The sequence below is a fragment of the Triticum urartu genome, chromosome 3A (genome assembly GCF_056163025.1).
Source record: "Triticum urartu cultivar PI428250 chromosome 3A, HENAU_Tu73, whole genome shotgun sequence".
NCBI classification, from domain to species: domain Eukaryota; kingdom Viridiplantae; phylum Streptophyta; class Magnoliopsida; order Poales; family Poaceae; genus Triticum; species Triticum urartu.
The window spans coordinates 724,439,661-724,501,007 of NC_141875.1; the positions used below are offsets into that span (position 1 = coordinate 724,439,661).

The 61,347-nt window shown below is 45.2% G+C and overlaps 1 pseudogene; it reads right to left on the minus strand.

Annotated features, from left to right (window-relative positions):
• Nucleotides 1–41,588: 41,588 nt before the first annotated feature.
• Nucleotides 41,589–55,940, minus strand: LOC125547315 (uncharacterized; annotated as a pseudogene).
• Between the last annotated feature and the right edge of the window lie 5,407 nt (nucleotides 55,941–61,347).

The window sequence follows — 61,347 nt, forward strand, 5'->3', positions numbered from 1 at the left end:
AATCTCAATGCATGTTTATGACTGTTGTTGCTCTCTACTTGGTCGCTCCTCAATCTTTTGCTAGCCTTCACTTGTACTAAGTGGGAATACTGCTTGTGCATCCACTTCCATAAACCCAAAGTTGTTCCATATGAGTCCATTATACCTACCTCTGTGCGGTATTTACATGTCGTTCCAAGTAAATTTGCATGCGCCAAACTCTAAACCTTCAAATAATAATCTATTTTCTATGCCCGAATCGCTCATGTAGCGACTGGGGCTGTTAGTATCTTCCATGCTAGGGGGGTTATTCTCACCATGAGTGGATTCCGCTTGTCATTCAGGAGAAAATGGCTGGTAATTGGGATGCCCAGTTCCATGCACAAATCAAATCAAAATATAACTTCAAACAAAATTATCACATGACTATCGTTAGTTGGACCATACCCGTTGTTTCGGACCAGCCGTGGAATGTGCTTGTTGGTGGAGGGGGAGTAAAATCTTTACCATTCTGTTTGGGAACCGCCTATAATGTATCTAGCATGGAAGATACCGAGATCTCTTGATTGTTATGATGACAATGAAAGCATACCGCTCAAAATATATTTTATCTCTGTTTTAAAGCTCGAGCTCTGGCACCTCTGCAAATCCCTACTTCCCTCTTCGAAGGGCCTATCTATTTACTTTTATTGCGGAGTCATCATCCTCTCATAAAAAGCACCAATTAGAGAGCACCACTTTCATTTGTATGTATTGTTATTAATTGATATTGAGTATGACTGTGACTGGATCTCTTTTACCATGAATTACAATGTCTAGTCAGTCCTTGATCCTCAGGGGTGCTCTGCATTTATGTTTTGCGGTCTCAGAAAGGGCTAGCGAGATACCATTTTGTTATATCATATCATGATTGTTTTGAAAAAGTGTTGTCATCCGAGATTTATTATTGTTACTCGCTAGTTGATTATGCCATTGATATGATTAAATGTGAGACCTAAGTGTTATTGTGAATATGGTTAGTTCATAATCTTTGCTGAAAACCTGAATGCTCGCTATCATATTTGCAATAACATGATCACACAGAGTTTGTAAAAGTTTTCTTTATAACTTTTAGTTTGTCAAGTAAATTGCTCGAGGACAAGCAATGGATTAATCTAGGGGGAGTTGATACGTCTCCATCATATCTACTTTTCCAAGTTCTTTTGCCCTTTTTGGACTATAATTTGCATGATTTGAATGGAACTAACCCGGACTGACGCTGTTTTCGGCAGAATTGCCTTGGTGTTATTTTGGTGCAGAAATAAAAGTTCTCGGAATGACATGAAAAATCCACGGAGAATATTTTTGGAATATAAAAAAAAATATTGGCAAAAGAATCATCCGGAGGGGACCCACCTGCTGTCCACAAGGGTGGAGGGCGCGCCCACCCCCCTAGTGCATGCATGCATGCTCCCTGCCTTGTGGGTCCCCTAGACCTCCACCGACCTCAACTCCAATTACATATATTCACGTTCGTGGAGAGAAAAATCAGAGAGGAGGATTCATCACGTTTTACGATACAGAGCAGCCGCCACCTCCTGTTCTTCCTCGGAGGGGCAGATCTGTAGTCCATTTTGGGCTCTGAAGAGGGGAAATCGACGACATCGTCATCATTAACTATCCCGCATTGATACGTCTCCAATGTATCTATAATTTTTGATTGCTCCATGCTATATTATCTACTGTTTTGGACATTATTGGGCTTTATTATCCACTTCTATATTATTTTTGGGACAAACCTATTAACCGGAGGCCCAACCCAGAATTGCTCCATTTTACGGTTTCGAAGAAAAGGAATATCAAACGGAGTCCAAACGGAATGAAACCTTCGGAAACGTGATTTTCTCAATGAAGAAGACCCAGGAGACTTGGACCCTACGTCAAGACACAAAAGAGCAGGCCACGAGGTAGGGGGGCACGCCTACCCCCCCAGGCGCGCCCTCCACCCTCGTGGCCCCCCTGTTGCTCCACTGACATACTCCTTTCTCCTATATATACCTACATACCCCCAAACGATCAGATACGGAGCCAAATCCCTAATTCCACCGCCGTAACTTTCTGTATCCACGAGATACCATCTTGGGGCCTGTTCCGGAGCTCCGCCGGAGGGGGCATCGATCACGGAGGGCTTCTACATCAACACCATAGCCCCTCCGATGAAGTGTGAGTAGTTCACCTCAGACCTACGGGTCCATAGTTAGTACCTAGATGGCTTCTTCTCTCTTTTTGGATCTCAATACAATGTTCTTCCCCTCTCTTGTGGAGAACTATTCGATGTAATCTTGTTTTTGCGGTGTGTTTGTTGAGACCGATGAATTGTGGGTTTATGATCAAGTCTATCTATGAACAATATTTGAATCTTCTCTGAATTCTTTTATGTATGATTGGTTATCTTTGCAAGTCTCTTCAAATTATCAGTTTGGTTTGGCCTACTAGATTGATCTTTCTTGCAATGGGAGAAGTGCTTAGCTTTGGGTTCAATATTGCGGTGTCCTTTCCCAGTGACAGTAGGGGCAGCAAGGCACGTATTGCATGGTTGCCATCAAGGATAACAAGATGTGGTTTTCATCATATTGCATGAGTTTATCCCTCTACATCATGTCATCTTGCTTAAGGCGTTACTCTGTTTTCATTAACTTAATACTCTAGATGCATGCTGGATAGCGGTCGAAGAGTGTAGTAATAGTAGTAGATGCAGGCAGGAGTCGGTCTACTTGTCTCGGACGTGATGCCTATATACATGATCATACCTAGATATTCTCATAACTATGCTAAATTCTGTCAATTGCTCAACAGCAATTTGTTCGCCCACCGTAGAATACTTATGCTCTCGAGAGAAGCCACTTGTGAAACCTATGGCCCCCGGGTATATCTTCATCATATTAATCTCCCAATACTTAGTTATTTCCTTTCCTTTTCCTTTGCTTTTATTTTACTTTGCATCTTTATCACAAAAATACCAAAAATATTATCTTATCATATCTATAAGATCTCACTCTCGTAAGTGGCCGTGTAGGGATTGACAACCCCTTATCGCGTTGGTTGCGAGGATTTATTTGTTTTGTGTAGGTACGAGGGACTGGCGCGTAGCCTCCTACTGGATTGATACCTTGGTTCTAGAAAACTGAGGGAAATACTTACGCTACTTTGCTGCATCATCCCTTCCTCTTCGCGGAAAACCAACACAGTGCTTAGGAGGTAGCAAGAAGGATTTCTGGCGCCGTTTCCGGGGAGGTCTACGCAAAAGTCAATATACCAAGTACCCATCACATACCCTTATCTCACGCATTACATTATTTGCCATTTGCCTCTCGTTTTCCTCTCCCCCACTTCACCCTTGCCGTTTTATTCGCCCTCTCTCTCTATCCTCCCTCTCTTTCTCTATTTGCCTCCTTTTGCCCGCTTGCTTTTTGTTTGCTTGTGTGTTAGTTTGCTTGCTTGTCACGATGGCTCAAGATAATACTAAATTGTGTGACTTTACCAATACCAACAACAATAATTTTATTAGCACTCCGATTGCTCCTCTTACCGATGCTGAATGTTGTGAAATTAATACTGCTTTGCTGAATCTTGTTATGAAAGATCCTTTTTCCGGCCTTCCTAGTGAAGATGCCGCTACCCATCTAAATAGCTTCGTCGATTTGTGTGATATTCAAAAGAACAAAGATGTGGATAATGATATTGTTAAATTGAAGCTATTCCCTTTTTCTCTTAGAGATCGTGCTAAAGCTTGGTTTTCGTCTTTTCCTAAAAATAGTATTGATTCATGGAACAAGTGCAAAGATGCTTTTATCTCTAAGTATTTTCCTCCCACTAAGATCATCTCTCTTAGAAACGATATTATGAATTTTAAGCAACTTGATCATGAACATGTTGCACAAGCTTGGGAGAGAATGAAACTAATGATACATAATTGCCCTACTCATGGTTTAAATTTGTGGATGATTATACAAATTTTTTATGCCGGATTGAATTTTGCTTCTAGAAATCTTTTAGATTCGGCCGCGGGAGGCACTTTTATGGAAATCACTTTAGGAGAAGCTACTAAACTCCTAGATAAATTATGGTTAATTATTCTCAATGGCATACTGAAAGATCTACTAATAAAAAGGTGCATGCGATAGAAGAAATTAATGTTTTGAGTGGAAAGATGGATGAACTTATGAAATTATTTGCTAGTAAGAGTGTTTCTTCTGATCCTAATGATATGCCCTTGTCTACTTTGATTATGAATAATAATGAGTCTATGGATGTGAATTTTTTGGTAGGAACAATTCTGGTAACAACGCGTATAGAGGAAATTTTAATCCTAGGCCTTATCCTAGTAATCCCTCTAATAATTATGGTAATTCCTACAACAATTCTTATGGAAATTATAATAAGATGCCCTCTTATTTTGAATCTAATATTAAATAATTTATTACTTCGCAAAAGAATTTCAATGCTTTGATTGAAGAAAAATTACTTAAGATTGATGAGTTGGCTAGGAACGTTGATAGAATTTCTCTTGATGTTGATTCTTTGAAACTTAGATCTATTCCACCTAAGTATGATATCAATGAGTCTCTCAAAGCCATGAGAATTTCGATTGATGAGTGCAAAGAAAGAACCGCTAGGATGCGTGCTAAGAAAGATGCCTTTATAAGAGCGTGTTCTTCTAGTTCCTATGAAAATAAAGATGAAGATCTAAAAGTTATTATTGTGTCTCCTATTAAATCTTTGTTTTGCAATATGAATCTTGATAATGATGGGACTTAATATGATCCACCTTTACCTAGAAGGCGTTCCAAGAATTCGGAATTTTTTGATCTTGATGCTAAAATTGATAAAAGTGGGATTGAAGAAATTAAAACCCTAGATGTTGCTAAACCCACTATTATGGATTTAGGAAACTATGAAAATTTCTTTTTGATTGATTGTATTTCCTTGTTGCAATCCGTGCTAAATTCTCTTCACGCTTATAGTCAAAATAAAGCATTTACTAAACATATCATTGATGCCTTGATGCAATCTTATGAGGAAAAACTTGAATTGGAAGTTTCTATCCCTAGAAAACTCTATGATGAGTGGGAACCAACTATTAAAATTAAAATTAAATATCATGAATGCTATGCTTTATGTGATTTGGGTGCTAGTGTTTCCACGATTCCAAAGACTTTGTGTGATTTGTTAGGTTTCCGTGATTTTGATGATTGCTCTCTAAACTTGCACCTTGCGAATTCCACTATTAAGAAACCTATGGGAAGAATTAATGATGTTATTATTGTTGCAAATAGGAATTATGTGCCCGTAGATTTTATTGTTCTTGACAAAGATTGCAACCCTTCATGTCCTATTATTCTTGGTAGACCTTTCCTTAGAACGATTGGTGCAATTATTGATATGAAGGAAGGAAATATTAGATTCCAATTTCCATTAAGGAAAGGAATGGAACACTTTCCTAGAAAGAAAATTAAATTATCTTATTAATCTATTATTAGAGCCACTTATGGATTGCCTACCAAAGATGGCAATACCTAGATCTATCCTTGTTTGTTATGCCTAGCTAGGGGCGCTAAACGATAACGCTTGTTGGGAGGCAACCCAATTTTATTTTTATCCATTGCTTTTTTCTCCTGTTTAGTAATAAACAATTTATCTAGCCTCTGTTTTGGTTGTGTTTTTTGTGTTTAATTAGTGTTTGTGCCAAGCAGAACCGTTGGGAAGACTTGGGGAAAGTCTTGTTACACTTGCGGTAAAAAACAAAAACATTAGAGCTCACGAGAACTGCTGCCATTTTTATTTGGAAAGTGATATTTAGTTAATTCTTTTTTTAAGATTATTAATAGATAACTTCCTCACGTCCAGCAATTTATTTTAGAATTTTTGGGGTTCCAGATCTTGCTCTAGCTACAAATTACTACAGACTGTTCTGTTTTTGACAGATTCTGTTTTTCGTGTGTTGTTTGGTTATTTTGATGAATCTATGGCTAGTTAAATAGTTTATAAACCATAGAGAAGTTGTAATACATTAGATTTAACACCAATATAAATAAAGAATGAGTTCATTATAGTACCTTGAAGTGGTCTTTTGTTTTCTTTCGCTAACAGAGCTCACGAGATTTTCTACTTTGAGTTTTGTGTTGTGAAGTTTTCAAGTTTTGGGTAAAGATTTGATGGATTATGGAACAAGGAGTGGCAAGAGCCTAAGCTTGGGGATGCCCATGGCACCCCCAAGATAATCTAAGGACACCTAAAAGCCAAAGCTTGGGGATGCCCCGGAAGGCATCCCCTCTTTCGTCTACTTCTATCGGTAACTTTACTTGGAGCTATATTTTTATTCGCCACATGATATGTGTTTTGCTTGGAGCGTCTTGTATGATTTGAGTCTTTACTTTTTAGTTTAACACAATCATACTTGCTGTACACACCTTTTCAGAGATCCATACATGATATGGAATTTGTTAGAATACTCTATGTGCTTCACTTATATCATTTGAGTTATATAGTTTTGCTCTAGTACTTCACTTATATCTTTTAGAGCACGATGGTGGATTTGTTTTATAGAAACTATTGGTCTCTCATGCTTCACTTAGATTATTTTGAGATTCTTAAATAGCATGGTAATTTGCTTAAATAATCCTAATATGCTTGGAATTCAAGAATAGTAAAAGAACTTCCTTATGAGTGTGTTGAATGCTATGAGAAGTTTGATGCTTGATAATTGTTTTTAGATATGAAGATGGTCATATTAGAGTTATGCTAGTTGAGTAGTTGTTAATTTGAGAAATACTTGTGTTAAAGTTTGTGATTCCCGTAGCATGCACGTATGGTGAACCGCTATGTGATGAAGTCGGAGCATGATTTATTTTTTGATTGTCTTCCTTATGAGTGGTGGTCGGGGAAGAGTGATGGTATTTTCCTACCAATCTATCCCCCTAGGAGCATGCGCGTAATACTTTGCTTTGATAACTTGTAGATTTTTTTAATAAGTATATGAGTTCTTTACGACTAATGTTGAGTCCACGGATTATATGCACTTTCCTTCCTTCCACCATTGCTAGCCTCTCTAATACCGCGCACTTTTCGCCGGTATCATACACCCACATATACCTTCCTCAAAAGAGCCACCATACCTACCTATTATGGTATTTCCATAGCCATTCCGAGATATATTGCCATGCAACTTTCCACCATTCCGTTTATTATGACACACTCCATCATTGTCATATCGCTTAGCATGATCATGTAGTTGACATCGTATTTGTGGCAAAGCCACCATTCATAATTCTTTCATACGTGTCACTCTTGATTCATTACACATCCCGGTACACCACCGGAGGCATTCATATAGAGTCATATTTTGTTCTTGGTATCGAGTTGTAATTGTTGAGTTGTAAGAAAAATAAAAGTGTGATGATCATCATTATTAGAGCATTGTCCCAGTGAGGAAAGGATGATGGAGACTATGATTCCCCCACAAGTCGGGATGAGACTCCGGACGAAAAAAGGGAGAGAAAGAAAAGAGGCCATAAAAAGGAGAAAAGGTTCAAATAAAAAAATGAGAGAAAAAGAGAGTAGGGACAATGTTACTATCCTTTTACCACACTTGTGCTTCAAAGTAGCACCATGATATTCATGATAGAGAGTCTCCTATGTTATCACTTTCGTATACTAGTGGGAATTTTTCATTATAGAACTTGGCTTGTATATTCTAATGATGGGCTTCCTCAAAATGCCCTAGGTCTTCATGAGCAAGCAAGTTGGATGCACACCCACTTAGTTTCTTTTGTTGAGGTTTCATATACTTATAGCTCTAGTGCATCCGTTGCATGGCAATCCCTACTCACTCACATTGATATCTATTGATGTGCATCACCATAGCCCGTTGGTACGCCTAGTTGATGTGAGAGACTATCTTCTCCCTTTTTGTCTTCTCCACAACCACCATTATATTCCACTTATAGTGCTATATCCATGGCTCACGCTCATGTATTGCGTGAAGATTGAAAAAGTTTGAGAACACCAAAAGTATGAAACAATTGCTTGGCTTGTCATCGGGGTTGTGCATGATTTAAATATTTTGTGTGGTGAAGATGGAGCATAGCCAGACTATATGATTTTGTAGGGATAACTTTCTTTGGCCATGCTATTTTGAGAAGACATGATTGCTTTGTTAGTATGCTTGAAGTATTATTATTTTTATGTCAATATTAAACTTTTATCTTGAATCTTTCGGATCTGAATATTCATACCAAAATTAAGAAGAATTACATTAAAATTATGCCAAGTAGCACTCCGCATCAAAAATTCTGTTTTTATCATTTACCTACTCGAGGACGAGCAGGAATTAAGCTTGGGGATCCTTGATACGTCTCCAACGTATCTATAATTTTTGATTGCTCCATGCTATATTATCTACTGTTTTGGACATTATTGGGCTTTATTATCCACTTTTATATTATTTTTGGGACTAACCTATCAACTGGAGGCCCAACCCAGAATTGCCGTTTTTTTGCCTGTTTTAGGGTTTCGAAGAAAAGGAATATCAAACGGAGTCCAAACGGAATGAAACCTTCGGGAACATGATTTTCTCAACGAACAAGACCCAGTAGACTTGGACCCTACGTCAAGACACAAAAGAGGAGGCCACGAGGTAGGGGGCGCGCCAACCCCCCCAGGCGTGCCCTCCACCCTCGAGGGCCCCCTGTTGCTCCACTGACGTACTCCTTCATCCTATATATATATACCTACGTACCCCCAAAAGATCAGATACGGAGCCAAATCCCTAATTCCATCAACACCATAGCCCCTCCGATGAAGTGTGAGTAGTTCACCTCAGACCTATGGGTCCATAGTTAGTAGCTAGATGGCTTCTTCTCTCTTTTTGGATCTCAATACAATGTTCTCCCCCTCTCTTGTGGAGAACTATTCGATGTAATCTTCTTTTTGCGGTGTGTTTGTTGAGACCGATGAATTGTGGGTTTATGATCAAGTCTATCTAGGAACAATATTTGAATCTTCTCTGAATTCTTTTATGGGCAAACTTTGTTTTTTCCACTCTAGTTTTTGCCAACTTTGCTTATGCCACTCTAGAATTTGACATCTCACTTTTGCCACTCTTAGCTTTTGACAATACATCACAAATGCCATTCCGTGGCAAAAATGATAATTTTTTATTTCACTTTTGCCACTCTTAGCTTTTGACATGTATCACAATTGCCACTCTAAAATTATCGTTTTTGCCATAGAATGGCAAAAGTGATATATTGTCAAAAGCTAAGAGTGGCAAAAGTGAAATGTCAAATTCTAGAGTGGCATAAGCAAAGTTGGCAAAAACTAGAGTGGGAAAAACAAAGTTTTCCCTTATTTTATGTATGATTGGTTATCTTTGCGAGTCTCTTCGAATTATCAGTTTGGTTTGGCATACTAGATTGATCTTTCTTGCAATGGGAGAAGTGCTTAGCTTTGGGTTCAATCTTGCGGTGTCCTTTCCCAGTGACAGTAGGGGCAGCAAGGCACGTATTGTATTGTTGCCATCGAGGATAACAAGATGGGGTTTTCATCATATTGCATGAGTTTATCCCTCTACATCATGTCATCTTGCTTAAGGCATTACTCTGTTTTCATTAACTTAATACTCTAGATGCATGCTGGATAGCGGTCGATGAGTGGAGTAATAGTAGTGGATGCAGGCAGGAGTCGGTCTACTTGTCTCGGACGTGATGCCTATATACATGATCATACCTAGATATTCTCATAACTATGCTCAGTTCTGTCAATTGCTCAACAGTAATATGTTCACCCACCGTAGAATACTTATGCTCTCGAGAGAAGCCACTAGTGAAACCTATGGACCTCGGGTCTATCTTCATCATATTAATCTCCCAATACTTATTTATTTCCTTTGCTTTTACTTTGCTTTTATTTTAGTATGCATCTTTTTTAAAAAATACCAAAAATATCATCTTGTCATATCTATCAGATCTCACTCTCGTAAGTGGCGGTGTAGGGATTGACAACCCCTTATCGCGTTGGTTGCGAGGATTTATTTGTTTTGTGTAGGTACGAGGGACTAGCGCGTAGCCTCCTACTGGATTGATACCTTGGTTCTCAAAAACTGAGGGAAATACTTACGCTACTTTGCTGCATCATCCCTTCCTCTTCGGGGAAAACCAACGCAGAGCTCAAGAGGTAGCACGCATCACCAATTTCATGATGGTCGCCGCCGTGCATGAGTAATTCCATCATAGGCTTGTTGGACGGTGATGGGTTGGATGAGATTTATCATGTAATCGACTTAGTTTTGTCAGGGTTTGATGCCTAGTATCCACTATGTTCTGATATTGATGTTGCTATGCCTTTCCTCGCTAATGAAACAAATGAAAAACCTTCTCATCATGTCATCAAATGTGACCTAGTTTTTAGAAGAAAAAAAATAACAAAATAGTAATAAGGAACTTTTCATTTTCTTTGCATGAAAATTCATTTTTCATTTTTCGAGTGCTCAAAATGAGTTTTTTTGTGAAGAACATACCAAATATTTGTTGCAAAATTGTATCAAATCATTTTTCTAAAATACTAGACCATATTTAATGTACAAATAACCAAATGGTTGGGTGTCAAAACTTTTAATCCACCTCTCGTGAAAAAGACAAATTCCCGCCGATTCAGGTGGAAGCGGGTCAAATTTGAACTATAGTTGCCTCATAGTTTGCTATTTATTTTTTCCAAAAATCATTTCTAGGTACATAAGTACCTATTTAATCAGAGAAACACCAAAAAAATTCCAAGATTCAACCACTAGCTAGGAACGGTCAAGCCCGCCGTTTTGACCGCATTTTGAAACGGGCATAAAAAATTCAAAAAAAAATCAAAAAATTGGAAAACCTTCGCATTGTGTCATTATATGTGACCAAGTTTCCAGGAAAAATAATAAACTTGTAATACGGAAATTATTTTAGAAAAGTGTTCTCATAAATGAGCCATCATGTGTGAAGATTCATGGATTTCAACCCAAACGCTCAATCTCATGGTCACATTCATGGCATAGTTTGTTAAAATGATCTCATATTGTGCACAAGGGTGCATCTTGGAATTCCAAACAATGTTGCCAAAGGGAGTTTTCATTTTCTCTGCACGGAAAATTCATTTTCCATTTTTCGAGTGCCCGAAATGAGGTTTTTTTGTGAAGGACCTACCATATATTTGTTGCAAAATTGTACCAAATCATTTTTATAAAATATTAGGACATATTTAATGCACAATTGTCAAAATGGTTGGGTGCCAAATGTTTTGATCCACCTCTGGTGAAAAAGACAAATTCCCGCCGATTCAGTTGGAAGCGGGTCAAATTTGAACTGCAGCTGCCTCATAGTTTGCTATTTATTTTTTCCAAAAATCATTTATAGGTACATAAGTATCTATTTAATCATAAAAACATCAAAATTTTTCCAAGATTCAACCACTAGCTAGGAACGGTCAAGCCCGCCGTTTTGACCGCATTTTGAAACGGGCATAAAAAATTCAAAAAAATCAAAAAATTGGAAAACCTTCGCATTGTGTCATTATATGTGACCAAGTTTCCAGGAAAAATAATAAACTTGTAATACGGAAATTATTTTAGAAAAGTGTTCTCATAAATGAGCTATCATGTGTGAAGATTCATGGATTTCAACCCAAACGCTCAATCTCATGGTCACATTCATGGCATAGTTTGTTCAAATGATCTCATATTGTGCACAAGGGTACATCTTGGAATTCCAAACAATGTTGCCAAAGGGATTTTTCATTTTCTTTGCATGGAAAATTCATTTTCCATTTTTCGAGTGCCCGAAATGAGGTTTTTTTGTGAAGGACCTACCATATATTTGTTGCAAAATTGTACCAAATCATTTTTATAAAATATTAGGACATATTTAATGCACAATTGAAAAAATGGTTGGGTGCCAAAAGTTTTGATCCACCTCTGGTGAAAAAGACAAATTCCCGCCGATTCAGTTGGAAGCGGGTCAAATTTGAACTGCAGCTGCCTCATAGTTTGCTATTTATTTTTTCCAAAAATCATTTCTAGGTACATAAGTATCTATTTAATCATAGAAACATCAAAAGTTTTCCAAGATTCAACCACTAGCTAGGAACGGCCAAGCCCGCCGTTTTGACCGCATTTTGAAACGGGCATAAAAATTTCAAAAAAATTAAAAAATTGGAAAACCTTCGCATTGTGTCATTATATGTGACCAAGTTTCTAGGAAAAATAATAAACTTGTAATATGGTAATTATTTTTAAAAAGTGTTCTCAGAAATGAGCTATCAAGTGTGAAGATTCATGGCTTTCAAGCCAAATGATCAATCTGATGGCCACATTCATGGCATAGTTTGTTCAAATGATCTCATATTATGCACAAGGGTGCATATTGGAATGGCAAACAATGTTTCCTAAGGAAGTTTTCATTTTCTTTGGACGAAAAAACCATTTTCCATTTTCTAAGTGCCTGAAATGAGTTTTTTTTTGTGAAGGACCTACCATATATTTGTTGCAAAATTGGACCTAATCAATTTTATAAAATACTAGGCCATATTTAATGCACAATTGACAAAATGGTTGGGTGTCAAAATTTTTGATCCACCTCTGGTGAAAAAGACAAATTCCCGTCGATTCAGTTGGAAGCGGGTCAAATTTGAACTACAGCTGCCTCATAGTTTGCTCTTTATTTTTTCCAAAAATCATTTCTAGATAAATAAGTATCTATTTAATCATAAATACATGGTTTGATGGCGAGACATCGAGGTTTGGACAGTGGACGAGGGCCCCAACTCTAGAGCGCGTAAGCTCGCATGCCCGCCGCGTGGTCACCACGTGACTGTGGCGTTGCCATGTGTTCTGGGCGGCCTAGGCATGTCTAGTGGGTTGGGCACTCCCCAGGTAGGTGCTAGGAAGAAAATCACAACATAAGATTCTCACGAGGAGACCGATCGATGCTCGAACATGAATAAGCAGCCAAGTGTTTGATTTGCGGTACGGGAAATGCACATGGCTAATGGGCGTGAGTTTTGGCTGAGGATGACCAGTTACTAAGAAGACCGTCTTCACAAATTTTCACCTCAAAAGGAGGAGCCTAGGTGGTACTTGCTTTACAAAGTACCACACTGGACATAAATACGAATGTTGAAGTTGGGCTCAAAATAATGAATGGATTGAGTTGGAATTTGGTGGAGGATGGTTATTTGGGCATAGGAACGCACTGTAGAAAATGGATACCATTTGGACATGCCAAAGTGGTACTTCCTTCACAAACTGTTGTTCTGAACAGAATAGGAAAATGAATATTTTTGAATTATTTTTGAACTAGGAAAGGAAGGTTTTTACATATTTGACGAAGATATGACCCAAAGAATTTATGAGATTTTTTTGGGAATTTTGGGAATGACAGAAATATAGGTTGCTTCACAACCTAGGGCAAAAACTGCCACATGGACATGACACATAGGCAAAACTGATGAGATGGTGCCTAGTCATCGCAAGCCACCACAATTTACAAGGCTATGACCATCTATATTGGTCGTTAACAACTAGAAATAAGGCAGCGGACTAGCGTTGTTTGCTTTATGACCATTTCGTGTAAGGAAATTATGACCTTTCTGACCAAAATGGTCGCAATGGTTTAGGGTTTGGAGCCCCCCAGACAGCTTTTGACCAATTGGTCTAAAATGGTCATAAATTTATGACCAATTCTTCGAGGGTCACTGACAGAAGGTCATAAGTTGACATATTTCTTGTAGTGATGCTTGATGCTTGTCACTAGGGCCCGAGTGCCATGATTTAAGATCTGAACCTATTATGCTTTCATGAATATATTTGTGTTTTTGATCCTATCTTGCAAGTTGTAGACACCTATTACGCGTTATGATCCGCATACCAAAAGGTGACAATAATTGGGATTCTTATCGGTGATTACCGTAGTTTGAGGAGTTCATGTATTCACTAAGCGCTAATGCTTTGGTCTGGTTTTCTATTAGAAGGAGGCCTTAATATCCCTTAGTTTCCATTGACCCCGCTGCCACGGGAGGGTAGGAGAAAAGATGTCATGCAAGTTCTTTTCCAAAAGCACGTATGACTATATACGGAATACATGCCTACATTATATTGATGAATTGGAGCTAGTTCCGTGTCACCCTAGTTTATAAATGTTGCATGATGATGCTATCCAACATAATTATCCATCATTGATCCTTTGCCTACGAGGTTTTCACATATTGATGTTTGCTGCGTTGCTTTGTCGTTTCCATTGTTACAATTGCTACAAAACTGCTACTGTTACTTTTGCCATCTGTCGGTGTACTAGAGTAGGGGTACCCTAGTATCCCGAACTTGTGCACGGGCAGTCGCAGCATCCCGCGGCAAGGCTTGTCGGGTGACCGCCAAGGTCCTCCGTGGTTCCCCTGGAGCCATTCAAAGAGACAAGACCCCGGCAAGAGGAGCTTGCCGGGAAGGCCAACCAAGGCACCTCAAGACCCCGGCGAGAGGAGCTTGCCGGGAAGGCCACCCAAGGCATCTTAAGGAACTTGCCGCGGCGCGCCACACGTCCCGACAAGGCCCGGTGAGCGACAAGCTCCCGGACGCGGCAAGACAACGACCGCGGCAAGGCGCTTGCCGCGGCAAGCCACCACTCTGTGCCCGCGCTCCAGCACATCCACCAACGTGTCGCTCTTGGACCCTTCCAGGCGTGTGTGGCGGGCGGCTGTGCAGCCAGCGATGAGCGGTGGCAAGCGGCGCTGACAAGATTGCCATCGTGGCGAGCGGTGGCGTCCTTGACGGTCCCTTTTACACTGTTTAGGCGACGCAGACGGGCATTTAAGGCCCTTGTCCCCTGCCGTCAGGGTTTGGTATGATACACTGTAGCAGGTAGCTGTACCTACCGCATCACCTTTTTCATTTTTACCCTTTGTCTCCGTTGCCACCTGTCGGTGACCCCTTGAGCATATAAAAGGAGGCCCATGTGCAACGTAGAGGGGTGTTCGGAAAAACAGAACACTCACGCTCGGTCTCGTTAGCTGCTAGTGTGTACTGTAGCACTCCGCGCTCCCGAGCAAGAACTCAATACAAACCACAAAGCAGGAGTAGGGTTTTACGCATCCGTGCGGCCCGAACCTGGGTAAACTGCTCGTGTGCTTCGCCTCGATCCGCTCTTTGCACGACCTCTGCCCCCGCCGAACCGAAAGGGACTCGGCCCGCCAGTCCCATAGGTGTTCGTGGATCAGTCCCCCGACATCTTTGGCACGCCAGGTAGGGGGCGTCGAGGGGGTGTGAACCAGATCCGGCGTACACATGAGCTAGACCTCCATCATCTTCGTCGACATGCCGCCGAAGAAGAAGGCTTCGGAGGCGGCTGCTCCGTCCGCCCCGCTACCACCGGAGCAAACGGCTGATGGGGCGGACGCCGGCGGAAGAATGGGCATCGACGAGGGAGCTCACGGTGCTGCCAGGTCCAAGGACAAGGCTGCGCTGCCCATCGGCGGCGTAGCCGGCTCCCACAACGACCGGGCGCACTCCAAGACCTCGGCGCCCGTACATGCACCGCGCCCACCTCAGGAGGCGCGGGACCGGCAGCGTCACGGTACTCACGGTACCATGCGCTTGCTGGACCAAGATCGAGCTGGTGGGTCTCGGAGTGCTCCAGACCAGCATGCACACCAACATGCTGGCACAGCGAGGCGCGGTCGCCTGGACGGGATACTGCTCCTTCTAACATAGTTAGAAGTCCGAGCATATCCCGCTCCTCGCACTGTTCGCCACCACCACCCGCCACTGCCGCAGAAGCTTTGGCGCGACCTCAACTGCTCCTAGACTACCCTCCAACAATAGACAAGATCGACGACTGGAGGGCCACCATTCAGAATCTCATCGGCTTCGCCAACGGCGACACTCAGCGGCAGCCGAGCACGTCACAGCCGCGGCAAGTCAGCCAGGCATGAGCCGGTGGCGACAAGACCGGTGGGGGTGCAACTACTGTGCGCTCTCCGCCCCGAAGGCCAAGATCGCCGACTCACCGGATCCACCTCGACAGCGACTCCACCGCGTCATCAGATCCACGAGCTCGTCGAGATCAGCGCCAAGTTCTTCACAAACGACAGCAAGAAGACGCTCGTACTCGCATCGAGCGCCGAAGAGAAGTGCGACGTCAATCAGACCAGCGCGCTGGGCCCTCTGTCGACATGCACGCGCCAGGGGAACCAGGCGACTTGCCGTACGCGGTAGGTTGCCCTGCGTTCACTCGTGAGCTGCGTCAAGTCCAGTGGCCCAGCATGAAGAATTTCAAGCCAGACGTACCAGAGAAGTACGAAGGCAAGTCGCATCCGTCGGAGTTCCTCAGCATCTACACCATCGCGGTGCATGCTGCCGGGGGACGGGACGACAAGATCCTTGCCAACTACTTCCCGCTGGTGCTCAAGCCCAACGTCAGGTCCTGGCTCATGCACTTGCCGGACAACTCCATATCCTCCTGGGCAAACCTATGCCATCAGTTTGTCGGCGCCTTTACAGGCGGCCACAAACCTCATGGCCAAGAGAGTGACCTTCATCTGCTCGCCTAGAAGGAAGGAGAGCCCCTGCGCAAGTACATTCAGAGATTCAGCCGTGTACAGCACAACATCCCAGATGTCCACTCTGCCGCGGTCATCAGCGCGTTCCATCAGAACGTGCGTAACCTCAGGATGCGGGAGGAAATGGCGATGTGCAAGATCAGAGACGTCAGTGAGCTGTATGCCCTGGCCGACAAGTGTGCACGTGCTGAAGAAGGGAGGAAACTCCCCAGAGAGAATATAGGAGCAGGAGGATCTGATAGTGAGGATGCTGCCTCGGCAAAGAAAAACCGGCGGCGGAACAGGAAGAAGAAAGGCAGAGATGTGCTAGTCGTTGAGCAGTCCGGCAATGAAGGTGGCGCCAAGAGAGCCAAAGTTGGTAGCTCCGGCAAGGAGATTGCCGCATGCACCAATTGCCAGGCTGTGGCGGTCGCCGACAAGCAGGACGACACCGACAAGCAGTACTGCAAGATTCACCGCACCAAGGGCCATGACCTCCAGAGCTGCAAGAAGGTCGAGCAGCTTGTCCAGCAGCAAAAGGCTGAATATGAGCGACGCGACAAGGAGAGGGCCCAAGGAGGCGCTGGAGAATCTGGCAAGAAGCGCGCCGGCCGGGGAGGACGCCGCGGCAAGGCCAAGCAGCGGCAAGGAGACAGACCTCCCCGCGGCCGCGACAAGGATGAAGACGATGACGACGACGAAGACATGGATGATGTTGAGACCAGTGAGCAGGAGTTCCAGAAAGCCACAGAGGTCTTGTGCGTTGACGGCAGTGCTTCCCTGCATACTTCGCACCGCCAACTCAAGTAGTGGGTGCGGGAAGTCAATGCGGCAGAACTACCTGTCGAGTCACGCAAGCTTCTGAAATGGTCCAGCACGCCTATCATCTTTGATATTGAGGACCACCCTGACCGCACAACTGCGGTCGGGTGCTTGCCGATGTTGGTTTCACCAACTATCCGCAACCTCAAGGTCACTAAGATGCTAGTTGACGGCGGGGCCGTCTTGAACCTGATCTCCTCCGCTGTACTCCAGAAACTCCAGATCCCTGACAGCGAGCTCGAAGAGACCGGCACATTCCAAGGAATTAACCCCGGAAGGAGCAAGCCGAAGGGGAAGGTCACGTTGCCAGTAACATTTGGCAGCGAGCTGAAGTTCAGGATTGAGAGGGTCACTTTTGACGTTGCCGATATTCCATTGCCTTATAATGGGATACTTGGCCGTCCAGCACTCGCCAAGTTCATGGCAGCCTCTCACTACGCATACAACATGCTGAAGATGCCAGGCCCGATAAACGTCATCTCTGTCCCCGGCGACAAGAAGGATGCTCTTATCTGCGCCGACAAGATCTACCGGGAAGCGGCAGCCGCAACAGACCGCAAGTCACTTGCCGTTGAAGCTCCCGGGGGGAAGAAGAAGACCAAGTCCGGCAAGAGTTCTGATGCCCACTCCAGCAGGCGCACCTCTTCGGAGTGCTGCGCTGCCTTCGAGGACGCACCATCGAGCTCCACCGGCAAGTGTAAGAAGACGATGGCGGCTCCGCCAGAGACGAAGAAGGTGTCCGCCAAGGAGGACGGCACTGGTGGTACCTTCACCATCAGTGCCACTCTCGACCCTAAATAGGAAAGCGCGCTCATTGCTTTCCTGCGGGCGAATGTCGACGTGTTTGCATGGCAACCGTCTGACATCCGTGGTGTTCCCAGGAAAGTAATTGAGCACCACCTTGCCGTTTGTCCTCATGCGTGGCCCGTCAAGCAGAAGGTCAGGAAGCAAGCAGTGGAGCGCCAAGAATTCATTGCAGAAGAGATCAAGAAGTTGGAAGCAGCAGGCCTTGTCAGAGGAGTGCTCCATCCTACGTGGTTGGCCAATCCTGTAGTCGTGCGCAAGGCGAACGGAAAATGGAGACTTTGTATCGATTTTACCGATGTTAACAAAGCTTGTCGCAAAGACCCATTTCCTTTGCCGCGCATTGACCAGATTGTTGACTCCACAGCCGGATGTGATTTGCTTCCATTTCTTGACGCATACTCAGGATACCATCAGATCTTCATGGCAGAAGAGGATGAGGAGAAGACCGCATTCATTACTCCATGTGGCATGTACTGGTTCATACGGATGCCTTTCGGATTAAAAAATGCTGGCTCAACATTTGCAAGAGTAGTCCATGTCGCTCTTGAGCCACAAATACACAGGAATGTGGAAGCCTACATGGATGATATAGTGGTCAAGAGCAAGGACAAGGCGACTCTGATCCAAGATTTAGACGAAACCTTTGCAAATCTGCGCAAGATCAGCCTCAAGCTCAACCCCGAGAGGTGTGTGTTTGGAGTACCCTCCGGCAAGCTTCTCGGGTTCTTCGTGTCTCAGCGGGGAATTGAAGCCAATCCCGACAAGATCAAGGCCATTGAGCAGATTGAAGCACCAAAGCGCGTCAAGGATGTACAAAGACTTGCCGGTTGCGTGGCTGCTCTCAGCAGGTTTATCTCTAGGTCTGCTGAGCGCGCCCTGCCATTTTTCAAATTATTGAAAAAGGCAGGTCCAGTAAAATGGACTCCGGAAGCGGAGGCTGCGCTGCAAGACTTGAAGAGATACCTGTCCTCTCCTCCAATACTTGTCGCACCTAAACCACAAGAGAAGTTGCTGCTGTATATAGTAGCAACCAATCAAGTGGTTAGTGCTGCGTTAGTAGCGGAGAGGGAGGCAGATGACGAGCCGAAAACCACGGCAGGCACATCCAGCGACAAGCAGGGGGCTTCCCCGACAAGCTCTGGTCCCGACAAGGATGGATCTGCGCAGACGCGTGAGGAGATACAGAAGAAAATGGTGCAGCGCCCAGTTTACTTTGTCAGTTCCCTTCTGCAGGGGGCTAGATCAAGGTACTCTGGCGTGCAGAAATTGCTTTTCAGCCTTCTCATGGCCTCGAGAAAGCTGCGCCATTACTTCCAAGCACATGAGATCACAGTTGTCGCTCGCTTTCCGCTGAAGAGGATACTACAGAATCCAGAAGCGTCAGGCAGGATTGTTGTGTGGGCACTGGAACTGTCAAGCTTTGGCCTCAAGTTTGAGAGCACTTCAACTATCCAAAGAAGAGCATTGGCAGAATTCATAGCAGAATGGATGCCAACACCAGATGAAGAAATTCCAGAAACGAGCATCCCAGTAAAGGAAGCAAGCAAAGAGTGGCTGATGTACTTTGATGGTGCCTTTTCGCTGCAAGGCGCTGGCGCTGGCGTGCTGCTTGTCGCACCTACCGGAGAGCACCTCAAATACGTAGTCCAGATGCACTTTCCCAAGGAGCAAGCAACAAACAATACTGCAGAGTATGAAGGCTTGCTTGCCGGCCTCAAGATCGCGGCAGACCTTGGGATCAAGAAGCTCATTGTCAGGGGTGACTCACAGCTTGTCGTCCGCCAAGTGAACAAGAGCTATCAAAGTCCTTTGATGGAAGCCTACGTCGACGAAGTGAGAAAGCTAGAAGAGTACTTTGACGGCCTACAGGTGGAGCATGTTCCAAGAGCTCAGAACGCTATTGCTGATGGCCTGTCAAAGTGCGCCGCACTTAAGTTACCTGTGGAACCAGGGATCTTTGTGCTCAAGCTAACTCAACCATCCGTAACGCCATCAACTGGACAGAGCAAGAAGAGGAAGTTGATTTCCAGTGAGTATTTTCCGGCAGAGCTTCCCGAAGCCGCCGCCAAGAAGGTCCCCAAGATCAACGCTAAAAGCGCTGAGGAGCAATATGCTCCGGCAAGCCCTAGGGTTTGTTCCGTTGAAGCAGAAGCTCCCGACAAGTTTTGCTCCGGCAAGCTTGCCGGGGAACGTCAAGCTCCGGCAGAGCCGCAGGTTCTCGCCGTAGAAGCGAATGTTCCTGCAGCAGCAGATTTGCCTTTAGTCCTTGTTGTCGAGCCACAAGCTCCAGCATGGGCACAGCAGATTGTCCGTTTCCTTCAGACAGGAGAACTTCCCAAGGAGAAAGAAGAAGCGGAAAGAGTAGCCCGGCAGTCAAGTATGTACTAGTTTGTCGACAAGACACTGTACAGAAGAAGACTCAACGGTGTGAAATTGAAGTGTATTCACCGGGAAGACGGACAAAAGCTGTTGGCAGAGATACATGGAGGCATATGTGGTCACCACATTGGCGCAAGAGCACTTGTCGGCAAAGCGTTCCGGTAAGGTTTCTTTTGGCCGACAGCCCTCCAGGATGCAACTGCACAAGTAACCAAGTGTGAAGCGTGCCAGTTCCATTCCAAGCAGATACACCAACCAGCTCAAGCTCTCCAGACGATCCCTTTATCCTGGCCATTTTCGGTCTGGGGGCTCGACATCCTCGGCCCCTTTCCCCGAGCAGTCGGGGGCTTTGAGTACTTGTACGTTGCAATCGACAAGTTCACAAAGTGGCCGGAAGTAGAACCAGTGAGGAAGGTGACAGCACACTCAGCAGTCAAGTTCTTCAGGTCGATTGTTTGCCGCTTCGGGATCCCTAACAGGATAATCACCGACAACGGTACGCAATTCACGAGCCGCACCTTCATGCAGTACGTCCAAGATCTTGGCGCCAAGGTCTGCTTCGCTTCTGTTGCTCATCCGAGAAGCAACAGTCAAGCGGAGAGGGAAAATGCTAAAGTGCTGCGTGGGCTGAAGACCAGAACTTTCGACAGGCTGCACAAGTGCGGAAGAAACTGGATCGAGGAGCTGCCGGTGGTTCTTTGGTCGATCAGAACGACGCCAAATCGAGCCACTGGACAGACACCTTTCACTCTAGTCTATGGGGTAGAGGCAGTTCTCCCCACGGAACTCGTATACGGGTCACCTCGAGTGCTCGCTTATGATGAGCTTGAGCAAGAGCAGCTGCGACAAGATGACGCGCTGCTCCTTGAGGAAGACCGTCTTCAGGCTGCTGTGCGAGCTGCTCGCTACCAGCAAGCTTTGCGCCGCTACCATAGCCGCAAAGTTAATGCCAGAAGTTTCGAGGAAGGCGACCTTGTTCTTCGGCGTGTTCAGTCCGCCAAGAATTCCAACAAGTTGACGCCGAAGTGGGAAGGCCCTTACCGGGTGAAACGAGTCACTAGGCCTGGCGCTGTCCGCCTTGAGACCGAAGATGCAATTCCGGTGAGCAACTCCTGGAACATTGAGCATCTTCGTAAGTTTTACCCGTAAGGCGCGGTTCCGGCAACCACCTTTTGTACAAGTCTTGCCGCTGTTGCATGTAATCCTTTGTACAAAGCCGGGCGCAGACCCCGTGCATAAGTAAAGCTCATGTGCTCCGCACATCTTGTCAATTTCATGCTTTCTATTTTTTGCATGTGTTATCTGACACTTTGTGCAGCACCTACTCCCCGGTAAGCAATAACGAGCCGTAAGGCTCCATATCTTTATTTTCTCTTCTTTCTTTTTTCAAGGAAAGGAAGATTCCCTCGCCCACAAGTTTGCCGGGGGGGGGGGGGGGAAGGAGAAGATAATAGTATGGACCAGGCGTCGTTCAAGAAAGTTTCGCCTTGCCGGGAAGCAAACAACAGAAAAAGTAAGTTGCCAAAGTTTGAGCAATCAGATTTTTTAAAATTTTAAGTTATCTCCCTTGAACGACCACACTTTGTATGGAAAACCTGTGCCCGGAGGAACCAACTCGTAGCTAGTTGCGCCCTTACTTTGTTTCGAGTCCGCTCAACAACTTAACTGAGCTGCGACTAGTTGCGACAAGGTTTCTTGTCGGTAACAGTACCGCCAGCAGGCTGCTGACGTTCCGCACTCAGCGCTCGCGGCTAAGGTGCCTGCACCGGCTAGTTCCCTAAAAGCGTAGGGCTAAAACATACAAAGGGAGGAATCAAGTAAAGGGAATAACATTGCAATCATTACCCAGAATAGAGCTATATTACAAGATAGCTTGTCGCGGCCCTAACGGATTGTTTTCATAGCATGATAAACATCGACAAGGAAAGAAGAAACAGGCGGCCTAGTCTACGCGATCGCCTTCGATCCTCTTGATCCCGCTCACCTTGTCCACAATGGGTGCGACAAGGGTCTTGAGCGCCTCCAGATCAGCATCCGTCGGCAGGGTCTTGAGGACGTTGGTGAGGTTGAGGCCCGGATTGCGGAAGGCCACCTTCGCCAACACTTTCTGAAGAGCTCCCGCGCAGATCTTGCGCGACTCGTCGGCCAGCTGCTTTGGGATCTTCTCCCGGAGCCGCTGAAGGGCCGTCGCCACGCCTTTGAAGAACAAGACGAGCTTGGCGCTAGGTTGGAGGTTCTCGTCCGAGGGATACCCGAGATCCTCCATCCCCAGCTACGCCAACTCCCTGTCAATGTCTGTGGCGGCATTTATAAGACTCTCCGTCCAGTGCTCCAAAGTCTCCCTGAAAGCATTCTGGGTGGTGGCTACACTCTCCAGCAGCGCCTTGTGGGCCTTGATCTCTTCTTTCAAGGCCGCCTCCTGCTCCTTGGCGTCGTCCAGCGTCTTGGTCAAAGTAGTCAGCTTCAACTCAAGATCCGCGTTGGAGTCCTTGGCGGCGCTGAGCTCTTTGCCCTTCTCGGCGAGATCGACCTCCAACTGCGCCACCTTCGCCTCCAGCTCCTTCTTGGCGGCTTCGGCGGCTGCGGCAGCATCCTCCGCTTGCTTGAGGGCTCCGCCGAGTTTTTCCTCGCGCACGGCAAGCTCCTCCTCGTGGGTGTCAAGATTGACCTTCCGCTGCGCCAGCTCGCCTTCCTGCGCAGACAGCTTCTCAGCGGCAAGCCACTGTTGCTCTCTGACTTCAGCCTTCTCGAGGAGGAAGGCCTTCTGCGCTTCGGCGAGCTGCTCCCGCTCCTCCGCCAGGGACCGGAGGGCTTCTTGGTGAAAACCCCCGTGCTCCTCCGCGCGCTTCTCGATGTCTGCTCCCGCCTTTGCGACAAGCGCCTCGCGGGATTCCAGCTTGGCTTGCCGCGCGCGGTAGAGCGACACCAGCTTCCGCAGCAGCCGCTCCTCCTCAGACTCGTTGCTGCTGCTGCTCAGCGCGTCAACCACCGTCAGCCCAGCAGAGGCGAGCACCTCCCCGTCGAAGATCTCTCCCTCGACCGGCGCCCTGGAGCTTGACGCCCAGGGGAGGTTGATGAAGACGCCTTCGCCGGTCCTCAAGTAGACGCCTGGCTAGGGCTCTTTGGAGCCTGGTGCTGCGGCAACGGCGGACGGGTCGGCGGTCGACGTAGCGCCCGGCGCTCCTGCGGCCTCAGGGCCGTCAGTGCGATCGCCAGACCCCTCGCCAGTTGCTGTGGCGGCAGCCTTGGCGGCCTCTGCACCGGCGGGATCGCCAGCACCGGCTGCTTCGTCGGCGGCAACCTCGGTCTCCATCTGCTCCGCAGCAGATAGGTCTGACGGCCGGAAAAGGGATAAGAGTTAAGCAAATATTCAACAAGAAGAAGATCAAAAGAAGAAGAACCCAAGGGAAGTTTCGAAGCAAGAGGATTACCTGTACCGGGTTCTCCAGTCGTGGTCTCCGCCGTCGGGGGGCCGCTGGTGCTCTCCCTTGCCAGAGAACTCTCCCTTGCCGGAGGACTCTCCCTTGGCTCCTGGTGGGGCTGCTCTGCTCCTACACAGACCAGCAGTCAGATATCAGCAAAGACAGAGTATCCATGCGCGCCTCACAGCGGAAAGCAAACCAGATACTTACGCTGGGGGCTGCTCTGGAGAAAAGTTGCCGGGTCCAGCAAGGTTGTCTCGGGTGCACCCCCCGCTGTCGCCGTGGGTTCATCCTCGATGATAATCACCGGGGCCTTGGCTCTCTTCGCTGCTCTCTGGGCCAGAGTCCTGAAAAGGAACAAGTTCAGAGTAAAGCAAGTGAGACACAAGACAAAACAACAAGGATTGAAGAAATACAAGTACAACAAGAGGATCTTACTCTTCTTCTTCCTCGTCGGAGCTGAACGTGGAGAAGTCGAAGTCCGGCTCACGTCCGGCACGAGGAGGCGGAGGAGAGGTTTCCCTTGGCCGCTTGGCGGGAACAGTGGCGGTGGTCTGAGCCGACCCCGCTCCAGCTGTCATCGCGGCATGAGAAGCGGCAGGAGCAGAGGCGGTGGTCCGGGAGGGCCCCGCTCCAGTTGTCATCGCAGCGTGAGATGCTCCCGCGGCAACAGTGCTTGCCGCGGTGGAGCGTGTCGCGCAGCGCGGCGGCTGTTGACTCGCTTGCCGCTCCACTATGTCCCCGGCCTTGCGGAGACGCCTTCTTGGTGGAGATGGAGGCTCTGCTTGCGGCGAGCTGTCCGAAGATGAAGTGGAAGACGAGTTGATCTCCAGCGAGCCGCTCGTATCCTTGGCGGGCTCGCTCGACCCGGCGCCATGCCCGGCAAGTTCTTTCTCACCGACGCGCTCCTCTCGCTCGGCACGGCTTCCCGCCTCTGCTCATCTGCCTCCTCCACGGTAAATCCAAATTTGCCCGCGGCTGCGGCTGCCGCCGCCTCTTCCAGCCTGGTGGCGATGCGTGTCATCTCCTCATCGGTGGTGTCGCGGGTGAGGCCGTCCTTCTCGTCAGGGCGGATCGCCACTTCTACCAAGCCATCAAAGAATTGCTGCACGACGTCGTCCGCAGGCTCTTGCCAAGTTGGGTCAATCCCGTGTGAGTCGCACTGCGGCATCATTGCCCGGATGCGGACGAGCGAGGAATTGTTGCACAGCGGAACGACACCCCCCGGCAACCTGAAGACTTCGGGATGTTGGGGGTCGTACTTGAACAGCTCCTGGAGCATCGCGTTGAGCTCCAGGACAGTGAAGTTGAAGTTGAGGCCCGGGCGCAGCCTCATGATATCTGCCGCATTCTTGAACTCCCAGGCGGGTCTTCCTCGTTCCTGCAGGGGGGCGATGCGGCGGCGAAGAAAAACTGCGCCAACAGAGCCTACAGTGAGCCCGGCAAGCCTGAGGCGCAGGATCCAGGTGACAGCAATCTTCAGCCTGTCGTCTTCCGGGGCCACGTCACTCCAATCGCTGCCGCACGCTACTGGGGTTTGGCGCCGGGTGGTAAACGGCTGCGGGTTCTCCTCGTCAATCCAGCACCAGTCTGCCCTCCATTCCTCCCACTTGCCGCGGAACTCTCCCTCTAGATAAGTTTCCTTCTTGCCGGCCCTTGAGATCCAGGCGATTCCGCCAGACAAAGGCTCTCCTCTCTCTACCCAGGGGATAAAGAAATGGCGAAAGAGGGCTACGTTGGGGTGGACTCCGACAAAGTTTTCGCAGAGATGCGCAAAAACTGCCATGGTCAGAACGGCATTGGGGGTGAAGTCAAGGAGGTGGAACCCGTAGGTGTTCATGATATCGCAGAAGAATTCGGAGAAGGGCGGGCAGAGCCCGCAGTAGAAGAACAAGGCAAAAAAAGGGTATCCGTTCGGAGCCTGTTTCCAAGCGGCGGCAGGGAGTACCTTCGTGCGCGGGTGCGCCCGCGTCTCCGTTGACCAGAAGAGGTAGTAGTTCTCCCTCAGCTCCTTCGCGGCGAGCTTGGGGGGGAAGACTGCCCACTCCTTCCGCAGCGCCGGAAGCCGCTGCGCCTCGGTCGACTTCACAACCTTCCCCTTGTCGGCTTTTGGAGCCATGGCGGAAGTGGTGGAGGAGGTCGACGGCGTTGGTAGTGCTGGTGGCGATGGGGGGCGGGGCGCTGCTCTCTTTCGGCTTTGGGAAGACAAGGGAGCGGCGGAGATTTCTGAGATTGGAGTAGCAACCGGCGAATGTGCGAACTGCCCCTGTTTCCCCTGCTTATAAGGAGGGAGGGGGCGGACGTTCTGCATTTCCTAATAAAGTAACCACCCACGATCTCTCCCACGGCGCCGCATTCAACGCGTGCCGTTCGGGGAGGGCGCGGTGGATACGGAGAAAGATACGGCGTAACCTAGGCCGCGCGTGCCCGTGCCCTGTTTTGGGCCTGGCCCAACAGCACTCGGCACCGTGTATGACCCAGGCCCGGGGGCTCCTGTCGGTGTACTAGAGTAGGGGTACCCTAGTATCCCGAACTTGTGCACGGGCAGTCGCAGCATCCCGCGGCAAGGCTTGCCGGGTGACCGCCAAGGTCCTCCGTGGTTCCCCTGGAGCCATTCAAAGAGACAAGACCCCGGCAAGAGGAGCTTGCCGGGAAGGCCAACCAAGGCACCTCAAGACCCCGGCGAGAGGAGCTTGCCGGGAAGGCCACCCAAGGCATCTCAAGGAACTTGCCGCGGCGCGCCACACGTCCCGACAAGGCCCGGTGAGCGACAAGCTCCCGGACGCGGCAAGACAATGACCGCGGCAAGGCGCTTGCCGCGGCAAGCCACCACTCTGTGCCCGCGCTCCAGCACATCCACCAACGTGTCGCTCTGGGACCCTTCCAGGCGTGCGTGGCGGGCGGCTGTGCAGCCAGCGGTGAGCGGTGGCAAGCGGCGCTGACAAGATTGCCATCATGGCAAGCGGTGGCGTCCTTGACGGTCCCTTTTACACTGTTTAGGTGACGCAGACGGGCATTTAAGGCCCTTGTCCCCTGCCGTCAGGGTTAGGTATGATACACTGTAGCAGGTACCTGTACCTACCGCATCACCTTTTTCATTTTTACCCTTTGTCTCCGTTGCCACCTGTCGGTGACCCCTTGAGCATATAAAAGGAGGCCCATGCGCAACGTAGAGGGGGGTTCGGAAAAACAGAACACTCACGCTCGGTCTCGTTAGCTGCTGGTGTGTACTGTAGCACTCCGCGCTCCCGAGCAAGAACTCAATACAAACCACAAAGCAGGAGTAGGGTTTTATGCATCCGTGCGGCCCGAACCTGGGTAAACTGCTCGTGTGCTTCGCCTCGATCTGCTCTTTGCACGACCTCCGCCCCCGCCGAACCGAAAGGGACTCGGCCCGCCGGTCCCATAGGTGTTCGTGGATCAGTCCCCCGACACCATCGTTACTGTAACTTCCATACTACTTTTCTACTAAATACTTTACTACAGATATTAAGTCTTTCAGGTGTGGTTGTATTGAACACTCAGCTTCTAATACTTGAGAATATTCTTTGTCTCCCCTTGTGTCGAATCAATAAATTTTGGTTGAATACTCTACCCTTGTAAACTGTTGTGATACTCTATACTTGTGGGTTATCAAAGGCCGACTGGGGGGGGGGGGGTAGGGGGTGTGCATGGACTCATGAGGGGACGATGTGCTTCAATTGTGGGTGTGTCGTGCACTTCCGCTCGAAGTGTCTGGTGCACTAGCGGTGCCCCACCACTCTTGCCTATCTAGGGTGCAGGGTGAAGGGGGTGGCTTCTACTCCCTCCGTAAACAAATATAAGAGCATTTAGATCACTATTTTAGTAGTCTAAATGCTCTTATATTAGTTTACACAGGGAGTACTATGTGGATGCGACCCGGGAGGATGAGCCTGTCAGGCCACACCTAGCGACGGTCACCTTGTCCCAGAATAGCAGCCACCGTCGGAGGTTGAGGTTATTGCTGAGATCATTCGGGCAGGGCTATCCACATACATTGGCGACTAGAGAGATAGCACTTTCTCCTAGAAGGTCACTGAGACTGCTCCGATGGTCTTCTCGCTGCCATTCCCCTCGGCAAAGATGCTTAACATCTGCACCCGCGACCAAGTCAAGTGCCCCATCAACAAGTTAATAATATCCATCTAGAAGGCTGATGCTGAACCAGACACAGTTGTTGCCCTTTCCCAGGTGTGGGTGCGTATCTATGGGCTCCCGATCAGGGCCAAGCGCGACCACATTCTCAAGGCCATCTCAGAGCCTATGGGCAAGCTTCTGACAGTCGACCTAGACTCCTTAGAGGGTGCTTGCTCGACAAATTTTGACCTTTTGTGCGAGGCCCCGGCAAATGTGGATGGCTTGTCTATGATCTTCTACTTCGGGAGGAAAAGGGGCAAGTGTATCAACTACGAGGTCGACCTGGACGGCCCGGAGGGGTGCACAGAGGTGGCCACACTAGCACCCCCTACCCCCGGCAGTGAGGCAGGATAGTGAGGACATCCAGTCTGTGGACAGCTATTCGGACTCAGCAGACGGGCTACGGCCACTTAAGCTGCCCGAGATCCGTCGCGCGCTGGGCTCGGCAGGTGCGGCGGCTGCTGACTTGCCTGGCGGCTCCTCCTTACCCTAGCCACGACCTCCACTTCTTCGCCAGTCTCTGCGCTGGAGAAGGACAACTGGAGTGGTAGGTTGGATGTTTGCCTGCCATCCTCGGCACACTCTCCTGGGATGGTGTTCTACTCTCGCGTGCCTCGGACCCCGCCTTCAGCCTTCGTGTCTCCAATGCCGGCACCTGCTATGCCGCCTCCGCCAGGCATGGGGTTGGTCATGATACCTGGTTGTTGGCCTCTCCAGCGGCGTCCTCTAGGTAGAGCACCCAACTCTGTCGGTCCTAGACTCTTCCACACGGTCAGTTCCCGATGGTTCCCGAGATGGCGAAAATGCGCGTGGCCGCAAGGGATATCATTCTGATACGCCTCCAACGTATCTATAATTTTTTATGTATTCAAGCCATGTTTATAATATTTTTACATGATTTTTGTATGATTCGGTTAGAACTAACCCGTACTGACGCTGTTTTCAGCAGAACTACCATGGTGTTGTTTTTGTGCAGAAATAAAAGTTCTCGGAATACGCTGAAAATCAACGGAGATTTTTTCTGGAAAATATAAAAAAATACTGGAACGAAGAGTTACCGGAGGGGAGTCTCATGGGCCCCACGAGAGTGGAGGGCGCGCTCACCCCCCTAGGGCGCACCCCCGTGCCTCATGGACTTCCCGTGGGGCCCCATGACTTGTTCTCGACGCCAACTTCTCCTATAAATCCTCAAACCTCCAGAAAAAAACCTAGATCGGGAGTTCTGCCACCGCAAGTCTCTATAGCCACCAAAAACCAATCGGGACCCTGTTCCGGCACCATGCCGGAGGGGGGATCCCTCACCGGTGGCCATCTTCATCATCCTGGCGCTCTCCATGACGAGGAGGGAGTAGTTCACCCTTGGGGCTAAGGGTATGTACCAGTAGCTATGTGTTTGATCTCTCTCTCTCTCTCTCGTGTTCTTGATGTGGTACGATCGTGATGTACCGCGAGCTTTGCTATTATAGTTGGATCTTATGATGTTTCTCCCCCTCTATCTCTTGTAATGGATTGAGTTTTCCCTTTGAAGTTATCTTATCAGATTGAGTATTTAAGGATTTGAGAACACTTGATGTATGTCTTGCATGTGCTTATCTGTGGTGACAATGGGATATTCACGTGATTGATAACCCACAAGTATAGGGGATCGCAATAGTTTTCGAGGGTAGAGTATTCAACCCAAATTTATTGATTCGATACAGAACTAGCTCCAGTTCATCAATGTAATGTAGGCATGTATCTGACTTAGTATCTGCAGCAAAGTATTTAGTAGCAAAGTAATATGATAGTAATGGTAACGGTGGCAAAGGTAACAATATTGATTTTTTAGTGATTGTAACTGTGGCAACAGAAAAGTAACTAAGCTAAGATCAATATGCGAAAAGCTCGTAGGCATTGGATCAGTGATGGATAATTAAGTCGGATGCGATTCCTCATGCAACAGTTATAACATAGGGTGACACAGAACTAGCTCCAGTTCATCAATGTAATCTAGGCATGTATTCCGAATATAGTCATACGTGCTTATGGAAAAGAACTTGCATGACATCTTTTGTCCTAACCTCCCGTGGCAGCGGGGTCCTATTGGCCACTAAGGAATATTAAGGCCTCATTTTAATAGAGTACCGGACCAAAGCATTAACACTTAGTGAATACATGATCTCCTCAAACTACGGTCATCATCGTTAAGTATCCCGATTATTGTCACTTCCGGGTTAACGGATCATAACACATAATTGGTGACTATAGACTTGCAAGATAGGATCAAGAACTCACATATATTCATGAAAACATAATAGGTTCAGATCTGAGATCATGGCACTCGGGCCCTAGTGACAAGCATTAAGCATAGCAAAGTCATAGCAACATCAATCTCAGTACATAATGGATACTAGGGATCAAACCGTAACAAAACTAACTCGATTACATGATAAATCTCATCCAACCCGTCACCGTCTAGCAAGCCTATGATGGAATTACTCACACACGGCGGTCAACATCATGAAATTGGTGATGGAGGAAGGTTGATGATGACGATGGCGATGGATTCCTCTCTCCGGAGCCCCGAACGGACTCCAGATCGTCCCTCTTGAGAGAGATTAGGGCTTGGCGGCGGCTCCGTATCGTAAAACATGATGAATCCTTCTCTGTGATTTTTTTCTCCCCGAACGTGAATAAAAAGAGTTGGAGTTGAGGTCGGTGGAGCACCAGGGGACCCATGAGGTAGGGAGCGCTCCTGCTACCTCTTGAGCACTGCGTTGGATTTCCCCGAAGAGGAAGGGATGATGCAGGAAAGTAGCGTAAGTATTTCCCTCAGTTTTTGAGAACCAAGGTATCAATCCAGTAGGAGGCTACGCTCGAGTCCCTCGTACCTACACAAAAACAATAGCTCAACGCAACCAACGCGCTTAGGGGTTGTCAATCCCTTCACGGTCACTTTACGAAAGTGAGATCTGATAGAGATGATAAATAATATTTTTGGTATAGAGATGCAAATTAAATAAAGTAAAAGAAAAGTAAAAGCAAAGCAATAATAAAGTAATGGAGATAGATATGATGAGAAAGAGACCCGGGGGGCATAGGTTTCACTAGTGGCTTCTCTCAAGAGCATAAGTATTCTATGTTGGGTGAACAAATTATTGTTGAGCAATTGACAAAATTGAGCATAGTTATGAGAATATCTAGGTATGATCATGTATATAGTCATCACGTCCGAGACAAGTAGACCAAAACGATTCTACATCTACTACTATTACTCCACTCATCGACCGCTATCCAGCATGCATCTAGAGTATTAAGTTAAAAATAGAGTAACGCCTTAAGCAAGATGACATGATGTAGAGGGATAGTTTCATGCAATATGATAAAAACCCCATCTTGTTATCCTCGATGGCAACGATACAATACGTGCCTTGCTGCCCCTTCTGTCACTGGGAAAGGACACTGCAAGATCGAACCCAAAGCTAAGCACTTCTCCCATGGCAAGAACAACCAATCTAGTAGGCCAAACCAAACTGATAATTCGAAGAGACTTGCAAAGATAACCAATCATACATAAAATAATTCAGAGAAGATTCAAATATCATTCATAGATAGACTTGATCATAAACACACAATTCATCGGTCTCAACAAACACACCGCAAAAAGAATATTACATCGAATAGATCTGCACGAGGGGGAGAACATTGTATTGAGATCCAAACAGAGAGAAGAAGCCATCTAGCTACTAGCTATGGACCCGTACGTCTGAAGTAAACTACTCACACTTCATCGGAGGGGCTTGGACGATGATGTAGAAGCCCTCCGTGATCGATGCCCACTCCGGCGGAGCTCCCGAACAGGCCCCAAAATGGGATCTCGTGGATATAGGAAGTTGCGGCTGTGGAATTAGGTTTTTGGCTCCGTCCCCGATCGTTTGGGGGTACGTGGATATATATAGGAGGAAGAAGTACGTCGGTGGAGCTTCGAGGGGCCCACGAGGCAGGGGGCGTGCCCTAGGTTGGGGGGCGCCCCCTACCCTCGTGACCACCTCGTGTCTTTCTTGACGGAGGGTCCAAGTCTCCTGGATCTTATCTGGTGAGAAAATCACGTTTCCGAAGGTTTCATTCCATTTGATATTCGTTTTCTTCGAAACCCTAAAACAGGCAAAAACAACAATTCTGGGCCGGGCCTCCGGTTAATTGGTTAGTCCCAAAAATAATATAAAAGTGGATAATAAAGCCCAATAATGTTTAAAACAGTAGATAATATAGCATGGAGCAATCAAAAATTATAGATATGTTGGAGATGTATCAAGCATCCCCAAGCTTAATTCCTGCTCGTCCTCGAGTAGGTAAATGATTAAAACAGAATTTTTGATGCGGAGTGCTACTTGGCATAATTTCAATGTAAATCTTCTGAATTGTGGTATGAATATTCAGATGCGAAAGATTCAAGACAAAAGTTCATATTGATATAAAAATAATAATACTTCAAGCATACTAACAAAGCAATTATGTCTTCTCAAAATATCATGGCCAAAGAAAGCTATCCCTACAAAATCATATAGTCTGGCTATGCTCTATCTTCACCACACAAAGTATTTAAATCATGCACAACCCCGATGACAAGCTAAGCAATTGTTTCATACTTTTCACATTTTCAAAACGTTTTCGATCTTCACGCAATACATGAGTGTGCACTACTAGGAAAAGGCCTACTAATGGCGCACCTGTTTTGGCTACTAATGGCGCACTATAGGTGCGCCATTAGTACCACGCCACTAGAATATTTTAGTAATGGCGCACCACAGGTGCGCCATTAGTATCTGGTATACTAATGGCGCACCTCATGGAAGTGCGCCATTAGTAACAAATTTTTTAATTTTTTTTTCGTTTTTTCTTAATCTCAGGTCACTATTTCACATATGAGATATCCAACACATATATATATATACAACAAGCATCCATATAACAATCATATCCAACACACAAGTTTCATCATATATACACACATAGCCAACACATAGTTCCATCGTTACATATTAGAAAAGTTTTACATTGTTCATCCAACACCGTTATCCATCAATTCATAAAAGTATCACATTGATACAAAATAAAAACACAAATGGAAAAGAAGCACTCCATCCATGCAAGCTTCCGTGAATTAAATCAAATCTGCAAAATGATAAAGAAGAAGTTAGAAGAAGAAGAAGAAGAAGAAGAAGAGAAGAGAAGAAGAAGACTAGAAGAATACTAGAAGAAGAAGAACACTAGAAGAATACTAGAAGAAGAATAAGAAGAATAAGAAGAAGACTATAAGCTTATTATGTAAACTTGATCATTTTGTGCTAACATAAGTAATTTTGAAGCTAACCTATAGGAAACTAAGCATATAAGCTCTCTAAGTTAGGATATTAGAGCCAACTTAGGTAAAATGAAGCTAACATATGTCATTTTGGAAAAGAAGAAGAATAAGAAGTAGACTATAAGCTTATTATGTAAACTTGATCATTTTGTTCTAACATAAGTTATTTTGGAGCTAACCTATAGGAAACTAAGCATATAAGCTCTAAGTTAGCATATTAGAGCCAACTTAGGTAAAATGAAGCTAACATATGTCATTTTGGAAAAGAAGAAGAATAAGAAGAAGACTATAAGCTTATTATGTAAACTTGATCATTTTGTGCTAACATAAGTAATTTTAGAGCTAACCTATAGGAAACTAAGCATATTAGAGATAACATAGGTAACTAAGTATATATATCATTTTGGAGATCTAACATACCTGACATAGTTCAGTTCTCATTGTTCTTCTCCTTCTCCTTCCTCAACCTGATGTGCCAAGAGCGGCGAGGCAGTGGAGGCAGCTGTGGGATGTAGTCTTCTACCACAATTGGCGTGGTCATGTCGCCCAGCTGTGGGATCGCCGGCGCCACCCCCGGTGCGTGGTCATTGTCATGCACCACCACCATCCCGAGGCCACCTTCAGGCAGGACGGGCACGACCATCGCTACGTCATCCTCAGCCACCACCATCTCTTGCCCATGGTCAGCCACCACCATCTCTTGCCCATGGTCAGCCACCACCATCTCTTGCCCATGGTCAGCCACCACCATCTCTTGCCCATGGTCAGCCACCACCATCTCTTGCCATTGGTCAGCCACCACCAGCGCTAGGTCATCCTCAGCCTGATGCCCATCGTCATCCTGCAGCTCCTCATCCCCACTCTGCTCCTATTCTCCCGCACTCCTGTCCAGATCATCCTTCTTGTTGTCTTTGCTGCTGCCAGAATCGCTGCTGCTTTCGCTAAAGCCAGAATCGCTGTTGCTTTTGCTACAGCCATAATTGCTACTGCTTTGGCTGTAGCCAGTGTCGCTGCTGCTGCTCCCATTGCCTGTCCAAATGCAACAATGGTCGTTAACAATCGATGTGAGACAAAGCCAAATGTAGAGGAATAAGAAGAGGCAGAACGCACTGGCATCTTCGTCGTCAGCGTAGCGCATGCAACACATAGTCGCGTTGAAAACCTTCACAATGAGCATTGTGGCGTCATCGTTATACCTGAAGAGAAGAAAGTACCCGGTCCGCAGGTTGTAGGCACTGTAGAACTTCTCCTAGCCACGGCACAGGTACATGTGGCCCTCCTCGATCACCAACTCCACGTCCCACAGCCTGCGAACCCCGCTGCCGGCCTGTCGGAGCTTCACATTATCTGGCGGATCTTCACCCAGCATGTTCATAAAAGTGTCAGGCAGCCTCTGCAATTTGGGACAAGGAGTGGTGTAGCAAACAACAGAGTTATCATAATGAGATGGGTGAAGGGGAGATCTCTCGTTTTATATACCTGCCTCGTGGCTGATACTGAAGTCCCAAGTATGATACTGAAGAACTCGAAAGCATCCAACTCGTACTCCGGCGAGGCAGAGCGGCGGTGGCTGCTTTCCCCCATCTCTGATAAGTAGCAGAAGAGACCAATTAGTACCCTTACAACATTATCATACAACATTATCACTACCATCACCATTGTACTCTAGATTCAGTTCAGTTTGTTGGTTTTGTTGTTCTAAAGCCTTTAGCTCCCTAATCCTCTTAAAGTATTCTTCAAAGTATGCCTTCTTCTTAGCAACTAATCCTTTGAATTTAACAAACTCCTCAGTGCGCCTGTCATTGGTAAAAACAGACCACTTTTCCCATGCTAGCGATTCCAAATCGAATCTTCAGTTGCAACAGGTAGATAGGCACTTGGCAGTTAATAGATCTACTATCAATCTTTACTTTGACTGAGGATCATATATATATAGATAAAAATATATAGGTTCTTACCAGACAGGACTACTTAATACAAAATAAAAATAGTAATTACCATGGAAATTGGCCCTTTTATTATAATCCAGGTAAATTCTTTGTCTGAAATTAGCCATACCATGGGAACTGCCAAACACTTGCCGTGCACACATCAATAGTTGTAATCCATGTTAACAATTCATAGACCGACAACATATGTTCCGTTGCATGATACTACTACAGTTGCAATCTAATAATAAGGCATGTAGGCACAGCCATGGATAGCAAAATGTGGCGACAAGTTGCTGAAGCATTCAACAACATCGACCAACCACATTACCTCCATGAATCAACAGTTAACTCTAAAAATCAAAGGTAAACATGGGTATACTGCACATGTCAAAATCAGATTGTGCAATTTCTATGACACTATGCAATTGGCACGCCAAGCAAAATCTGAGGATGCACTAAACTGAGCATCACACTGCACAAAAACTATCAGCACAGATGGAGCAGCCAAAACCGGCATCCAATAGGACATGCAATCGATTCATAACACCATCATATACTAGTATGTTCATGCTCTTGTTCAGAGTACTACTGACTAACCTCAAAATAGAGCATCACATCAAAGAACTTGACCAGGAGCCATGGCGCATCACACGCATACATATCCTACCATCCCGAGATCTCAATTCTCACAGGAAGAAAGCAAGCAAGCAAGAAGAGATAGATCCAGAGGAGGGAGGACAGCGAGCGGGCGTTACTCTGAGGCGCTCGGAGAGGATGGAGGGCGTGATCTGCTTGTACTTGGGCACCTCGGTGAGCGGCTTGTCGTAGGTGGCCTGGTCGAACAGCACCGCGTTGTTCACCTTCTCCTTTTGCTTTCCCTTGCTCCACTTCTTCTTCTTCTTCTTCTTCTGCTTGCCGACGTAGGGGGCCCGCGGCGAGCCTGGCTCCGGGGGCGGCGTGGGCGCAGGGGCCGACGGGCAGGTGGTGGGGGCGGCGGGGCACCAGGGGGGGCGCCTTTCGGGTGACGGGGCTCCGGGGCGATGGCGGGTGGTGGGGGCGACGGGGCGAGGGGCGGTGGGGCCAGGGGGCGGTGGCGGGTGGCGGCGGTGGCAGCGGGTGGTTGGGACGGTGGGGCGACGGGGCGAGGGGAGGTCGGGCAAGGGGGCGGCGAGGGGAGGGGGGCGACGGGGCGAGGGAGGTGGGGCTCGGCATTACTAACATTTTATTTCAAAACTACTAATGGCGCACGGTGGGTGTGGTGCGCCATTACTATGTCAACTAGTAATGGCGCACTGTACCACGGTGCGCCATTAGTAACAATTTTTTTTTCAAAACTTCTAATGGTGCACCACACACCAGGTGCGCCATTAGTAATATATTACTAATGGCGCACCAACACATGGTGCACCATTAGTATATAGTAATGGCGCACCACATGTCTGGTGCGCCATTAGTGGCCATATCATCTATAGCCCTTTTCCTAGTAGTGGTGAGCCATGGATATAGCACTATAAGTGGAATAGAATGGTGGTTGTGGAGAAGACAAAAAGGGAGAAGATAGTCTCCCATCAACTAGGCGTATTAACGGGCTATGGAGATGCCCATCAATAGATATCAATGTGAGTGAGTAGGGATTGCCATGCAACGGATGTACTAGAGCTATACGTATATGAAAGCTCAAAAGAAACTAAGTGGGTGTGCATCCAACTCGCTTGCTCACGAAGACCTAGGGCATTTTGAGGAAGCCCATCATTGGAATATACAAGCCAAGTTCTATAATGAAAAATTCCCACTAGTATATGAAGATCATGGTGCTACTTTGAAGCACAAGTGTGGTAAAAGGATAGTAACATTGTCCTTTCTCTCTTTTTCTCTCATCTTTTTTTGTTTGGGCCTTCTCTTTTTTTATGGCCTCTTTTTTTTGTCTGGAGTCTCATCCCGACTTGTGGGGGAATCATAGTCTCCATCATCCTTTCCTCACTTGGGACAATGCTCTCAAAATGATGATCATCACACTTTTATTTTTCTTACAACTCAACAATTACAACTCCATACTTAGAACAAAATATGACTCTATATGAATGCCTCCGGCAGTGTACCGGGATGTGCAATGACTCATGAGTGACATGTATGAAAGAATTATGAACGGTGTCTTTGCCACAAATACGATGTCAACTACATGATCATGCTAGCAATATGACAATGATGGAGCGTGTCATAACGAACGGAACGGTGGAAAGTTGCATGGCAATATATCTCGGAATGGCTATGGAAATGCCATGATAGGTAGGTATGGTGGCTGTTTTGAGGAAGATATTTGGTGGGTGTATGATACCAGCGAAAAGTGTGCGGTATTAGAGAGGCTAGCAATGGTGGAAGGAAGGAAAGTGCATATAATCCATGTACTCAACATTAGTTGTAAAGAACTCATATACTTATTGCAAAAATCTAGAAGTTATCAAAGCAAAGTATTACGCGCATGCTCCTAGGGGGATAGATTGGTAGGAAAAGACCATCGCTCGTCCCCGACCGCCACTCATAAGGAAGACAATCAATAAATAAATCATGCTCCGACTTCATCACATAACGGTTCACCATACGTGCATGCTACGGGAATCACAAACTTTAACACAAGCATTTCTCAAATTCACAACTACTCAACTAGCATGACTCTAATATCACCACCCTCATATCTCAAAACAATTATCAAGCATCAATTTCTTCTTAGTATTCAACACACTCATACGAAAGTTTTATTATTAATCTTACATACCAAGCATATTAGGATTTTAAGCAAATTACCATGATATTAAGACTCTCAAAATAATCGAAGTGAAGCATGAGAGATCAATAGTTTCTATAAAACAAATCCACCACCATGCTCTAATAGATATAAGTGAAGCACTAGAGCAAAACTATAAAGCTCAAAAGGTATAAGTGAAGCACATAGAGTATTCTATCAAATTCCAAATCATCTATGGCTCTCTCAAAAGGTGTGTACAGCAAGGATGATTGTGGTAAACTAATAAGCAAAGACTCAAATCATAAAAGACGCTCCAAGAAAAACACATATCATGTGGTGAATAAAAATATAGCTCCAAGTAAAGTTACCGATAGAAGTAGACGAAAGAGGGGATGCCTTCCGGGGCATCCCCAAGCTTTGGTTTTTAGGTGTCCTTATATTATCTTGGGCGTGCCATGGGAATCCCCAAGCTTAGGCTCTTGCCACTCCTTGTTCCATAATCCATGAAATCTTTACCCAAAACTTGAAAACTTCACAACACAAAACTCAAAGTAGAAAACTCGTGAGCTCCGTTAGCGAAAGAAAACAAAAGACCACTTCAAGGTACTGTAATGAACTCATTCTTTATTTATATTGGTGTTATACCTACTGTATTCCAACTTCTATATGGATTATAAACTATTTTACTAGCCATAGATTTATCAAAATAAGCAAACAACACACGAAAAACAGAATCTGTCAAAAACAGAACAGTATGTAGTAATCTGTATCTAGCGCAAGATCTGGAACCCCAAAAATTCTAAAATAAACTGCTGGACGTGAGTAATTTATCTATTAATCTTCTCAGAAAATAATTAACGAAATATCACTTTTCAAATAAAAATTACAGCAGTTCTCGTGAGCGCTAAAGTTTCTGTTTTTTACAGCAAGTTTAACAAGACTTTCCCCAAGTCTTCCCAACGGTTCTACTTGGCACAAAAACTAATGAAACATAAAAAACAGAACCAAAACAGAGGCTAGATAATTTATTTATTACTAAACAGGAGCAAAAAGCATGGAATAAAAATAAAATTGGGTTGCCTCCCAACAAGCGCTATCGTTTAACGCCCCTAGCTAGGCATAATAAGCAAGAATGGATCTAGGTATTGCCATCTTTGATAGGCAATCCATAAGTGGCTCTCATGATAGATTCATATGGTAATTTTATTTTCTTTCTAGGGAAGTGTTCCATGCCCTTTTTTAATGGAAATTGAAATCTAATATTCCCTTCCTTCATATCAATAATTGCACCAACCGTTCTAAGGAAAGGTCTTCCAAGAATAATAGGGCAAGAAGGATTGCAATCTATATCAAGAACGATAAAATCTATGGGCACATAATTCCTATTAGCAACAATAAGAACATCATTAATTCTTCCCATAGGTTTCTTAATAGTGGAATCCGCAAGATGCAAGTTTAGAGAGCAATCATTGAAATCACGGAAATCTAGTAAATCACACAAAGTTTTGGGAATAGTAGAGACACTAGCACCCAAATCACACAAAGCATAAAACTCATAATTTTTAATTTTAATTTTAATAGTTGGTTACCACTCATCATAAAGTTTTCTAGGGATAGAAACTTCCAATTCAAGTTTTTCTTCATAAGATTGCTTCAAGGAATCAACGATATGTTTCGTAAACGCTTTATTTTGACTATAAGCGTGAGGAGATTTTAGCACGGATTGCAACAAGGAAATACAATCAATCAAAGAGCAATTTTCATAGTTAAATTCCTTGAAATCCATAATAGTGGGTTTAGCAACATCTAGGGTTTTAATTTCTTCAATCCCACTTTTATCAAATTTAGCATCAAGATCAACAAAGTCTGAATTCTTAGAACGCCTTCTAGCTAAAGGTGGATCATATTCAGTCCCATCATTATCAAGATTCATATTGCAAAAAAAAGATTTAATAGGGGACACATCAATAACTTTTAGATCTTCATCATTATTTTCATAGGATCTAGAAGAACACGCTTTTATAAAGGCATCTTTCTTAGCACGCATCCTAGCGGTTCTTTCTTTGCACTCGTCAAAGGAAATTCTCATGGCTTTGAGAGACTCATTGATATAATGCTTAGGTGGAATAAATCTAAGTTTCAAAGAATCAACATCAAGAGCAATTCTATCAACGTTCCTAGCCAAATCATCAATCTTAAGCAATTTTTCTTCAATCATAGCATTAAAATTCTTTTGCGAAGAAATAAATTCTTTAATATTAGATTCAAAATCAGAGGGCATCTTATTATAATTTCCATAAGAATTGTTGTAGGAATTACCATAATTATTACAGGGATTACTAGGATAAGGCATATGATTGAAATTTCCTCTATACGCGTTGTTAGCAAAATTGTTCCTGCCAACAAAATTCACATCCATAGATTCATTATTATTCTCAATCAAAGTCGAAAAGGGCACATATTTAGGATTAGAAGAAACACTTATTAGAAAATAATTTCATAAGTTCATCCATCTTTCCACTCAAAACATTAATTTCTTCTATCGCATGCACCTTTTTAGTAGATCTGTCAGTATGCCATTGAGAATAACTGACCATAATATTATATAGGAGTTTAGTAGCTTCTCCTAAAGTGATTTCCATAAAAGTGCCTCCCGCGGCCGAATCTAAAAGATTTCTAGAGGCAAAATTCAATCCGGCATAAAATTTTTGTATAATGATCCACAAATTCAAACCATGAGTAGGGAAATTACGTATCATTAATTTCATTATCTCCCAAGCTTGTGCAACATGTTCATGATCAAGTTGTTTAAAATTCATAATATCGTTTCTAAGAGAGATGATCTTAGCGGGAGGAAAATACTTAGAGATAAAAGCATCTTTGCAGTTGTTCCATGAATCAATTCTATTTTTAGGCAAAGACGAAAACCAAGCTTTAGCACGATCTCTAAGCAAAAAAGGAAATAGCTTCAATTTAATAATATCATTATCGACATCTTTTTTCTTTTGCATGTCACACATCAACGAAGCTATTAAGATGTGTAGCGGTATCTTCACTAGGAAGGCCGGAGAACGGATCTTTCATGACAAGATTCAACAAAGCAGTATTAATTTCACAAGATACAGCATCGGTAAGAGGAGCAATTGGAGTGCTAAGGAAATTATTATTATTGGTATTGGTGAAGTCACACAATTTAGTATTATCTTGAGCCATCGCGACAAACAAGCAATCCAACACACGAGCAAACAAAGAGCAAACGCGCAAAAGAGGCAAATAGAGAGGGAGGATAGAGAGAGAGGGCGAATAAAACGGCAAGGGTGAAGTGGGGGATAGGAAAACGAGAGGCAAATGGCAAATAATGTAATGCGGGAGATAGGGATTGTGATGGGTACTTGGTATGTTGACTATTGCGCAGACTCCCCGGCAACGGCGCTAGAAATTCTTCTTGCTACCTCTTGAGCACTGCGTTGGATTTCCCCAAAGAGGAAGGGATGATGCAGCAAAGTAGCGTAAGTATTTCCCTCAGTTTTTGAGAACCAAGGTATCAATCCAGTAGGAGGCTACGCTCGAGTCCCTCGTACCTACACAAAAATAATATCTCAACGCAACCAACGCGCTTAGGGGTTGTCAATCCCTTCACGGTCACTTACGAAAGTGAGATCTGATAGAGATGATAAATAATATTTTTTGTATAGAGATGCAAAGTAAATAAAGTAAAAGCAAAGTAAAAGCAAAGCAATAATAAAGTAATGGAGATTGATATGATGAGAAAGAGACCCGGGGGCCATAGGTTTCACCAGTGGCTTCTCTCAAGAGCATAAGTATTCTACGGTGGGTGAACAAATTACTGTTGAGCAATTGACAGAATTGAGCATAGTTATGAGAATATCTAGGTATGATCATGTATATAGGCATCACGTCCGAGACAAGTAGACCAAAATGATTCTGCACCTACTACTATTACTCCACTCATCGACCGTTATCCAACATGCATCTAGGGTATTATGTTAAAAACAGATTAACACCTTAAGCAAGATGACATGATGTAGAGGGATAGTTTCATGCAATATGATAAAAAAACCCATCTTGTTATCCTCGATGGCAATGATACAATACGTGCCTTGCTGCCCCTTCTGTCACTTGGAAAGGACACCGCAAGATCGAACCCAAAGCTAAGCACTTCTCGCATGGCAAGAACAACCAATCTAGTAGGCCAAACCAAACTGATAATTCGAAGAGACTTGCAAAGATAACCAATCATACATAAAAGAATTCGGAGAAGATTCAAATATTATTCATAGATAGACTTGATCATAAACCCACAATTCATCGATCTCAACAAACACACCGCAAAAAGAAGATTACATCGAATAGATCTCCACGAGAGAGGGGGAGAACATTGTATTGAGATCCAAAAAGAGAGAAGAAGCCATCTAGCTACTAGCTATGGACCCGTAGGTCTGAAGTAAACTACTCACACTTCATCGGAGGGGCTTGGATGATGATGTAGAAGCTCTCTGTGATTGATGCCCCCTCCGGCGGAGCTCCGGAATAGGCCCCAAGATGGGATCTCGTGGATACAGAATGTTGCGGCAGTGGAATTAGCTTTTTGGCTCCGTCCCCGATCGTTTGGGGGTACGTGGATATATATAGGAGGAAGAAGTATGTCAGTGGAGCTTCGAGGGGCCCACAAGGCAGGGGGCGCGTCCTAGGGGGGGCGCTACCCTCGTGACCACCTCGTGGCTTTCTTGACGGAGGGTCCAAGTCTCCTGGATCTTATTTGATGAGAAAATCACGTTTCCGAAGGTTTCATTCCGTTTGGACTCCGTTTGATATTCCTTTTCTTCGAAACCCTAAAACAGGCAAAAAACAGCAATTCTGGGCTGGGCCTCCGGTTAATAGGTTAGTCCCAAAAATAATATAAAAGTGGATAATAAAGCCCAATAATGTTTAAAACAGTAAATAATATAGCATGGAGCAATCAAAAATTATAGATACGTTGGAGACGTATCACGCCCAGGGGGGTAGGCACGCCCCCCACCCTCGTGGAGAGGGTGTGGGCCCCCTGGCTTTGATTTTTTCGCCAGTATTTTTTATATATTCCAAAAATATTCTCCGTTGATTTTCAGGTCATTCCGAGAACTTTTATTTCTGCACAAAAATAACACCATGGCAATGCTGCTGAAAACAGCGTCAAACCGAGTTAGTTCCATCCATATCATGCGAGTTGGAGTCCAAAACAAGGGCAAAAGTGTTTGGAAAATTAGATATGATGGAGACGTATCAACTCCCCCAAGCTTAAACCTTTGCTTGTCCTCAAGCAATTCAGTTGACAAACTGAAAGTGATAAAGAAAAACTTTTACAAACTCTGTTTGCTCTTGTTGTTGTAAATATGTAAACTCAACATTCAAGTTTTCAGCAAAGATTATGAACTAATCATATTCACAATAACATTTAGGTCTCATGTTTACTCATATCAATGACATAATCAACTAGCGAGCAATAATAATAAATCTCGGATGACAACACTTTCTCAAAACAATCATAATATGATATAACAAGATGGTATCTCGCTAGCCCATTCTGAGACCGCGAAACATAAATGCAGAGCACCTCCGAAGGTCAAGGGCTGACTAGAAATTGTAATTCATGGTAAAAGAGATCCAGTCACAGTCATACTCAATGTAAACTGATAGTAATGCATGCAAATGACAACGGTGCTCTCCAACTGGTGCTCTTTAATAAGAGGATGATGACTCAACATAAAAGTAAATAGATAGGCCCTTAACAGAGGGGAGCAGGGATTTGTAGAGGTGCTAGAGCTCGATTTCGAAATAGAGATAAATAATATTTTGAGCGGTATACTTTCATTGTTAACATAACATCTGAGAGATCTCGATATCTTCCATGCTACACACATTATAGGTAGTTCCCAAGCAGAATGGTAAAGTTTACACTCCCCCTACCACTAACAAACATCAATCCATGGCTTGTCCGAAACAACGGGTGCCTCCAACTAACAACAATCCTGGGGGAGTTTTGTTTGCAATTATTTTGATTTGATTTGAGCATGGGACTGGGCATCCCGGTTACCAGGCATTTTCTCGTGAGTGAGGAGCGGAGCCCATTCCTCTTGAGAATAACCCGCCTAGCATGGAATATATAGACAACCCTAGTTGATACATGAGCTATTCGAGCATACAAAACATAATTTCATTTGAAGGTTTAGAGTTTGGCACATACAAATTTACTTGGAACGGCAGGTAGATACCGCATATAGGAACGTATGGTGGACTCATATGGAATAAATTTTGGGGTTTATGGAGTTGGATGCACAAGCAGTATTCCCGCTTAGTACAAGTGAAGGCTAGAAAGAGACTGGGAAGTGACTAGCTAGAGAGCGACAATAGTCATGAACATGCATTAAAATTAATCAACGCTGAATGCAAGCATGCGTAGGATATAATTCACCATGAACATAAATATCATGGAGGCTATGTTGATTTTGTTTCAACTACATGCATGAACATGTGCCAAGTCAAGCCACACGAATCATTCAAGGGAGGATACCACCCTATCATACCACATCACAACCATTTTAATAGCCTGTTGGCACGCAAGGTAAACCATTATAAACTCCTAGCAAATTAAGCATGGCATGAGCAACTATAATCTCTAATTGTCATTGCAAACATGTTTCATTCATAATAGGCTGAATTAGGAATGATGAACTAATCATATTTTCAAAAACAAGATAGGTCGAGTTCATACCAGCTTCTCTCATCTCAATCAGTTCATCATATATCGTCATTATTGCCTTTCACTTGCACAACCGAACGGTGTGGATAATAATAATAGTGCACGTGCATTGGACTAAGCTAGAATCTGCAAGCATTCAATTCAAGGGACAATACAAGATAATATGGGCTCTTTGTTAGATCAACAATAATGCATATAAGAGCCACTCAACATTTTCATCATCGTCTTCTCCTGTCGACCCCCAAAGAACAAGAAAAGAAATAAAACTATTTACATGGGAAAGCTCCCAACAAGCAAAAGAAGAACGAGAAATCTTTTTGGGTGTTCTTTTAATTATTACTACTACAGGCATGGAAAGTAAACTTAGCTAAAATCTACAACTATTTTTTTTGTTTTTCTTAAGGTTTTTCAAACACATAAGAAGAAAGCTTAAAATAGAAAATAAACTAGCATGGATGATACAATGAAAAATTATGAGCACCGACAACTGGCATGAGTGTGTGAACATGAATGTAATGTCGGTGAGAAATACATACTCCCCCAAGCTTATGCTTTTGGCATAAGTTGGTATATGGCCACGGCTGAAAGCCGCCCTCTCCAGTGTACGGAGGAGTGTCCTCAGGGTGCCACTGGTTGGCGATCTCCTCCGGATCCCACTGATAAAAAGACTGACGGTGAGGATCAAGTGGTGGCTCCGGCTCAGGCTCTGGAGCTGATGTCAGGCTCCGGTATGCATGAACGGCCTTCGGCGAAACAAGGTACGTGCCGGAAAATAAGTTAAACAAAGAGGGAGCATGCAAGGTAATAGTCTCGAAGTAATTTTTATCAAATATCACTCTATATTTAAGCATCTTCTTCTTATCCTTAACAATAAAATCATGTGCTACCATACTCCTATAATCTAGAAAAATAGGAGGCAGGAACTTTTCCTCTTTCTCATAGTGCCTAATATTCTTAAATATTCTAGAAAAAATCATATTAAATTTTCAGGACATTTGGAGAATTTTTTTTTCAGGGTATTTTTTCATTGCAAGGATAATTCAGAAAACAAACAAAAAATACTCTTTTTACTTTATTTAATCTAAATAACTGAAAGTAAAAGGAGGGTATAGAGAGTTGTGCTTTCTAACTTCATCCATCTCATGCTCATCAAAAGGAATCCATTAACAAGGTTGATCAAGTCTTGTTAACAAACTCTTTCCGAATAACATGAAACCGGAGAATTTTCGAATAACACTAGGTTACCTCAACGGGGATATGCACGTCCCCAACAATAAGAATATCATATTTCTTCTTGACAGTAGGAAGAGGAAATTCAAAACCTCCAATAGTAATCGTTGGAATTTTTCCAATAGAATTGATAATGTGGACTTGAGGTTGTTTCCTCGGAAAGTGTAACGTATGCTCATTACCATTAACATGAAAAGTGACATTGCCTTTGTTGCAAGCAAAAACAGCCCTTAATGTATTCAAAAAGGGTCTACCAAGAATAACAGACATACTATCGTCCTCAGTAATATCAAGGATAAAAAAGTTCGTTAAAGTAGTAATGTTTGCAAACACAACAGGCACATCCTCACAAATACTGACTGATACAACATTGCGCAACATGCTGCAGATACCATCTATTAAGATGCGTACCCTACTGATTAGGCATATGATTGAGAATTTTTAGGCCAGCATGGCCAGATTCATTATACAAGAGCAGGTTGGGGAGGTGACTCTCGGTGCGGTCGACGTTGAGTGCATCTTTAACCTTGAGAACCAAGGACTGTCCGCTTCAGACATTCTGACCGAGGAAGGCGAGGACATCAAGGAGCGGGTGCCGCCACAATTTCTCAGTAATACATCAGAAAACATAGTGATAGATAATCTCATTGAGGACATAATTAAAAGTAAAGCCACCGATGATGATTTCCTTCGAAAAGTAGTCCTTGTCCTGTTAGGAACAATTATTGCTCCCATGTCGAGCAAGATTGTGCCAAAGCAGTACTACGCTTTGGTCGATGATGTGAAACGTATTTCAAAGATTAACTGGAATGCGTTCACCCTGCGTGTTCTCCTTGATTGCCTTCGCATAGTCAAGAAAGTCAAACACCTTCGCCAATGGCCGAAAGGCAATTTGGCTCTGTTGCAGGTAAACATATGAGACCTGTTGCATAATGTCAATTATCATATCATTGCAATGTTATGTGATGTATTGTACTAACTCTATATCCTTATATTTTTTTTGTAGTACTTGTACCGGGAGAAGGTGCGACCCGTTGAAGGCGAATGCGCCTATAATCCCAACTTGTCCATACAACCTCTTATGAGAAACTGGACCGAAGGTGCAGGCACTAGGAGAGATCGGTTCGACTATGACAATGGGCACGGCCGTGGTAACGTCAAGGTAAGTCATTGTGTTCTGTCTTTCTTAAATGTTTTGTAACTTAATAATATTTTTATATTCATCACATGTACTTCAATATCGCATGCAGATCGAAAATAATATCACCCAGGAGTATAGGGCGCAGGAGCCCAACATCCCAAATAATGCGCCTACCATGAAGCCAAAAACCAATCCTGCAAATGGAAACGCAAAGAAGTCGACGATGACCCCAATGTCGGAAGATTTGATGGAGCTTGTAATGAAGCGGTGCATGGACTTCATACACACCCAGATGAGGCAAATCCCTGATCAAGTTGTTGAGGTGTCACACCCTAACTTTGTAGTTTACAGTATGTTTGTTGTTTTAAACCATGCTAGCATTACTAAATTTATATTTCTATTGCAGAGGTTGTTGGAGAAGTTGAAGAAATCAGGTGTCATGTACAAGCCGGCTACTGCCATGCCATCCGCGGACAATGATGTGGATAAAGAAATGGATTCGTTCGAGAACAGTCCATATGAAAAGAAGGAATTCGTGTACAAGGATGACATAGACTCACGCGGAGAGCCAGTCATTGACATGAAGCAGCCTGATGAAGTGGTTCCCAACCATAAACCGTACCTGAGGTACTATGTATATATATTTCTGTCTATAATTTTCTCCTTTAATTTATTTACGTGCTGAAATGTTCACACAATTTTGTTTGCCAAACAGAAAACCCCACCGAAGATGAATGGACACAAGGAAGCTTCACCTATTAAGCGTAATGATGAATGTGGCGCTACACCCGAAAACCCTTGGGTCGTTGGTACTTCTACTCAAGCACCTTCATCGGACATAGACATTTGTCCATCTTCTGTCAGCAAGTTCATGGCTAAGGCGAATGGGAGAAAGGGTGCAAGAATTGATAAGGATGAGGAAGTTATGTCCGGTAAGCGCAAGCGGACCATTCCTAGGAAATTTGAATCCCCCTACGCACTTGACAAGCCCAGCAGGCATAGCAACCGTGGTCAGAAACCCTCCGGTACTACTACTGCTAGTAGAGGTATCGTAACTAACTTCCTTAGTTTGTTATATACTACGAATGCATATGATCACCATTGTTAACGTTCATATTATTTCAAGCAGCTCTGTTTTCTGAAAATCATGAGCCGGAGGTTGTGGCAGATGAGTTGATGCCGGAAAAAATTGATGCAGCTGTTTCATTTGTCGAGTTAGCTGCTAGCACTGAGAAGAATAAGGGGAAGAAAGTTTACTACAGTGAAGGGCGTGGCATATCTCTGACTTCCGAAAGGATTCGACCAGTACTAACTCATAGATGGCTGTCAGACGATGTAAGTACTACTTGCATGTGCTATTATTAAAATTCTCAATAATCTATGTCTCAACTTTCAACATGTAATGCCCTGATATTCTATGAAGGTTATTGATGCTTATATGGGACATTTGGAGCTGCATGTTGGTCATGATCGTTACCTCTGTCCAGTGTGGAGGTCCAAATTCCTTGTAGATCGTGCTATCGCACGAGATGATCCATTGCCGTCGAGCTGCAACATGGATAGTGCTCTGTCCAAAGCTGGAGTAGTTAACAGAGTCACGAAAGAGTATACTATGCGTGATAAGGTACGTTATGTTTGTAATTCTTCACTACAGGACATTTCATCAAGTATTTCGTTTGATCCAGAATGGTTTTTTGCACTGTAGACGTATATCGTGTTGAATATCGACAATGCCCACTGGATGACCGTGGTCATGCACTTGATCAAGCAAGAATTCCAAGTTCTCGATTCGCTCTATCCTCTGGAACTGACAGAAAAGACTGTGAAAGCACTGGTATTATAACCAACATTTGTACAATTGGTCTTTCATGTTGTTTATTATTCGTCTTTAACACTATCCTCTTTATAGCGAATGGCTATAGCAAACGATATGCACCAAGCAAATCTTATTACACCAGGGAAATATCCGGACGTAAGTAAGTGGCCTATCAAGGAGTATGACATGCCCCAGCAAGAGGATGGGTGAGTTAATAGAACATCATGCACATTCAAATAACAACACACATGTTCGTATTTCCCACCGCTAATGTTTGCATATGTACCATGAACTCTTGTGTCCTTTTTGTCACAGAATATCTAGAACATTGGGACGGAGACCGAATGACCCGCGATTTTACACAGGTATGCTGTTATTTACGTTTGTAGACTAGCTAGTATCGTCGTGTAGAAACTTCGTTCATGTAACCTTTATGTCATTTTTTGCAGGCCACCATTGACGCAAGGAGAAGACGTTTCGCCGCCGAGTTGATTATGTCACCTTTGAACACGATGGAGTGTGTGAAGAACAAAATTCGCGAAATCGCAAGGAAAAGGCGCGCCTGAAGAATTCATGCGGCATGCAAGATTCAAGTTTTAGTGGTTTGGATTTAGTCCGGTCGAAGGTTTCGACAAAATGATTATCTTAGGGTTTCTATCATTTTTATGTAATAAACAGGGCATCTTGAATATTGTGACACATACATGTGTATGTGTCTATCAGACAATTCGCTCGTACCAGACAATTCTGTCATACAGTTCGCTCGGAGAAGACAATTTGGTCATACTAATAAAGTTTTGGCCACACTTATCAATTGTTCTTGCTTAATATTTTTCTCGTTCTACAATTTTTTATAATTGTATTTTTCACATTAATAGTATTCGCATTCTATTTTTCTCTTCAACTGCTCTCGTAAGTTTCATACTAAAATTTTCACATTCTTCACTTTTTTAAAACTCTACCAAGCTTAGCCTTCTTCCTTAGCTAGCTGCATGTCATCATCTTGCATAATCTCCTGGTAATTCCCCCTGATCACATGATTATGAAAAGTAGTCATGTTAGCCAAGTAAATATATCAAGCCAAAACGTAACATTACACATATGAACATTAGTCATCTCAGCTCGTTGGCTCTATCGCGTGTTATCAGGCATCATGTTTTTCTATTTTTTTTACAAACCCGTGAGTTTTTATTGTATGTATAATTAACTTTTTCTGTACACACCATGATGCCAGGCATGGCCCATCTAACCATCTGAGGGACCCCACAAGCGGCCTATAGTGGTGGCAGCTACACCAGCCCATTTTGCCAGGTTCACATCGATCTTTCCCCTTTTCTCGTTTCTCTTTCCAAATCCCTAGACCTCTCTCTCCATTTGCGCCTCCAAATCTCGACGGCGAAAGCATGACAGTGAGCTGGGTGTCGGGCAGCGGCGGCTGCGGCGAGAAGAGCGGTGGCGACCGCAAGTTAGGTCGAACCCTGGGTCCTGGAAGCAGGTGGGGCGGATTCAGTGGCATAGGAGGCAGTGGCGGCGGATCCAGTGGAACAAGGGCCAGGGGTTTTGTTTGCGGCGGCGGGCCAGGAGAACCCACGGCTAGGGTTTCTTCAGTGCTACACTTTGGTGGCAAAATGGTAAGTTCTTTACCGTTGTTCTTTATATCCCAGCATTAACGCCCACAATTCATGACATGTGGTCATGACAAGCTCCATCTATGTGGTCATCAGGAAACTCTTGGTGGCCGTGTCTGCATAGATGCAGACAATTTTGGCAGCGCATTCGTGGGATGTGTGTTTGAGGTTAGTCTACTGACCATGGTCTTCGAACTAGTAGTGCTATTGCGGTCAAGTTGCATAAAAGTTCAGTGTTTAACGCTTGCAGTGATAAGTTCAGTTATAAATTGACTTGAATTACTCATGATTTATTTAGGATGATATCACTTCTGAGAATGTTGAATGGGTTGATGGGGAGTGGGATAGCAAAGCGAAGTCAGTCACTAAGTATCTTGCCATGAAGAACAAGAAATTGGAGAATAAGGTTACATAATATGAAGCTGAAATTAAAAGGAATGACAAAGAAAAGAGGGAAATGGTTAAGATGCACAAGGAATATTGCTCTATAGGGATAGGATTTTAGGATTTGGAGGTCTTCTGTATCTTGGTCTGCTTGCCATTATGATTGTTGTCATAGTTAGCAAGTAGATTGTTCATAAAGTTATTGACATCATTGTAATTGACATGATGAAACGCTGGTGAATTATTTGCTATTCCGTTTATGGGCAAACTGTAATAGAGATTGCAGCATAAATAACATGGGGCCATCATGATTGATAGACAATGCACTTTTGGCATGTTCTATATTTGGCAGACAATGCACTTTTGGCATGTTCTATATTTGGCAGACAATGCACTTTTGGCATGTTCTATATTTGGTAAGTGATGCACATGGGCACATCACCTAGCAACACTACTGATTTTTGCAGCAGCCCAGTTCATTGTCTTGTTGCTACATAAGAGCAACATCTAGCAGCACCTACACCTTTGATGCAACACTGAAGCAAAGCAATAGTACATATTCAATATTCTGAAATTTAACCGAACTTGACACTTAGGGTGAGCAGTAGATATTCATTTCTTCAGCCACAAAGAACCCGACCAAATCATACCGATTGCATAAATTATATGCTTACATATGAAAGCATACCTAACCAACATCAAACCCAAAATAATGTTACCTTATATGCTGAAACGTATAACAACATACCTAACTTAAGATAACCAGCAGCTTCCTCCTCCTTCAGCAACTGTGCCCATCTTCACTTCTTCTGAAATTTGAGGCGGCATGAGCGCCGCACCACACACGGAGAAGCCATCTTCTTGACCGCCTTCCTCTTCGACAGCTGCGCCACCAGATCCTGAGCCACATCATCTTCTTCCACCTTCACTATATCAGGGAGGAGGGGAAGGAGCTCGATGTCGATGGGCATTGTCTTGCCACCCTCGACGGCGACCGGCGCTACCATATGCACGGCGTCCTCCTCGCCCTCTTCATCATCATTAGGGATGACCAATACCTCGTCCACGTCATCCTCCACGATGTCAGAGCCCACTGGCTGGACTGGTGCCGGCACGTGGCGGACCTGGTACTCCGGGCTGACGGGCGCTGGGAGAGCGAGCTCGACGTCGACGCGTTGCGCCCTTGACACGACGCGTGCTAGATCTGGCTGCTACGACATGGTGGTGGAGCGGTACATCCACCACCTTGCACGCTGAACAGGGGAGTCGCTCAGGGTGGCCTCTCGCATTGCCCAGACGAGGAGGAGAGTCGGCGGGATGCCATAGCCATCGGGGAAGGCGCGCTTCTTCTCGCCCTCATTGAGGACTTTGACGAGGCCACGTGCGTGGTTGACCAACATCTTCGTGCTGGGGAACCAGCCGCACAACTCCATCAACTGTGCACGCCATGCCTCGTCATCGCCGGCGAGCTCGATCATTGCTTGCTGCCAACCGAGGCTTCTCTCCATAGAGGCGGATGCAGCGGTCGCCGGCGAGCGTTTCTCGATCTACTATAGGTGGGGATAAGATGGGAGTTCGAACCGGCACCCGTGGGGGGTGGGTGAGTGCGTCGTGGGGAGGAGAGTGGTACAGTTACTTATTTAATGGCATTTAGGACATGGGGAGGGGAAATGTACAATATTCTTTCTACCTCCCGCCCTAGTCATAACACAGTAAATAATTTTTTTGTTTTTTGTTTTGAGGGAAACATCTTACTTTATTTAAACAAAGTCTGGGATCTCATCTGCTAATACACTAAGGATACAATCAGGGGGCGAAAGCCTCCAAAGCAAAGAAACACAATCGCCTACAGCTACCTTAGCCAAAGTATGAGCCGCCCGATTAACACTGTAAATAATTGAAGCAAGTGTTCTACTCTTCTTCCTTCTCCACTCCTCTGCACATGATAAAAGACAAGAGAAGTTAATTAATGATAAAAATTTAATAATCCACAATGCATATAAACACTTATTTCTGATTTAGTTTGCATTTGTTGCTACGTCTAGTGTGTCCTAGCAATTTTCAAGCACCGCACCGAGTTTTCAACTCATCAAAAGAGAGTGGTCTACCATTTTTTGAGACAGGGCGGCTCTCATCTACCTTTGTTGCACCTTTGCTTGACACTTTCATAGGATCTTTAACCACAATCATGTTGCCTTCACCATCATCCACATATTCAACTGCACACTTACTGATGTCATTTGTTTGCTTGATCAAATTTTCATGTAGCAGATCATACTCATCACTGTTAGCTATCACAACCTTCAAAATCTCCTGTAACTGATCCCACAAAGCAAGGTGTTTGCATGCGGCATGCATACCTTCTGATGCTAACACACTGACCTGGCTATATTTCATTCTTTCCATGGCCCCAGTCCAACCTAATCCCAACATATCGCTTGTGCGCCTCGCGGGCAGTCCCAACTTTGCTTCTTTCATGAACCGAACAAGAACTAAACACTTTGGTATTTCAGATATGTTCATGTGCTTCAGTACATGGAATATGTGCTTGCAAGGTAGACCCTTTCGAATCATTCTTCTGCAGCTGCACCTTATAGTTTCTACGGAATTTTCTGATGTATACTCCACCCAAAAACGACGCTTCCGGTTATTCTTCCTGGCCACGATGTACTGTTGTGATCCGTCTCCCAGCTTAATTTCTACAATCTCCATGCCGCAACTTTTCTAAGATCATCTTGCAACATATAGAAGTTTGCTGGAGTGAAGATGTGCGAAGCAGCTATCTCAAGTTCCCTCGAGCTAGTAACTGGCACCGGTAAACTCTGTGAGGCCGTGCAGTCATCTCGTGCCTCATTTTCACGGATACGCACAACGACGTTCTCATAGTGCAAAATCATATCCACCAGGGTCATTTCACCGTCTAGGTGGAGGTGAAGGCATGAGTTCAGGCTTTCACTCCGCTGGTTGCTTTTCATGCCAAGCCAAAACCCTCTGTTAGATAAGCCGCGGCCCACAGTCTCCTCTTCTTATACATCCGTCTCAACCATGTTACAGCTTTTTCGGACTGCCATCTTTTGGAAAATGTGTGCCATCTCTCCTCAAATGTGGCCGTGGACGTGTTGTAGTACAGAAGAGTTCGCAATTCCTTCAAGGACTTGTGACTGAGGTGAATCTTCATATTTTTTCTATATGCCACGTACATATAGGGTGCCACACGTCTGGCAAGACTTGGCGAATTGCCTTGATCATCGCAGCATCGGCGTCTGTGATAACACTCTTAGGCATCTTTTGACACATGGACCTCAAAAAAGTCTGCATAAGCCACACGTATGTCTCCTCGGTCTCGTCCGAAACTATGGCACAACCAAAAACAGTGGTCTTCCGGTGATTGTTAAGACCAACAAAGGGTATGACTGGCATACCATAGCGGTTCATCTTGTACGTGCTGTCAAATACAAGCACGTCACCGAAGTCCTCATAGTCATGACGAGACTGGGAGTCGCACAAGAACATTCTATTCAAATGTCCTTCCTTATCTTGCTTGTACTCGAAAAAGAAGCTAGGATCCATCTGTTTCCTACTGGCCATGATGCCTATGGCTGTGGCAGCATCACCTTTTGAAAGCAGCTTCCTCTTCTCCCTGGCGCAAAGGTTGTATATTTCACGCCTGGTAAAACCAACACCGTCGTACCATACATGTTTGCTGATGAAGCAATCCATCATGTCGTGAATTCTAATCCCTGTAGCTCCCATGGACATTATCTCATGCTTCTGGTACTCTTTGATTTTTCTGTGGGACCAAAGGAAAGGTACCTCGTCCGATCCTGCCAACATATGGCTATGCTTGTCCTCAAAACTGTCAACATACCAAACCCCACGCTTTTGGTCAAGCTTGATGGTCAGGTGTGCTTCGCAAAAGCAGCGTGTCTCGGCTCTGAGCCTACGGCTGTGTTCTTCCTCGATTAGCAACTTGCTGTCACGTTTCCCTTGTCTGGAACAAACAAACCACCTATAACGCATATGATGTGACTCGGTTTTTCTATACCTGACCTTATTCTTTCAAATGCTGAAACCATTATCTCTAGCATAGCTGTTGTAGAAATCATACGCAGCATCGTGAGACATAAAGGTCATTTCCATTATCTGCATGAACATACCCCTCTTATCATCTGCACTGGCAGTATCTTGTACATTCTTTTCCCCATCATCTTGTGTCACCTACACAATCAAACCACAACAATAAAAACAGTTTTCTATGGTTTAACATTACTTCCATAGAACATTGATTACACACATACCTCACTCATGATGACCGACGACTGGGACTCCCCAGAATCAGGTGCATCTAATGATTCGTCGTTAAGGCCTGTCTCCGCGTCGGATTCACCGTAATAGTCATACGCATTATGACATTCATAAATGAACTGAAAAATACAACACATACATAATTACTTATCATATAATATTCCAAAAGAAATTCAATTTGCATGCCAATTTTTTTTCACTTCTGTACCTGACTAATGTAATCTTCATTCGAGAGCTCTGAGTTGTTTTCCTGATCATCGTCAAGCTCATCGATCTATAAATTTTCAATACAAAGATTTAATGTTGTCGGATGCCACCAAAAAATTACAACATGACAATGCCACTCACATTAAGATCGTCCCATTTGTTCCCATTCTCTGACCGATCTTCACGATCTGAATTTTCATCATCTGACCAATCTTCTATCCAGTCTTTCATCAGTTCTCCAAACTACATGTCTACCATGATATCAGTTAACTCGTCGTCCGCCATTTCCTACAACCAATAATATGTATCATCACATGTGCAAATATTATCAATGATGAAATATACAACACATAGCACACTATCACTGATCTTGTGTAAACAACCCCAACTGAGGCCATTCAGATCTGCCAAACTTAGTAAGGAAGATGGCCACGACACCCGTCGTGATCACTTTCAATCGCGAGGAACTGCACGATCTCAAAACCTAGCTAGATCTGTGATTACGTCTGCCGCCGGATACCTAGGTTTGCTGCCACATCAAATAACGATACTGGTGGCGCGCACAGCCGACGGCAACCGACGATACGTGAACCCAGATCACGAGGAGCAACACTACCAGAACAAGATCCACGATCGCATGCGCCGCCGGGTAGCTAGGTTACCCACCCCGCTAGGTTAACCACTACCACTGGCGGCGGCAGTTCATTCGATGTTGCCGCGAGCGAGACTAGAGGGGGGACGCGGGATGCGGTAGCTGTGTGCGCTCATTGGGATTCACGACGTTGCCGCACCCGCTGTCCGACGAGATAGCCGCCGCTGGAGATCTACTACATGACTTATGGAGCTGCGTCAATGCTCACGAGATTGATGGAGTTGCGTGAATGATTGGATTCGACAGGTCTTACGTGGACGTGGGGTTGTGTGATGTTTTTTTCATACCAGGGTACTGTATGTATATGGTCTCGGTTATACAGGGCTAGAAAGGGCTTGGATCTGGGCTACGGCGGGCTAGGAAAAAACAAACTCGCAGGGACAAAAATACCCCTCCGAAATTAAGTTAGGGGGGAGCACCGGGGCAGGCCTCGGTGGCTGTCGGTGTCAAAACCGGCGGATCTCGGGTAGGGGGTCCCGAACTGTGCGTCAAGGCCGGATGGTAACAGGAGACAAGGGACACGATGTTTTTACCCAGGTTCGGGCCCTCTCGATGGAGGTAATACCCTACTCCTGCTTGATTAATATTGATGATATGGGTAGCACAAGAGTAGATCTACCACGAGATCAAGGAGGCTAAACCCTAGAAGCTAGCCTATGGTATGATTGTTGTATATATTGTATATCTATCGACTAGCCTGGCCTCGGTTTATATAATGCACTGGAGGCCTAGGATAACAAGAGTCCAAGCCGAATACGCCGGTGGGGAGAAGTCCTTGTCTTGATCGCCAAGTCTTGTGGAATCTTCCTTGTGTGCGGCAGCCGTCCGAACTGGCCCATGAGTATATGGCCACGGGGGTCCTCGGCCCAATCTAATAGATCGGGAGACGACGTGATGAGTACCCCCTAGTCCAGGACACCGTCGGTAGCCCCCTGAACCGGTCTTCAAGTTAGGGACGCTCCTCGATTCTTCCGAACTGTTCTTCATCTTCGGTTGCCGGTCTTGAAAACTGGTTCAACAAATCTTCTCATCTTCGATCTTGAGGATCGCCGAAATGCATTCGGCGAGTCTACACGTCGGGTATCTGAGGAGCCCTTTTAAGTTTTCGGCCTTTATCAATGCCTTGTTATTTTTACACCACACCTCGGGTTTGAAGTTGTTCCCGGGAGGCAGTGTCCTCTTGCGTCCGAGCTCTAACGCCGGACTGCATTCGAGGTATCTTTTGCGGCCGCGCACCAATGTCGGACCGCTTCCGAGCTCCAACGCCGGAATGTGTCCAAGCTCCAATGTCGGACAGTGTCCCAGCTCCAACGCCGGACTATATCCGAGGTGCTATATCACCTTGGTTCAAAAAAGTTGAAGGAGTTTAGCCGAGCTTAATGCTGGAAATGCCCTCTATGGAGCCAGCCACTAGCGCCCGAGCTTTATGCCGGACTGCTTCCGAGGTGGTGCACCACCCCGACCGTGGGCCGATTTTTTGTCAATATTTTTTATTATTGCAATTTATTCTCTGCCGAGATATATAGCCAGTAGCCCTCAAGGTGTGTATTGGTCTAAAACGCGAGATGCACCTGAAGGATGACGTACGACCGCTGATCCTAGTAGTCGCTGAGACTCAGGTTGATTTGCAAAATCGGCCTGAGGATCAAGTCCAAGCTCGGTAGAATACTTCGGGACACTAAAAGCGGCGTGCTCAGTCCTCGAGACTCAGGTTGGGTGCGGCCGACCAACCTGAGGATCAAAATCTCCTCGGGAACTATATTGCACATAAAATTTTCTGCATTGGACAAGCAATGTAGTAGCCCCCGAGACACTGGTCGGGTGGCAACACCAGATCAGGGGATCAATGTGCCCCTTTAATATTTGTAAATAATAAGCCCGAAGCCCAGTGGCCCCCGAGCCTTAATGCGGGCACGGGTGGCTGAATTAAGGATCAATATCCATAGTAAAATCACAAATTATGTGTGATGACTCTATGTATCCAAGTACTTTACGTCATTAATGCTCGGATCTGCATTGTACAAAACTTTGTTGACCGACCATCGGCTTCCACCTCCTCGGCCAGTAGCCGAGGAGTGCTTGTCCTACTTTATAAAGCCTTTATGAGGGCAAAGATTTACAACAAACAAGGCAATCTGGCCATACGGTTTTATAAACAAAGGTACGCAGAGAGTTATATCACTATTTAACAGAAGAAATGTCTTCCAAAGAAAATAGTCCCGTTATCGGTTCCTTTCTTTGGCTTGTCATGCTAAGCATGATCATTAAACCTCAGCTCTAATGTAAGAGCAAAATATTGAGGATTTAGTTTGGGAGGCCAATTAATAGCCCCGGTAGTGTTCGGCGACAGTTGGGGCCAAGTCGTAAACACTTCGGCCAATGTTATGAACGGCCCATCATTTGAAATAGTCATCGGATCGCTGACCAGTTTACGCTTATTGTGAAAGTCAATTTTCGGCTTTCTCCACTGAGGTGCTTAACCATGTGAGCTGGAAGCACAATCGCAGTGGTTCTCCATTTGCACGCCTAGCCGAACAAAACGGAACGTAGGAAGAAAGTACAGGAGCCGGGCAACCCAACTATTGACCGAAGACACAATTCGAAACCGATGTATATATAGCAATATCTGAGAATGTTTTTGCCGAATACCTAAAGGTGTCCGGCGTTGCACTGCGAGACTAATGCTGGAATAGCACAAATAGTTTAAAAGTGCCAAAAAGCTTGGAAAACCAAGAAATGTCAGTAAAAACATGACGTCCGAACAATATCAAGTGTTCGGTGCCAATCCGAAAGTTGGTCTTAGAAAAAAGAAGTGCTTCTGTCGTGCTTTAACATGATACATCCTATCTCAAGACTTCGAGCGGGTCAGCCTACGGCTTCAACCTCCTATCCCGAGGGCGGAGTACTTCTCATCAGGCTAGGTTAGCAAACTAAACTCTAGCGGCTTTGAGAGAGAAATTAGGCTCCCCGGCTAGTGACCGCACACTCGTGTCGAAAAAAGGAGTGATAAATAATAATAAAACTTTGCAACGACTAAGAAGAAGAACACTTATAAAATGGCTCAAATAAACTTAAGAGCCCCCAAGTGACTTGGGTAGAAGAATGATTGCATGTACCGAAGTACTTATATCATATCTATGTTCAACCGAACTTTAAACGCGTCTTAACCGATCGTCAGCTTCTCCCTCTTCGGTCAAGGACCGAAAAGTGTTATGTACTCCATCGGTCGAGAATATCGATGGTGTTTTCAATAACCAGGCAATCAGGCCATAAGGCTGTAACAGACAAAGCGCGCTCAGGGAACTAATGCTATATTCCCGTGAAGTGTAAGAAGCATCTTCGAAGAAAATAGTACCCCCACCGATACCTTTCTTCGGTGCTCATTGTTATTATGAGACTTGTGCAATAGATTTTTTGTACTCATGAGTTCCGTTGTGTGCCGACCATCATTGAATAACTATAAGAGCTCTAGCTTTCGGCTTCACCCAGTCTGAGGTCCGGCTCGGGTGACCCGATCGTGACAATCACAGAGGTGCTCCCTTTACTCCCTAGCCGAACAATCAGGAACGTAGGGGTAAACACAGGAGCGAGGCAACCCAGCTTGCAAATCGCTTAAGTCAATATGGTGCATATTGTGGCGTAATACACGAACAAGGAACGAAGCCGTACAAGTATAATCATATGCAACAGGAAAAGCTTCATAAAGGAAGCCCCCAAGTAAACGGGGTATTTGAATTTATGCGTCACAAACAAAGTTTGGACAAGATAATTTTTTAGAAGCAACTTTTTTCCAAAAAAGTATAATGCTTGGTCGAACCGAACGCAAGTTAGAAATTAAAGCTTTGAGCACGAAAGCGACTTAGCTGGTTAATGTGTTCGGTATTGATGACGCGGTCCGAGCTTGATGCGGGGCAAGGTTTCATCCCTCAAGCCGGTCCCGAGGTGGCGGAGCGGAGAGCTTGACACGCCGAAGTGGTGACATAGCACGATCAATGCAGACCGGCAGAGTGACGTCGAAGTCCCCGGATCATTTTCCTGTGCACAAAAAATAGTGCAAACCAGAGATAATAGTAATAATGATAATTAAAAAAATCGTTGCATAATAAATAATTTATGCAAAGTGAGTAATAAAAGAAATATGGCCTGGCGCCGAAGTCAATGTCGATGCAGGTGTGTCGGCGTGATGCGGTAAAGGCGTGGCAAAGCCTGAATTCGCAGGTCGGTCCGAGCTCCGGATGCGGCGTTCGCCGGACTATGTACGGAAACTGACCGAACCACCATGCGACTGTCGTCAATGCGGCCACCATTTGATAGACATGTGTACATATGATGGACAAACCAGAGTAATAATTTTTTGGGAAAAATGAACCCAAACAAGTAAAAAATACTGGGGTTAATAGCACCTGGTTTATTTGTTGTAGCAATCCGAATAAAGATGATTCCCAAAATTGGGACTCGCTCGGCACACCCATTGCCTAATGGGCGATAAAACGACGGCATGACAATGCTGGTAAAGGTTGACTCGCCGAGGCAAAGGCCTCGGCCCAGCTAACGTGACGGAGCTGGTCGGCTAGTGACGGCGAAGTGTCCGGAGTAGGTTGATGAAGAGATGGCGAAGCCCCCGGTCCAGCCGAGATGTTGAAGCCTCGACGTCAGCCGATGAGTCGAAGTAGGTCGGCGTGACGGACACCAGCTTGAAGAAGCAATAGTGCGGCCCTGTCGATGTAGGTCGTGACGTGGTCGATGCCGGCTTAATGAAGCGACCGTGCGGCGATGCCGGTATGCCCGCTCCGTGTAATCCGTGGGGCGGCGATGTTGATGATGATTTATCCTTCGCGATGTCGGACTCTTGTTAGGCTTGCCGAGATGATGATCCGAAGAAGTTGATCTCGGCTAAAGTGACGATGTGTCTAGCACAGGTCGGCAGCCGTGGAGTAATATTGCCAGAATGGTTTGACACCAGCATGATGTTGAAGATCATGTTCAAAAGATCTTAAAGTTAGTGGGGTGTGTTCGGGAACAAAACACAATACCCCATAC